Below are 72,089 nucleotides of genomic sequence, written 5' to 3'. Positions count from 1 at the left end.
CAAGTTGTTTAAAGCCAATAATTCAATTTCTTTGAATCTGTCCTTAAGCAATAATCAGAGATGTGGAAACATTTTTGTCTTATTTATTATATAAAAAAATTACAAGCAACCTAAGAGTCCAACAATAGGGGAACAAAACCAAAACACCAAACCCAGTGCCGTTGAGTCAATTCTGACTCATGATAGGGAAATGAGTCATTAATTATAGCTTATCCAGACGATGGAATAAAATATACCATTAAAACCATATTTTGACACCAGAATAGCCAGAAACCTTCTGAAGAAAAAGTAAGGAGGGGATGATTAACACTACCAAAGATTAAAACAAGATTTAGAGTAATTAAATTAACATGGAAGATGTTTTCCACTAGACAGACAAAACAATGAAAAGGGATAAAAGGTTCAGAAATTAACTCCAAAGCATGCAGAAATTTATGATTAGATCTTAAAAGTGGCATTTACAATCAGGGTGACACATGTATTTATTATTCATTGAGCAGTGTTGGGACACTTGGGTAGCCATTTGGGAAAAAAACTGGATTCCTACCACACACATTCCCCAGACATAATTCTATAACAAAAATTTTAATTAAAAAAACTATGAAAGTATCTTAAAAATGGGGGATTAAAACAAACAAAAAAACTCCAAGATAAGAAGGCCTCTCTAAGTAGAACACAGAGGCCATAAACTACATGACTACAGGAGAATGTATTTCTTAAAAATATTTTTAACCATATTGTATCAGGTAGGGAGCCCTGGTGGCACAGCGATTAAGAGCTCAGCAGCTAACCAAAAGGTCGGTAGTTTGAATCCACCAGCTGCTTCTTGGAAACCTATGGGGCAGTTCTACTCTTTTTTTTTTTTTTTTTTAAATCTGTCAGACAGACAAACACTGGTTTATATCAGATAGACAGATGCTGCTTCTCTGAAAATATCAGATAGACAAATATAGAAAATGTCGATAACACACCATGTGGGGAGGGTATGGGAAACACGTCCTCTCACACATTGCTGGATGGAAATCTGGCAATATCTAGCTAAAGGTAAATGTACAAATTCTTTAATTCAGCAATAATTGCACTTTTAAATACCTCTAAATATTATTACATGTTTAAATGAGATATATACAAGGTCATTACACAGTTCAATACTGCTTGTAATAGCAAAAGACTGGAAATAAAAACTTAAATGTCCATCGACATTGGACTGGTTAAATAAATCACACACACACACACACACACACATATAGCTCCTTGGTTGGCCCAAATGGTTTGCTCTTGACTACTAACCAAAAGGTTGGCAGCTTGAGCCCACCCAGTGGCACTGTGGAAGAAAGGCTTGGTGATCTGCTTTCATAAATATTACAGCCAAGAAAACCCTATGAGCTCATTTCTAATCTGTAACACATGGGGTTGCCATGAGTCGGGCTCAGCTCCATGTCAGTGGGTTTATATGCATAATATATAGTTATATATATATAATTTTCTATTGGATATGTATACCAAAACAAAACCTATTGCTGTAAAGTCAATGCGAACTCATAGTGACCCTATAGGACAGGGTAGAACTGGCCTATAGGGATTCCACGAGTGGCTGGTGGATTTGAACTGCCAGCCTTTTGGTTAGCAGCTGAGCTCTTAGCCACTACACCACCAGGACTCCACTGGATATGAATATGTATGTGTGTATATATATAAATATGTATATGTGTGTGTATATATATATATATACATACACACACTCATATATGTACCCAGATACGTATATACATATCCAATAGAAAACTATGAAAAGTATGCAACTGTATAGAAAAATGATAATGCTTTACCCATATTGGTATGGAAAGATTCCAGGATATCTGGTTAAGTAAGTAAAAACTCATGGTGGAAAACTGTGTGTATACTATGCTGTAATTTTATGGTGGAGAAAAAGGAAAATGTATACATATGAATGAATGAGCAGCTGCCTGGCCCTGTGCAGCCACCTGGGACAAGAAAGTGAGCCTGAGCTACTGTAGCCATGCCAGCTCATGACAGTCCCTCAGGCCCTTGTCCCTTTGACGTTTGCATGACAGTCACCATGGATGGCCTTGTCTGCTTGCCTTCAGCTGAAGTAAGCTCGCTCCTACCTTTTTTGGTCCCAAACCTTGGCACTCTATACGGGCTTAGGCTCCCTCGTTCTGGAGCAGCTGGTGTTTTGAGTAGAGTCCCTTGTCACAGCTTTGGCCCTTTGGAACTGAAACTGCAGCTGGGTCTACTCTTGTCCCCCCCTTAAAGTGGGCATTTAGTCAATAGCAGTACGCATGGAACTCATGTATGTGAAATCTTCAGGGTTTTTTTATTTCAATTTTATAAATCTCACCTGATGCTTCAGCTGAGGTCACTCTTTCATGTCATAACAGAAGAGGCTTTAGGCTGCCACCTACGTTGACCAACCATCCCAGTGTGCCTGGGACCAAGGGGGTTCTCAAGACGGAGGACTTTTCAGTGATAAAACTATGAAAGTCCCTGGCAAACTGGGATGAGTTGGTCACCCAACTGCCACCACTGATATCAATGACAGACTCTAAGTCTACTGTTTTAGTCAATTGCCTAGTTCAGCCGTGAGAAAGAACTCTCCTCTCTCTGGTACAAGTGTGATCTCCATGATTCTCACGGCCAGGTGAAGCGCACGCACCTGAAATTTCTCTCCTAGATCATGGCAGGAATAGAACTACAATTCAAGAACTCTCTTCCACTTCCGCTGCTCTAAAGGGAGTGACAGGAATGTCAGAGCAGGGACAAGGGGCCCCTGGGAAAAATGGATGTGGCTGACCCCTTCCCTGCCCACGCGGCCAGCAGAGAAACACGGCCCAAAGGAAACATTGGGAAGGGGCTCTAGGGGGTCCTTTCCTCAAGTGCTGCCCCTGGTACAGCCCACCCAGCACTCCCCTGGGTGTCTGCAAACCACAGCTGCTGCTCCATAAGCAGTCAACTCAAAGCTTCCAGTTCCAGGAAATTTACATATCCTGAACTTCATAGGGAGATGGGAAGAGTTTTTAGACAAAATCATTTAAAAAACACAAGGCTCTCACAGGACCCAGAAGCACAAGCTCACAGCTTCTAACTAGGTTAGCTAAACAAGGACGCTCCTTGGAGGGACTGTCAGCCTGCACTCTATTTTAGGCATTTCTGAGGAACACTGGTGATCATGACTTCTCCTGGAGGGAGTGGCTATTTAGGGACATTTATTTCTGCTCAAGTATTTGCTGAGTGTTTTTATAAAGTACTTTAGATCTCAAAAGATAAAAACCATTTCCGTGGGAGCCTTCAGAAGAGGGTGGGAAGGAAGGCAGTAATCACAATACTATTGCGTTGATGTTGCAATGACACCTTCAGTACAATCTGTTCGGAGTGAAGAGTTAAAGAGCCAGAGCAGAAGTGGCAGCACGAATTTGGCATAAAAAGAATATCGTCAGCATGCTGCCTCAGCTGGTTTTCCCAGAGCTTTCACTTTCCCAAATGGCCGGGAATTGCAAAGGGTAATCACCCCTTCTGTCTGGGAGGAGATGGGGGCATTTGGGAACTGTAGATGCATTCAGGTTTGGGGATTTAGTTTCCAGGCAGCTTGACAGAGGTGTTTTCTCAGCCACCCTAGGCCATCGTCACTGTGTCACAGCCAGGTGCAGTTGCTTTCACTCCTGCTTCCCTGAAAGAATTGGCCTCATCAGCTTCGGGGTCTACAGTGACCTCCCTGTTACTGGATAGGGGACTCATGGAGGGTATGTGGTGCAGCCAAGAGACTTAGCCCCGATCTCACACTAAAAATCATCAGGGAATCTTTTAAAACCATTCATGTTTGGGCTCTTACCCACCCAGTTAAACGGTTTCTGAGTATGGGTCCTGGGTATGGTGATTTTTCTTTTTTAAAAACCCACGGTGATTCTAACAGACAACCTACGTTCAGAATCACCGCTGTTGTTCAAAGCGTATCATTCTTCAGTGTGCCTGTGAATCCCCTGGGGATTTTGTTAAAATGCAGATTCTGTCTCAGCAGAACTGGATGGAGGCTTTGAGTTTGCATCGCTAACAAGCTCCGAGGTGATGCTGATGCTGCTGGTTACACTTGGGTACCTGGATGTAGAGGAAAACATACTGGAATAATTGCTGGGAACTCAAGGGTTTCTTCAGGTGTCAATTTCGGCAATCTCAGGTCAGCCCCATCACCTCTCCAGGCTGGAGCTTCTCTATCTGTACAAAATGTGAATTGGACCAAGTCATCTCTAAGGTCTCATCAAACTCAGCCTTTCTACGATCCCATGGATGTCCTATGGCTGTGTGCTGGAGTTGGCTGGTACCAGCTCGAGAGAGTGGGTTGTTCAATCTCCTAGAATTTTGCTAGCTTATTGTCCAACACAGCCATTTTTAAAAATTAATTTATAATGAAATACATTACTCTTAATTCACTTACAATTTCATTCCTTTAATCAATTTACAAGTAAATAAGTTATATTAAAGGTTTGCTATTGATGTTACTTATGTCTATTGTATCTATATAGTGGAAATACTACATATTGGTTTGCAGTTGCACGTCTTCCAAACTCCCTGGTCAGTGACAGCACCTTAAAAGCTTGAAATCAGCCATGATAGGAGAATTTATACTGCATCTCATGGGTTGAATTGTGGCCTCAAAAACCTGTGTTGTAAATCTTCAGCTCTATGCCTGTGGAAACCCTGGTGGTGCAGTGGTTAAGTGCTATGGCTCCTAACCAAAAGGCTGGCAGTTCGAATCTACCAGGTGCTTCTTGGGAACCCTATGGGGCAGTTCTACCCTGTCCTGTAGGGTCGCTATGAGTCAGAATTGACTTGAGGGCAATGGGTTTGGTTTTTTGTTTTTTTTTATGCCTGTGGTTATAATCCCATTTGGGAATCGTTATTTTTGTTATGTTAATGAGGTAGGATTAGTGTAGGGTGTGTGTTGAGTCAATCTCTTTTGAGATATAAAAGAGATTAAACAAACAAGTGAGCACAGCAGAGATGGAGGAAGAGAGATGCTAAGCCACATGAAGATTGTCCAGGAGCGGAAGGTCAGAAGAGACAAGGACCTTCCTCCAGAGCGCCAGCACCCCTGAATTTGGACTTCTAGCCTCCTAAACTGTGAGAAAAATTCCTGCTTGTGAAAGCCATCCCCCTGTGGTATTTCTGTTACAGTAGCGCTAGATGACTGAGACACACAGGAAGCAGCAAATGCTACAGATCAGGGCTTGATTTATTGCTTTGTTGACTCTTTTATGGTATTGTTTTGATTTTTTTCCCCCAAAACTTACTTTCAGTTTGGAAAAAAAGGGGGGATTTGGCAAAGCTATGCCCTGAGGACAAGTCATATCCTTAAATGAATTTAATTATAAAGGTTCCTGGGTAGCGCAAATGGTTTGTGCTCGACGGCTAACCAAAAGGTTGGCAGTTTGAACCCACCCAGCAGCACCAAGGAAAAAACGGGCCTGGTGATCTGCTTCTGTGAACATTACAGCCAAGAAAAACCTATGAAGCAGTTCTACTCCGTAACACATAGGCTCTGGTAAGTCATAAATCAACAACAAGAATAAAATCAACCACAAATGAATTTAATTATATACAAGGAAGAATGAAACCAAATTAACATGCATTCAACTAAAAAAAGCTAGGAAAATAATAACAAAAGAAACTTAAGGAAAACAGGAGAAAAGAATTAATAGAAAGGAAAATAAAAAGCAGTGAAGTAAAATTCGAAAAATGCTATAATCGATAAATAAATGCAAAAGATCTATCTTTGAAAGAGAAACAATCAAATAGATGAGGCCCTACCAAGTTTTATGAGGAGAAGAGAGGAAAAGACCCCAAATAGCCAACATTAGGAATTGCAAATGAAGGTATGCTCACAAAGAAGAAAATTTTAAAGTATAAGAAATTATAAATAAGAGCAAACTTAAAAATAGACAAACTTCAGTACAATAAAATAAATGCAAATGAACAAAAGATGCCTTTCAAATTGGCAAATATTTTTAAAAATAGGATTACCATAGTGCTTACGAAAGTCTCATGGACTGATACATTGGTACCACATTTCAGAGAGTGATTTGACTCATCAGTTTGACTTCTGGGTATTTATCCTAAGGAGCTAATCATGAGATATATAGGTAAGTAGGTAGATAGGTAAGGTATATACATAGGTAAATGAGGGGATAAGGGGTGAGAGAGAGCAGCAGATATATAACTTACATAGTAATAGATGAATAACAGTGATTATCTTTGGGTAGGGAAATTATAAGTGATTTTATTTATTTTATGTGTATTTTCTAATCAATTGTAAATCATCAACACCAACAGAAAAATGAGTAGAAGATACAAAGAGGCAATTTATAAAAACATAGCCAATAAACATAAAAACAAGTCAACTTGACCAGCAATAGAAGAAATGCAAATTAAAACAACAACCTAATAAATTTGTTTTATTTCCATATTGGCAAATTTCTTTAATGATGTGATGCAGTGTGGGTGAGGACACATTTCAAAATGAACTCTCATACATAACAAGGGGCAATGAAAGTTGATACAGTCTTTCTAGAGGGTACTTTTGCAATGTTTCCAAAGCATTAAAATCTGGCATACCCTTAGTCTAAAACCACAAGTATTCTGCTCTACGGAAACAATTCTGAAATTCAAAACAGATTAGCTATAAGATCTTTGTGGCAGTATTATTTAAAAGAGAGAAAAACTATATAAAAGTTTAACATCTTAAACAGGAAATTGGAGCCCTGGTAGTGCAGTGGTTAAGAGTTTGGCTGCTAACCAAAAGGTCAGCAGTTCAGATCCACCAGCCTCTCCTTGTAAACCCTATAGGGAAGTTCCACTCTGTCTTATAGGGTCACTCTGAGTCAGAATTGACTCAATAACAATGGGTTTGGTTTGGTTTTTTAAACAGGAAATTGGTTAAATAAATTATGGATCATGCATACAATAAAATATAACATAGCCATTAACAATGAAGTAGAAGAGTAGCATGTAATAATGTGGAAATATATTGCAGAGCAAAAAAAAACCAAATTGATAGATTTTTTTCACTGATTTTTTTTTAAGGAAGGAAAGGAGGGATACAAGGTGAATACAATGTACTCCATTGTTTAATTGCATAAATTACATTAATCTAATATATATTATAAATGTTATATAGTCTCTTTCTTGTTCACCTGCATTTTCCTAATTTTTAGTAACAAACACTGTGGCAGTCATATTATCTATTTCCCTCTTATTTTCTAGATAACAGAACTCAGTGTAGTTTGGGGTGGCATTAGATGAGACTCAGGAAAGGAATCATTTATTGGTCTAAGCCAATCATAGGAATCTTTCTGTTTTCCTAATATTTCTTGCATGTGACATATTTTTAGTCAAAAGATTCTGATAACAGGGGCAGATGGACTGGCTCCATCCCTCCCCACTCTTCCTGTCTGAGATGCAGAAGTTCTGCGTGGACCTGTCAGCAGCCTTCTTTCAAATTCAAGGAAAAGACCACGAGCATCACTCCTGGCCCTGAAAGTTTTGAGCCCCTGAGCCACCATCAGAAACTGCTCACCTTCAATCTTTTTGTCATATAAGAAAATAAGCTCCTTTTTGCTTAAGATGAGCTTTTCTGTTACTGGTAGCAAAAAGCATTTCTAACTCATTTAAATGTACAATAAAAACATTTGGGGAAAAAATGAACTTTTAACATTAAAAGGTATATATAAAAGGACTGGAAGAATAAGTCCACATTTTACCTCTATTACCTAGAATAAACCTATAACATTCTGTAATAGAAACCCAGGAAAAGTTATTTAAAAATGTCTAAGGGTCTGGAACACAACCTATCCCATAACACTGGTCTCAGGTGACCTGGGAGCTCTGATGCTGATTTGCTGTGTGATTTTGGAAAACATCCTGCCTAGAACTTAGCTTCCCAATCTGTGTGAAGACAATGAATTGGATGACTCTTGAAACCCCTTGGTAGCAGCTCTGGCTCTCTGTACTATTCACTCCTGAGTCTGTCTTTCTCCCCCTCAAAGACAACTGGCTGAAAAAAAAACTCTGCACAAGGAAACTGCTGAAGAGTGAGAAACAAAGACTTTGCCCTCATTGACCTAAAACAAAGTGCACAGGGAAGAGTGGCACCAACGATCACTTTATAATTTATTTTTTGTGGCATCAGAATTCCATCTGATGTGACTTTCTTCTGGTCCCAACATGTTCCTTAAGAGGGGGGTGAGGAGTAGGGTACAGGCAGAGAACTTGTGGTCAATTCTGCATTTTACATGTTAGAAAATGAGAAGAGGCAGGGGTTTTCCAAGTGATTTGGGACACTCATATGAAGTAGATAGGGATTGAACTGCATTTTCTGTCTTGCTTTTGTCGTGAAAAACCAGTTACTGTAAGTCGACTTCAACTCATGGCAAACCCATGAGTGTCAGATTAGAACTGTGCTCCACAGGATTTTCAATAGCTGATTTTTTTTGGAAGTAGATCACTAGGCCTTTTTTCTGAGGAACTTTTGGGTGGTCTCGAACTTCCAACCTTTTGGTTAGCAACCAAGAACATTAACCATTTGCACTACCCAGAGGCTCCTTTGTTGTGAAATCTTAATTAGTTTCAACCAAATTTAATTAACATCATGTGCCTACTCTGTGTCCAGCTCTGTGGTAATTGCTGGTCATGAGAAAGGAAGGGAAGGAAGACAAATAAACAGACTTTTTGTCCTAGAGGAGCTTGTAATCCACAGAGAAAGAGTAACTGTCCTTCATATGCTAAGTGCTTTCCTAGAGGGTGTACAACATGTCCTTAGAGTTTTGAGGCTGTAAGCAATTAAATCTGTAGGAGAGAATGGGGAAGGCTTCAGATGGGAGGTGGTATCAGAGCCTGTCTTTGAAGGATGAAGAAAAATTTGGCAGGAAGGTAAGAGCTGGTTGGGGGAAGAGAACATTTCAGGGAGAAGAAACAGCACAAGCAATGCCAGCCTGCAGGTGCAGTGGGTTTGGCAGTGTAATGTAGGTGAAAGGTGACTTGAGGCCAGAATTCTCCTCTTAAGATGGGCCTCAGTTTCCGCATCTGTAACATGGGGATAATGATAGTACATATTTGTGCATTTTGAATGAGTTCATTCACGTAAAGGGATTCACACAAAGTGGGCAAGTTAACTCAGTAGGTCTGCTCTACTAGAGCAAACAACGTTTAGTCCTCATACAGTGGGCACCAAGTGAAAACAGTTCCAAATCACAAAACAATATGTCTGTTTTAAAAGATCAGTAAGATTGATAATTTTCCAGTCAGTCTGGTTAAAAAAAAAAAATTGGAGAGAGGCTGGAGAGAATATAAATGTCAGGAATGAAATACAAAGACAAACAAAAAACAAACCCGTTGCTGTCCAGAGGATTCCAACTCATAGTGGTTTTATAGGACAGAGTAGAACTGCCCCACAGGGTTTCCAAGGAGCAGCTGGTGGATTGGAAATGCTGACCTTTTGGTTAGCAGCTGAGCTCTTAACCACTATATCACCAGGGCTCTGAGGAATGAAAAGGGGGTACAAAAACATTTCATAGGAGATGAAAAATGACAATGCAACACCATTTGTAACTTTGTAAATTTGAAAATATAAATGATGGACAATTTTTAAAAGAAAATATGAATTCCAAATTGACTCACAAAGAAGTAGAAAAAAATTTTTTTTAGGAGAAGTAGAACCCATGTGTGCATACTTATCTAGACTATCTATAAGTTTATGGTTTATGTACAAATGCAGACTACCTCTGGGGAACAGATCCCTGGTGGAAAGAGGCTGCAAGGGCAAGAGGAGGGAGGCACTCTATGGGGAGGGAGGCAGTCTTCAAATATAATGCCCTGTGGTATGAATAGTATACAACAAACATGAATTACTTTTGTTACAAGAAAACAAAAACTGTGGGCAAATAGCCCCCTTGGAAGTCCTGGCAATAGGTAGGAGGTGGGGGAAAGGCTGGAGTTGGAATGAGTGGAATGGTCTGTCCGTTCGGAGCCAGCACTGATGATCAGCTCCCCCCCGCCCCGCCCACCAGTGTTGTGCTCACATTCACCCCCTCTTCTCTCTCTCTACTTTCCGCCCTGTGGACAGACATCCTGAGACCTGAGGACTTTTTATGAAGGAAACCTGGAGAAGGCAGGGCCATAGAAAGAGAAGAGAGGACACGAGTTCTATGCATGGTCTCAGACCCACAGTGTCAGACTTCGGGAGGGTCCCTTCACTTTTCCAGACCCTTGGGTCTCTGCGCCGGATCTGCGCCAACCCTCCGGGACTCCAAGGATGCTCCTGCTAAGTTGTTGAGTGAATCTGGTTCTTGACGAGCTGGGGACTTAGGGGGCAGGGCGGCGTTTTCCTGCAGCTGCAGGTAGACACTTCCCACCCCCGCTACCCCCTCCTTCCTCCTTCCTCCTCAGCACACACACACCCACACAAGCCTCTCCAGACTCGGCTTGAGAGCTGCTCTCCAGCGCCAGCGGGCAGCCGAGCCTCATCAGCCAGTGGAGCCAAAGAGGAAGCTGGAGAGCTGGGGCTGCGCAGGCGACCTGCAGACCAGCGGCTTGGACTGGGGGACAATTCTCATCTCTCTTTCATGCTTCTTTCTCTTTTAAAAAACTCCCCTCTTGCCACAGCAACTTGGAAGAGCAGGGAGTGATTCGAAGGAACTGACGCAGAGGTTTATTTATGAACGTTGAAGAAGTTCTGGGCAAGTCACTCAACAGGACCGGCGAGGCCTGGGGTAGCCCCAGCTCCCGGTGCCCCTTCTGCCTGGCAGCTCCCTCTGACACATCACTCACCCAAAGCTGCAGGAGGGGTCGTGGGGCATCCCCCGCCCATGCCCCAGACTTTTATTTGGACGTAATGATACTACCCGTGGCCTGGATCCAGGTGGCCTCACTTGGTGAGCTTCCCCACCAGGTAAGCGCACCCCAGGGGTTTCCTCTGGTCATCTGGGTGGGATCTCCAGTGCCCAAGAAGTCAGTCCATGCTGTTCGGCCACAGGCAAGAGTGGAGGAATGCAGAAGAGAGCCTTCTTTATCACAGCAAATTGTGAGAGACGGGAGTGGTAGACAGGTTTTTTCATTTTCAATGTTGCATTGATTCGTGGGAGCGAGATGCGTAGAGGCCTGGAACTGTGTAGGGAATGGTTTGGGAGCGGGGGTGGGTGATAGGCATCTGCATTTGTGAAGGGTTTTAAGGGAAGCGAAGTCTAAATTTTTTGCAGGAAGCTGCAAGTGACGGGCGGTGAAAGGTCATGATCCTGAGAATGGGCAGCAAATTGAAAAGATCATGAATCTGAGCATTTCCGAAAAATTATGGGAGAAGCACTTACCGCCTGGCCCCCACACTCGGCCTTCTGCAGGATGCCCACAGACTCTGTCAACAATGGACGCCGGCACACACCCCCGGAGCGCCCGGAGATCGCGGTGTTCAGCACCTCGGACAGAGCCCTCCCGGGGCCGCTAGCGAAGCAAAGTGCGCTCCGGGCGTACTGGCTACTCCTCCCCAGGCCACCGCGGCTCTCTGAGGATGGCAGCTACGTATCGCGGCCCCCAGCTATGAGAAAGGGTTCTCGAATCGCAAAAGCAAACGTGGAGCCCGATTTCTGATCCGCCTCAAACTGCTTCCCGTGACTGCGGAAGGAAGAGGCGGGATATAAAGCTATCCCCCAAGCCTCCGCGAATACTACAGCTGAATGGCGTGGCATACTCGTCTTCGGAAAGTCTACCCAAACTCCTTCAGTATCTAAGATTTATTTAGCGCTTACCACTTGCCAAGGCCCTGTGCCTAGCGCTCTACGTGGGTTATTTTATTGTCATAGAACACCACAAACTTGTGTACTATTATTATCTCCGTTTTACAGGTGAGAAAACTGAGACAACAGAGGCTAAGTAACTTGCCCAAGTTTATACAACCAGCAAGTGGTATAGCTGCATTCTTAAACTCCACACCAGGCTGCAGCAGTGGGAAAATATGTCTGCGCAGAATTCCTTCAGTGAAATACCTCTGAACTTGGTATGTGAGAAACAGGGTTTGAATCATAGCTGCAGCCACTTACCACTGTGTATTCCTGGACAAAATTACTTAATCTCTGTGAACTTCAGGTTCTGTGTTTGTAAAACTAAGATAATAATGGTTCCCTGGCAGAAGTGTGGAGGATGGGAGTAATCAAGGCAGTCACGTAGGTAGAAAGACAGTAAACTGTGAATTGTGGCTGAGTGGTGGGGGCTAGGAAGGAAGGTCAAGTGATTGGAAGAGGAAGACTTGGCAATTGAACACTAGCAGCACACTCCAAGGGGGCTGGGCACAGTGTAGAGCCCAGTGGTAGGAGTTCTGGATCAAGTTAATTCAGCGTAATAATCCCTTATATTTTTGCAGGGCTTTGTTGAGACTATCCACGCATCACCTACCATCTGATCCTTAACAATTCTACAAGGTAGGCAGTAGAGTCCTCGGGTGGCACATATGGTTAAGGGTTGGGTTGCTGAGTGCTGGACTGCTAACCAAAAAGTTGATGGTGGCTTAGTGGTTCAAACCCACCCAGAGGCACCACCCAAAATGTCAGCCTTGAAAACTCTACAGAGTGCAGTTCTACTGTGCACACATGGCATCACCATGCGTCAAATCTGATGACAGGTTTTTTGGTTTTAAGGTAGGCAGTAGAGGGCTTATTCTACTAAACTGGCGCAACGATGCTCAGAGAAGGTAAGTAACTTGCTCCAAATTATTTAGTTACCTAATAGAGCTTGGATTAGAATCCAGGTCTCCTGCCTCTCGATCCTGTAGTCCCTCCAGGGACTGGCAAATCCTCAAGAGCTTATATTATGGAACAATTACAACACTTGAGTATATTTAGATAAGTGCTGTCAGTATTAGATTTAACCATATGAAATGCATGATTTTTGACCACTTTCAACCTGCAGAAACATCGATTTCAGATGGATCAACCTCATAAATGTTTATTGATTATACTCTATTTTGTTCCCCCAAGGAACTTAAAACAATTTATAAAGATCCACAAGATGTCAGGTTTACATGTGCATATTAGAAGTAGCTGAGAAAATAGAGGAGAAACAAGATTAATGATATAGTCAGAAATAAGATAAGTTAAAAATATGGATATTGTAAAGTCCTAGAAACATGCTCTGGGTCACTAAGCACAATAACATGTTTATCCAGTCTCTTTCTTGGAGGTTTGAGGAACTTTGAAGATGTTTACAGGAGTCTATAGCCCCTTCTCTTTTGCATAATTGTTTCACCAGATCAAATATGAGTGGTTTTAGAAACCAAAAGCAATGTCTCAACCCTGCGGAAGACCTACCACTGTGCTAAGCAAAGGCAGTTCAACTGGAAATCCTGTCTGATGGTGTGGCTCAAGGAAGAGGGGATAGAATGAAATGCATTGTATCTGCACTGAAGTAATTAAATGTTAGTTACATAATTTATCTACCACCTGTCTGTCAGTTTGTTGTACTGTGGAGGCTCTCATGTTGCTGTGATGCTGGAAGCTATGCCACTGGTATTTCAAATATCAGAAGGGTCATCTGTGGTGCACAGGTTTCAGTGGAGCTTCCAAACTAAGAATAGGAAGAAAGACCTGGCCATCAGCTTCTGAAAATTAGTCAAGGAAAACCTTATGGATCACGATAGAACATTGTTTCAATCTCTTGCTTTGGACACATCATCAGGAGACATCAGCTGCTGGAGGAAGACTATGTTTGGTGAAGTAGAGGGCCAGTGAGGGCGAAGGAGATCCTCAATGGGATGAACAGGCACAACAGCCACAACGATGGACTCAAACATGTTGGTGATCATGAGGATGATGCATACCAGGCAGAGTTTTATTCTTTTGTACATAAGGTCGCCATGAGTTGGGTTAACCTCAATGCCAGGTATCTGTCTATCCACGTAATTTGTAATGGCTCACGTGAGCAAAATACACTATAAAGTTTACAAAAAGGAATTCCATACCCACTGGCTCAATTGAGCCTTCTAACAACTCATAGAGGTATGCAGCTTAGAAGTGACAGGAGGACCAAAACATAGATGCCATGACTCTTATCCCATGTATTTTACTTTTATGCCTAGTGTCACAAACTCTTATGTCTACAGAAGCTGGGCAAATAACATGAATATGTGAATCTGGCCAGCTGTAAGATTACAGGGAATGGCAGGGTCTTTGCAAAGTCGAAAATGAACAATCCATCTAAAGGCATTTGAACTAAAAAATTAGAACGCTGTGTCAACCAAGCAATACATGACTCTGAGCCACATTTGACCCCCAGACCATCAGCCTTGGTCTACTTAAGCCAAAGATTGAGAAAGCATGGGAGTGGAAGAGCCTGGATTCAGAGAGAGAAAAAGCTCAGTCTTTGTCCTAATCTTATTTATAAACTGGGCAAGGTTGAACAAGATGGCTCCTTTCAGCTTGAAAAATCTAAGACTTCCATTACTTTAAACCCATACCCAAACCTCTTGCTGTTGAGTTTATTCTGACTCATAGCAACCATATAGGACAGAGTAGAACCACTCCATAGGGTTTCCAAGGAATAGCCGGTGGATTCAAACTGTCGACCTTTTGGTTAGCAGCAGTTTGGTTAACCACTGATCAACCAGGGCTCCTCCACGACTTTATGGATAATCAAAAAATCAAAGGGCTTCAGGACAAAGATGGCAAGCCCTTCCATTCACCCACCCCCTCCATCAGAGAAAACATCATTTATTTATGTTGGTGTTGGTGATGTTTTAGTCTTCAGCGCATTTTTTTCCAGCCAACTCCATATAATGGCCTGTTAGCCACCATTATAGTGGGGATAAGTTGAACAGAAAACATCTGATGAGGGGAAGAGAGGGAGCATGACAGGGTAGGAATCAGGCAATCTTTGCTCACTTCTCAGTTTGCTCTTCTTTTGAATCACGTGAAAAAGAACCACTTTGGGGCTGCTCATGTTCTTTAAGTAAAAGTGTGGCACCTAGAGAAACCAAAGTATGTGGGATTTCAAAACTTTGGGGTTGGGTCAGCTCTTTTCAGTCAGAATTGCTTGGTTTCCTTCCAACAACGTGCTGTTGTTCTCAGGTGCTAGCAAGTTGTTTTTTGACTCATAGTGACCCTATGTGAAAGCATAGGACTGCCCCGTAGGGTTTTCTTAGCTTTTTACAGGAGCAGATAGTTAGGTCTTTCTCCTACGAGCTGCTGGTTGAGTTCGAACTGCCAACCTTTCAATTAGCAGGTGAGCGCTTAACCATTGCACCTCCAGGGCTCTTTCCAACAAGCTTAAACCAAAAACCCATTGCCGTTGAGTTGGTTTTGACTCATAGTGACCCTGTAGGTCAGAGTAGAACTGCCCTATAGGGTTTCCAAGGAATGGCTGGTGGATTTGAACTGCCAACCTTTTGGTCAGCAGCCATAGCTCTTAACCACTGTGCTACCAGGGCTCCAACAAGGTTAGAGACCCTGAAAGACATTCAGTCTTTCAGCATTTAGATACTCTTCTCTGTGATGAACAATAGGAGATACCTTCCCCAAATTAAAGTAAACCAGATCTTGGTTAAACTCCATACCTGATGGGTCACTATTAAATTCTAGCTTTCAAAAAAATCTCTCTAGTTCGATTCTTCTTCATCCTTTTCATGGTGACGGCTCTGATCTCTGATCCTCTTCATCTCTCAGAGCCTCCTAGGTGGCCTCCTAGACCATCTCACCCTTCCAATCCCTCTCCCACATGGCAGTCAAAGTGATCATGGCACCATCTTCCTTTAAACTCTTTACTGGTTCCTCATCTCCACATAATGAGCATCAACCTGCAGGACAATGCTACGAGGAACCTTGGATCCGGTCTCTGTAAACCTCTCCATGTCTGCTTTTGCTCCAGCGTGCTGCCCACACCTCCCTCCCCATGCTCTAACCACTAAGTTCTCTTAAATGTCTGTGCATACTACCTCCTTCTTTTGAACATGCAGGCATTCCTAAGTGCAATGTGTCTCGCCTTTCAGTTCCACGAACTTTCACTCATGTTTCAAGAGCCAGTTCAATTGTCTTCTTTTTGTGAATCTTTTCCTAATCCGTATCCCCTGGTCCCTCATGGCACTGATGTCTCTCTCCTTCATGTTTGTCTTCCATCATGGGACTTAATATGTTGTCTATAATTATTATTTGGTCTATAACTATAATTAAGGAACCTTAGTGACACAAACAGTTAAGTGCTTAACTCCTAACCAAAAGGTTGGTGGTTCGAACCTACTCACTGACTCCACAGGAGAAAGACCTGGTGATTAAAGTAATTTGAAAAGATTACAGCCAAGAAAACCCTATGAGGCAGTTCTACGCTGTCACACGGGGTCACTGTGAATCGGAGTCGACTTGACAGCACCCAACAACAACAACGACAACATGGCTGTAATTATTTCATGTAAAGGCTGCGAACATGGACTTTGGAGTTAAACGGCCTATATTTGAATTCCAGTTCTATAACATACTAGCTGGGTCATTTTGGCTGTGACTCTACCTTTCTGAGACTTAGTTTCATCTTTTTATCCAGAGGATAATGATAATAACCACTTCATAGTATTGTTGTGTTAAATGAGACAATGCCTATAAAGTGATCAGCATATTGCTTGGTGCATGGGAAGTTTACCATAAATGTTTATTATTGTTGTGGTTATTAAATTATACATATCCCTTCTCTTTAAATTATAAATGCGTTGGCAGCTGTTCCTGAAGTTTCTACATCTCTTTATCCTCAACACCAAGCCTGGAGTAAACACTCAATATACGTCTGGTGATTAATGAACGAAAGAGTAAGTAATGCTTGTGTTGTAGCCAAGGTTTACTTGATTATGAATAATAGAAATTATCTCAAGTTATCATAAGTAACTACCACCTGTCTGTCTGGCCTGCATGTTGCTGTGATGCTAGAAGCTATTCCACCAGTATTTCAAATGCTTGCAGGGTCACTCATGATCGATAGGTTTCAGTGGAGCTTTCAGACTAAGACAGACTAGGAAAAAAAGGCCTGGTGATCTAGATCCAAATATTAGCCAATGAAAGCCTTATGGATGATAATAGAATATTATTCAATATAGTGCTGGAAGATGAGCCCCCTAGGTTGGAAGGCAACAATGGATTCAAGCATGCTGGTGTTTATGAGGATGGCGTGGGACCAGGCAGCATTTTGTTCTCTTGTACATGGAGTCGCCATAAGTCAGAGCTGACTTGATGGCAACTAAAAACAACATCATAAGTAAAAATAAGGTGATTTATTGGGAGGTTTTTAGGGTGTTCATGGACTACTAGAGGAGCCGGACCTTTGAAGAGAAAGAACTCACTCCACCTCTCATCAGCTTCCCCATGAGTTAACGCCACTTTTCTTCCTCTGCACACCAGCTTTTCTGCTTCACTGTGCATGTGGCTACCCCATAAACGTAGCCTTACCTCCAGAGTTCCCAACTCTTCAGTTCCTACGAACGGCTCAGTCTAACTGGTGTTTCTCAGTCTCAATTTCAAACTCCTTTCAAGGCCGAGTTAGCAGTGTTCAGGGGACAGGTGAAATAGTACAAACCCACCTGCAAGAGGCTGAACAGTGTGTGGAGGGATGGATATCGGAAACAAGGGATCACTGTGAACTGACCAGAAATCACCCAAGTGTCATTCACTAATCTCTGAATGACCATGGGCAGTCCTCTTCTTCATTGTTGGCTTCGGTTTCTTCATGTGTGAAATGGGGGAGATGCCTTCTTGAACAGGGTATTTTATGCTTCAGAGAAGGTAGTTGGTATCAGCCTGGGGCAAATCACTGGGAAGTAGGAAGGAGAGGAAAAGAAAAGTGAGGCAAAGGAAGAGGAAGAGCAAATACAAGGGGGTAATTATGGAGCCAGCCAGAGCGTTATGACAAGTGCACGGATCACTCAGTCTTGTGAAAGTTATATAAACGACTGCATCTTGGAACAAACAGATCATTGGGAGGAAGGGAGAAGAATGACCAACTCTCTTCCATCTCCCATCTCTTGTTGGTCAGCATGTGCTCTGTGAAGAGTTCACTGTTCCTAATTCCTTGGCTGAGTGACCTCATCTATCCAGGCAGCTGCTGGAGAAGTCAGAAGCAGTGTCAGTTTCTCCCGGTCAGTGGGCACCAGGGGTGAAGCTCTGCAATCTGTGGTAGTGGCAGCCCTTGCTAAGGCCACTCAGGTAGGGAAGCAGTGCAAGTGGCCCACACCCAGAGAGGGAGGAAGTAGGCATGAATATCCAAATCTGGGATGATGCATAAACTGAGTCAGGTATAATTTGCAAGGTCTTGTCAACCAGTTCTGTAAATATGGCCATCTTTTAAACTCAATGTTCTTGAAATACTAATTCAAGGAAAATCAAATTAAAGCACGACGAAATACCACTACACCCCCAACAGAAAGGCTAAAATTAAAAAGACTGACAATACCAATAACAGATGAGAGCGGGAAGCAATAGGGACTCTCACACTCTGCTGGTAGCAGTATAAATCAGTACTAAACCAACCTAAAGCTTACCTTGTGACCCAGCACTTCCATGCTAGGCTTATATGCGTGGTAGATAAATGCAGCATGCCAACAGTTAATGTTAGCCCAGCACATTTTATCTGGCCTGCAAGAGTGAGGTAAGGACCTGATTCTGTCCTGAAGTAAAGCTCTTGCACTTTCATCATTTAAGAAATTTCAGTTAGGAAGCCCACAGTGAAAAAATGGTTATAGACAACCTGAAAAATAATTCACCGAGCACACAGAATGTTTTACCTATAGCTGGGATAGACATTCCAGACAATGGAGAAGAACTTGGATACTTTACCTCTGTCCTCCTCCCTCCTTAGGTGCTTGGGGATAGTTGAACAGAACAAGGCCTGAGCATGGGGAGGTGGCAGCTGATTGCAAGTGAAGGGAGAGAAGCAGCCTCCCTAGATAAACCATCTTCCCTTCCTTCCTTTCTTCTTTTCCTCACTTCCTGACTCCCTCCCGCAACTCTGAGGTAGACTAGAAGTATGGGATTTGCACCACACACAACATGGAAAGGTAACTCAATTATTTGTCTACCCGTCCTTGCCCACCTTCCTTTGCTTTTCTGTTTCTTCTTCGCCTCCTGTCTTTTCCCCCATCTTTTTCTTCATCTTAATTGCCAGTTACCACGTGACTGAAATGGGGGAAAAGGCAGTGTTCCTGCTTCAGGGAGCTCAGAGTTTTGGGAAGGAGGCTGACACTGATGATTAAGCAGATCAATACTCCAACAGAGGAAGCTGCAAAGTATTAAGGGACCCAGGGGAGGAAGCACCAAGTTTTGTTTTGGGGTGTGTGTGTAAGAGAGAAAGAGATAGAGGGTGCATAGATGGCGTATAGTGTTCCAGTGCGTGAATATACTTCAATTTCTTTATCGATTTTCCTCCTGATGGGTTGTTTCCAGTTCTTGTCTTTTATGAATAGTGCTACTGGGAACATTTTTGTACACGCCTTTTGCTACACATATTTACCAGGAACCTATGAACAGATCATTCCAAACTTAGTGCTTAACACAATAACCATTTATTTCCTCGTATTTCTGCCATTTGAGCCAGGCTCTGGGTGTTTCTTCTGTCGGTCTCGCCTGAGTTCACTCACACAATTTCAGTATCTGTGGGTTGACTGGGGCTGGATAGTTCAAGATGGTTTCATTCACATTCCTCACATTCTGGCAGCTAGCTGGGGCTATCAGCTGGAGTCCCAGGTGTTCTTTTTGGTAGGTTATCCATGATTTTTGACATGGCAGCTGGGTTCCAAGATGGTGAACCTGGAAGCTGCAAGGTCTATGAGGCCTTGCCTTGAAAGTTTCACAGTTACTTCTGCTGCATTCTACTGGTCAAAACAAGTCACAAGGCAGACTCTTCTTTTTGATTGGAGGAGAGGCAACACTGTATTACAAGGGACAGACCTAGCCAGATGGGAAGGCTTTGTGACCATGTTTTGGAATCTACCACAGGTATAAAACCAGGCGTGAAATTGCTGGGTCACAAAGTAAGCTTTAGTTGGGCTTAGTACCAATTTATACTGCTACCAGCAGGGTATGAGAGTCCTTATTGCTTCCCATTCTCATCTGTTGCTGGTATTGTCTTTTTAATTTTAGCCTTTCTGTTGGGGACGTAGTGGTATCTCCTTGTGCTTTAACTCGATTTTCCTTGAATACTAATGAGGCTGAGCACATTTTACGTGCTCATTGGCCATTTGTGTATCCTCTTTCGCAGGAAGTGATTTCTAGGCGTTCTTTATACAGTCTGGGTAAGAGTCAGTTGTAATTTTACTCAACTCTCTTCCGTCTTGAGTGATTTTGCTCTTGATTACAAAGGAAGTAACATTTCAGATGAGTTTTGAAGGATGATGAATAATTAATGAAGAGCAGAGAGGCCTTATAGTTAGAAACATGAGGAGAGCCAAGAGGAAGGCAAATAGAAAGTGGAGCATTTGAGAATCAATGAGATTTCGAGGTAGGCGGAGTGGAAAGAGGACTGGAGTAGCAGGGGATGGTGCTCAGGAGGTGGATCAGGATCACAGCAGATGAAGAGACTCTTCAATGGAATGGAAAGCAGCATGCTTTCAATGGATATTCCTTTTCCTTTACAGGTAGCCCTGACTTAAGGTGTATTCAAGTTACGACGAAACACATTTATGACCTCCTTTTTTTTTGTACATCTTATCATTACTAATATGAACTACATACAATGTTGCAGTGCATCATTTGCTGATATCCTCATTCTCAGGTGTAATATTTCCAACCCCCAAAGACGATAATAAAGAGACTACTAATAAAAGACAATAATAACAAAAACAAATAAACAAAATGAGGTATTTGACTTATGTCAGAACCTGCTTACCAGGGAGGAGTCATCGGAACAGAACGCTGTCATAAGTCGGGGACTACCTGTATTTGTTGTTGTTAGCTGCCATCAAGCCAGCACCTGACTCATGATGATGTTATGCACAATAGGATTAGGCGATTTTGATCCACAGTGTTTTTGGAAGTAGATCGCTAGGCTTTTCTTCTTAGTCTGTCTTCTTCTGGAAGCTTCACTGAAACCTGTTTAGCGTCATAGCAACACACAAGCTCCTACTGAAAGACAGGTGGTGGCTGTGCTTCCGGTGCATTGGCCAGGAATTGAACTTGAACTCAAGTGTCCACATGGAAGGTGAGAATTCTATTACTGACCCTCCACTGCCCTCTTCCTTCATTTAACCCTTGGGAATTCTGCTTCAAAGACCTTGGAGACTGACTAGCTTGTCAACACGTAGGAATTTAATAATAAAAAAAATCATATGTAGGACCACAAAGGGGTCAATATGACAGAGACAGAGAGAGAGGGGGAGGGGAAAGAGGAGAGCGAATACAGGGTCCAGAAAGACCAGTACACACACACACACACACACACACAGAGACAGAGAGCTCAGTAAGGAACTGAGGAGAAAGCAGGGTATCAGTGGAGAGGCAGAAGCATAGACCTGTAGTTGATGTATTTAATAACATACAGGTCCCCAGGTGGTGGTATTATTGCAGAAAATCTAGTAGAAACATAAACAATTGCAACAAGATCAGACTCAGGTGTTGTTATCAGAATGGTGCACTGGAAGAAGCAGAAAATTATCTGAAGGAGAAAAAAAATACACACTTGACTGTGAACCATAATTACTTCTGAAGAGCAGAGTTGCTTCAAGAGGGGTGGGGGACAGAAGAGACTTCTTCCTCTTTATATATTTAGGTGTGATTTTTTAAAATTATAGTAAATATTCATGTATTGCTCATAAGTTTTTTAAAGGATATATACCATCTCTCAACACCAACCAAGAAAGGCTTTCTGACTTCCAATTTAATAGAGGAATTTAAGTTGCTAAGGAGCCCTGATGACGCAGTGAGTAAGTGCTCAGCTGCTAATGGAAAGGTTGATGGTTCGAACCCACCAGTGGCTCCTCGGGGGGGAAAGATGTGGCAGTCTGCTTCTGTAAAGATTTATAGCCTTGAAAACCCTATGGGGGTTGAAAATCCTACAGGGTCCTATGACTCAGAATCTACTGGATGGCAAAGGTGTTTTTTTTTAGTAGAAGTTGATAAATAACTGCTCAGGGTGATGGAGTAAGGGAATGACATGTCTGAATCTGCCAAGGAGGAGTACTCAGGAATTGTGGCAAATAGACACTTGGGCCATCTGCTTAAGAGGAACCTGAAGGCACAAAAAAGTCCATGTGGGTGGCGGTGGTGGCAGAGACGAGGCCAGTGGGGTACCCATGCCAGCTACGGCAACCCTGGGCCCCCAGCTCTCCTTATTTGTGGGAGGCCTCTCAACCAACACCCAGTTTCCTTGGAGCCCAAGCATCAGTTAACTGCCAAGGAGAGAAACAAAACAGGAAACTCAAATTTTCCAAACCTCAGCTGAGAAAGCTTTGGCTTGAGCTTTCTTCCTTAGTATTTGTGTACAAAATGCAATACCTTCCTTCCTCTGTATTATGTCCGTCACCCAGAGGGAAGGACAAGGCAATGCGTTATTAAGAGCTAGTCTGTAAGCCTGACTGCAGAGAATGAGAAGTCTGACATCTGCTGGAAAAGCGTAGACTGCAACTTGGAAAGGAATAGCTAGGTTGATTTTCTCCCACGGTAATTTCTCACTGATTTTCCTCTATCACAATATTATTGTTGTTGTTAGTTGCCATCGAGTTAGCACTGACTCATGGTGACCATACGTATAATGTTCTGATCCATAGGGCTTTCATTGGCTAATTTTCGGAAGTAGGTCACCGGGCCTTTTTTCTAGTTACCTTGGTCTGGAAACTCCACTGAAACCTGTCCACCCTGGGTGACCCTGCTGGCATTTGAAATACCAGTGGCATAGCTTCCAGAATCATAGCCATACACAAGCCATCAGGGTAGAGCAAACTGACAGGTGGGTGGTGAACTATGATATTAATAAGTGTTTACTTTAGAAAATACAGTAAAAAGAAGAAGTGAAAACTAGTCACAATTCCATTACCCAGAATAAGGATTAATATTTTGGTGTATTTCCTACCAGTCTTTTATACACACCAATAACATCAATGCATCAAACAATTCTTTACTGGGTAACCTACTACGTGTTAATCATTGCTAACCACTGGGGTATAGCAGTGAACAAGACAGACACCTTTCCTTAAGGAACTTAGCGTCTCGTGGTTCAGACTGACAGAAAACAAATAGCTGCTTAAACTACATCTGTGATAAACATCGTGCAGTCAACACAATAATAGCTAGCATTTTTTTTTTTATTTTATTGCTGATAGGGTCGCTATGAGTCCAAATCGACTCGACGGCACTGGGTTTGGTTTTGGTTTTGGTATAGGCTAGGCGTCCCTGAGTGGTGCAATGGTTAATGAGCTCAGCTGTCAACCACAAGGTTGGTGGTTTGAGTCCATCCAGAAGTGTCTTGGAAAAAGCCTTGGTGATCTACTTCCAAACAGTGAGCCACTGAAAACTCTGTGAAGCACGGTTTTACTCCAGCACACACGGGGTCGCCATGAGTCAGAACTGACTCGGCGGCAACCACCACCACCAACATGTGCCTGGCACCGTGGTAGCAGCTCTTATATGCACTATACGTTAAGTGTTTTATATACTCTATCTCATTTAATCTTTACCAAGACTCGATGAGGTAGGTTACTATTCTACTCCCCACTGTATAGACGAAGGAGCTAACTCAGAGAAGTTAGATGACTTGCCCAAGGCAAAATACCTGGGAATGAGGCTGGAGTGTGAGTGTATGCAAAGCCTGTAACAACCTTGCTGCACAGGTCAGCCACTGAATACGTGATGTTTCCTCTGTTCTTCCCTTACTAGGTCTGATCGCTGCTATAGCTAAAAGACTTAAGCTTTGGCCAGAATGATGGATGACGACACTGAACTGAGGACTGATGGAAACTCACTCCTAAAGGCCGTGTGGCTGGGGAGGCTCAGGCTGACCAGACTACTCCTGGAAGGGGGGGCCTATATCAATGAAAGCAATGACAAAGGTGAAACGGCACTCATGGTGGCCTGCATCACCAAGCATGTGGACCAGCAAAGTATCAGCAAGTCCAAGATGGTGAAGTACCTGCTGGACAACAGGGCTGACCCCAATATCCAGGATAAGTCTGGCAAAACCGCTCTCATCCACGCTTGCATTAGAAGGGCTGGGGGAGAAGTGGTCTCCTTATTACTGGAGAATGGAGCAGACCCCAGCCTCGAGGATCGCACTGGGGCTTCCGCTCTGGTTTACGCAATCAATGCAGATGACAAGGATGCACTGAAACATCTCCTTGATGCCTGCAAAGCCAAAGGGAAGGAGGTGATTATTATAACAACGGATAAATCGTCTTCAGGCACCAAAACTACCAAACAGTATCTTAATGTCCCCCCTTCCCCCAAGGTGGAAGACAGACAGTCACCTCCACCTTGCACGTCTCCCTCTGATATTGAACTGAAGGCTCCAGGCCTTAGCTCCCCATCCAGTGAGAAGGAAGATGGCTTCTTCAGCCTCCAAAAAGGGCATCCAAGTGGTTGCAATGCCTACAAGGCTCTTAACGAGCCCGGGTCACCCAACAGAAAAGTTGGTAACCTCAAGAGGGCCCGTTTGCCCCAATTAAAGAGGCTCCAGTCTGAACCCTGGGGCCTGATAGCACCCTCTGTGTTGGCGGCCTCGATGCATCAGGACGAGACTCATAGTGCCAGCACAGACAATGAGGTCATCAGGAGCATTTGTGACGTGTCTTTCCCCAAAAGGGGGCCCCTTTCCAGAACCAACAGTATTGACGGCAAAGACCCCACCCTTTTCCCCACAGTCACGGAGCAAGTTCTGAAGATTGCACCCCCTTCGGCACCCACGTCCTGGAAAGCAGCCTATGAGAAAGGTCAGGCTCCCCACCCCCGTTTGGCCAGAAGAGGTACTCTCCCTGTTGACCAAGAGAAGTGTGGTATAGGTCAACCAGGACCCTCTGTTCTCAAAGATCCAGTGTCCCTCACACTGCTGGGGAATGATTTCTATGATTTAGATTTACAACCAGGGGCTGACCCATCCAACTCCATTTCCCTTGAATCAGGCAAAGGACCCTTAGATAGAAAGAAGCTCAACAGCTCCCACTTGGCTCTTTTCCATGGTTCTCGGGAGTCCCTGGATGCTGTGCCCAGCACATCCCCCAGCTCAGCGCGCCGCAGGCCACCACATCTTCTAGAAAGACGAGGTTCTGGAACTCTGCTACTAGACCGCATTTCTCAAACCAGGCCTGGCTTCCTTCCACCCTTAAATGTGAATCTGAACCCACCTATCCCAGACATTAGATCTAGCAGCAAACCTTCTTCCCCACTTGCTAGCGGCTTAAAATCCATGGTTCCTGTGGCTCCAAGTTCACCAAAGAGAGTCGACTTGAGAAGTAAAAAGAAGCTCCTCAGAAGGCATTCTATGCAGGTGGAGCAGATGAAGCAGTTGTCTGACTTTGAAGAAATCTTGACCTAAAAGCTTTGTCCCAGAAAGCTTTTCTTTTTTAATCTATATAGTTTATGAAAAAAAAAAAAGTTTATGAAAGGGACCCTAATCTAGACCAGCTCGGCCATGCGAGTTCTCTGCATCCTCATTACCCCTTAATGTAGGTATGTGGCCGCTTCAGAGGATATGGAGACAGGGTGCTTCTTCACTTCTGGAACAATCCCTGGATTCTTATAGGCCCGCTTGGAAAGAGCTCAGGATAATTGGGTTTTGGAGATGCAATTAAAAACAAATTCTCCAAGGGAAGAAAAACCTATGGAGTTTGAAGATAACACAGCAAGCACGATGATCTAAGTAAGCTGTCCATGCCAGTAGTTGTCTATCAGACCAACAGAAAATAAGAACTTAAATTACAATATGGTATTTGAAGTATGTCATTTGTAATAAATATACAAAGTGCCTACAAAGAAGATGAGGCTTTAACATTTGTTAGAATGTACAAAAGCTCAAACCAACGCATAAACCACTTAATCTGGGTATTTGTGCTCCATTTGAAGGCGTAGAGGCAGAATTGAACCCCATCAGCTCCACGGAGATTCTGGTGTGTGGGTTCTGCCTCTTGCTATGTTGTGGGGCTCTGCCACATATGATATGACAAAGATCTGTCTGATCCCTGAACCCGTATTACTGCCCATATGGGCAGAATCCATGCTCTGTGGTACTACTGTGGTTGTGCTCTGAGTCCCCCAAGATCACATTTAATGTGCCCTCAAAATTCTGAGATATTAGCAGCTAGTGCCTCAGAGGTAAATCTTGACCCAGAAATGAAACTTTCCCCAGCCTCCTACCCTGACACAGGCTCCTGGGTATGAATCGTGTATATGTGCGTGTGTGTGCACGCGCGTGCACGTGGGGTAGGGGGAGTCAGGTCTGTTAACTAACTTGGAGTTGAAAGTGGCACAATTTCTAGAACAGATCCACGATGAGAGTTTCCCAATTATTCTTAAGAAAACTTGGTGAGATTTACCTAAAACCAGAGTGATAAATGATATGATGGGCACAGGCTAAAACATAAAGTAAATGGCCCTTCAAGCCAGACATGATGGAAGCCATTTCATTTTATAGCCTGAAAGTGTTAGGGGATGCAAGCTGTCATTTCTTGCTCACTTATCCAGGTAATTTAGGAAAAACCCAGTTTTTTCTTTGCCTGAATTTTCGAGGTGATGGAAGATTTGTGGAAACCACCAACACAGCTCTTTTAAACCGCTTTAAACAAACCCAAGAAGGGAAGCAGACTTAGCACATTTGATGTAATGTAGCCGCATTTTAGACGAAGATATTCCTGGTTCTTTTCCCATTTATCTTTTCCCTCTGATTCTGTTCAAATACATACTTGGAGGTGCGGATACAGGCTGGCTAGCTAGGCTCTGGCACTAACTTAAAGACAATTCGAATTGTGCTTCAGTGAAACGACTAATCAGTAAAATGACGTATCATGTGTCTTGGCAGGATTCTTGGCAAATACTCACATACCCAAGTGTCAATGGTCTCTTGTACTTTGTAGAAAGCTTTTCTACAGTTTATGAGGTTGGTTTAGTGAGGACAACTCATGTATTTTTCAGAACCATTTAATCAAGAACAATTCTTACCAAGCAGATGTGATTACGGCAAAGAAACAACTCTCCACTGTATTAAAGAGAGAATCATAAAGACAACCATTGTTCTCAGTAGCTCATTAAACACACACACACCCCACATACACATTTCAAGTACTTCTCTAAGTGTTGTTAGTACCAGTTAAACACAAGTCCCTGCTAGTAGTATCTAGCCGTGGGAATAGCAAGACACTATGTAGAAACATTCTCCCAAGCCTTTAGCTAAGATCTGGAAGCCTAATTTATCCTAAGTAGTCACGTGTTACGTTCATAGCAATTAGCTTAGGTAAAACGCTAAACACGATGAGCTGCTCATTTGGGATCGCCAGTCCATTGCACAAATAGGTAACATCAGGTGCTTTATGCTAGGCATTCCCTGCATCCGTCAGTTGTGAACTTGCCATTGGCCTTTCTCTAGACGTTCATCAGGATAGCACCTTATTTCATCACTACTTGACGATGCATTAGCTGATTTAGACTGTTCTAAACTAGTACAACAACCAAAATACTCTATTATGGTCAATGCATAAATAAGCAATTTTGTCTACGTTAACAAACCTCACAAGAATTTTTTTAAAAAGTGTATTTAGATCCAAACATGCTTTCCAGATCAGTGGTTAGCTTTTCTTTTTGGAGTCACTATAGAAGTTAGCTGCAGACTATCGTTTCAATAACCCATCGACTTAAGACTCTCTGGAATGTTTACAGAATGTGAACCTAAAGTCTGAAGCCTGGAATTTTGGATTAATTTCTAGACATCCCAAAGGCTTTTTATTTTTATTTTTTAAGCCAATTGTCAACCCTCTTAGAACTTCATCAAGTAAGTGGTAACCTGTGAAATGCAGGTGGTGCCTGATCATCCTCCTCTGTGTGTTGGTGTTTCAGATGTACCCTGTGACCTTGAACTGATTCACTGCAGTGTTATATCTGAGTCTCAAGTGGACAATGTACTCAAAGGTGTATCAAAACCCATGCAATGGAACTATTTAGATGTTTCTAACATATCAATAAAAGATAGACTGCAACCCTTCAATAGTATTTCTCGTCTTTCTTGGTAAAATCTCAATTATAAATACAGTAAAACCTGCGAAAGCCAGAACCGGTGTAAGGCGGAAACCTGCCAGAGAAGGAAAATGCAAATATTTTCCACTGAAATGAGCGATAGAAAAGTGGTAAAATTTCACACTGTCAAAGGTAGAAAACTCACGAGATCTGGATAAACAAGACAGTCCCATTGAGTTCTGGCTCTCACAGGTTTCGCTGTATTACCTTTTCCTTAAGATGAGATTGACGTGGCTGCCTAGAACCATTCACCTTATCAAACACCCAATATTTTTTTGGACATGTAATTCTAAGCATTCATTTGAGTTACAATCCAACTCTCTCAACCCTTCTTGGTATCTTGGGCAAATCCCATAGCTTTCTGTCTACTTCTGGGTAATGTAAAGTCTGGTCAAGTTCCATTTCAGTTAAAACATCACAAACTCCATAGAACCAACGGGAAGAATGGAGATAGACTCCAGAAGGGGCAGGCAGTAAGAAAGGCTAAATAGCCAAGTATGCTGTTAAAATCATGCCTTGGGAACCATCTGCTCAGGATGCAGGGGCAGGTGCTTCTGCCCCTGGGCACTTGCTGCACATGGCTGGATCTCAGTGCTACTACTGCCATTGTCTCTGACTCCCCCGTGCCTCTGGGCACCCCTTCAAGATTCAGATACAAGAGCACTGGTTGGCAGAGCCTGGGCCACACACCCACATGTCTTTATACCAGAGGGCAGAGAGAGAGATTGGGAGTATCTGCCCCTCTTTGGTTTTGTGATGAGATGCAGGCTGGCTTCCCAGTGAGTTTGGGATTCCCCCAACAGGAAGGATGGTTAAAAACTGGACAGTCATCAAAATTATTGTCCTGGAAAAGTTGGTAAGTCCCAGCACAGCAGTGTGTGTCACCTTCCCTTGGTTTGTTTGTTCAGGAAAAGGCTGGTTATAGTGATAGCCCTTTGGCAATGCTAAGTGATTTGCAAACTTTCTATTTCCCTTAGTCAGCCCACACACCCTGACTTCATGTCTTCTTTCATCACCATCAATTACATGTATGAGGCACGGAAAAACATTGATTGGGTTTCAAAATCCTAATAGCAGGCTGGGACGTGCTCCTGTTACAGGGAACAGTGGTAAAGTCCTGCTTCAGCGCACAGATGGCTCCACCTTACACCGCCCATCGCATTTTCATTCACTTGCTCATTTTAAAACCTTTTAAAGTTGGGAAATGAAATACACATAGAGAGAAGTCATAGAACATCAATGTGTAGATCAACAGGGTCAGAACGTGAACTCACGAGTCTTCCTTCTGAATAGCCACCTCTCCTTCCCCTTAGACGTAAGCACTATTCTGGCTTTTCTGATAATCATTTCTCATTCTTCTGCTTTTACTTCTTTTTCTTGCCTTACCTCACCGCCTAGAACTCCTGGAACAGTGTGGTGATAGCAGGCATCCACATTCTATTCCCAGTTTCAAAGGGAAAGATTTTAATATTCCGTCATTAATTATAAAGCTTGCTCTAAGATTTTTTTTATGACATCTAAGTTTTATGACATTAAGAATAATTGTTCTCTATTATTCCCGGTTTGCTAAGAGTTTTTGTCATGAATGGATCTTGAATTTTATCAAATGCTTTTTTCTGCATCTATTAAGAACATCATTTTTATTCAACTTTAAAAGGCCTTCCCAAAAGTCACCCTCACTAAAGTGAATGGGTAATTTTTTTGGTTTGCTTTTAAGTTATTCTGCCTTTAATATCTTCTATCATACATACATCACGGAATATAAAGGTTGGAAGGAACCTTAGAGGTCATGACGGTTCAATCTATCACCCAATTCATGAATCATCTTTCCAGGATGCCAAGTGATTGATTGTTCATCTGGTCTCTACTTCAATATTTTCGGGGATGAAAAATGTACTACCCTTGTCCATTCTATTTCTGGAAAGCTTCAGTTGCTAGAAAGTAATTTCTTATTTTGAGCTAAAACGTACCTGCAGTGCAGTGAATAAATTAATATGGCTCTTCCTTTTTTTTAGCCATGGTCTTTATAACTCCCACCAAATGGCTGGGTGGGACTATGCAAATGAGGTGCTTATGCCCCACCAAGGGGATTGGATAGCTTACTAATAATGTAAATAAGGTGCATGGGATGCTTGTGGGGGTGGGACCATGCAAATAAGATGTATGGCACCCCAACAAGGGGACTGTTAAGTTTTGGCATGCTGCTAGCCTTAGAAAAGAGCCAGTTCCAGGAGACAGGCAGGAGACGATGAGTTGGGCCAGGCTTTCCAGCCTATGGAGCGAGAAAGCTGAGTACCTTCAGGCAGGAGGCTGGCTGGTACCACTGGCGGAGTAGGGTGCCTCCAGGCACCTGGTAGAACTAGGTTTGCCGACCCACTGAGCTAGAGCTGAGTGCCTTTGGGTCGAGGCTTCCTGGTGGAGTGGAGTGCCTCCGGGCACTTATTGGCCAAGCTAGAAGAGCTTTGTGACACTTGCCCAAGTACAGCAGAGGCCAGACCAAGTGGCCGAGGGTGAGAGAGAGACCTGCCGGAGGGCAAGGCTGAGAAGAGGCTGTCTTGATTGAAGAACTGTGTCCCGAGCATTCCTGAACTTGAATTGTAACCCCTAATAAACCCCATAACTGTACGGTCTGTGAGTTGTGTGGCCACTACAATGAATTAGTGAACCCAGCAGAGATGTAGAGAGTGCTGTGGGAGAGACAGTTGGTATCAGAATTGGTAAAAAGGTTGGAGTGGGGAGGCATGTCTGACTTCTGCCTCACAGGAAAAAGCCCTGGGCTGTTGATCTTGAATCTCCTTCCCCTTGCGAAGTGAGAGGAAGTCAGAAGCCTCCGTCCCACAATTTTTATAGTACCTCAGTATGAGATTCATGCTTTGGCCCAAGTTTTGCCATACGAAACTAAGTAGGACAGGTGTCCTCTAAGGTGCAGGTAGATGCAGTGTGTTTGGTGGAAAGCAAATAGCATAGACAGATTAGAGCTCAATTCCTGGCTTAGCCGTTGACAAGTTGGGTGAGTTTGGGCACTGTGGTAAATTGTTTAAGGGCTACAAAATTCACCCATCCCAGTTTGCTCCCTCGTGCGAAGTCCCTCAGGTCCCCGAGTGGTGCAAATGGTTTGCACTCGGCTACTAACCTAAAGTTGGCTGTTCAAACCCATCCAGTGGTGCTGCAGGAGAAAGAGCTGGCGATCTGCTTCTGTGAAGATCACAGCCAAGAAAACCCTATGGAACGGTTCTATTCTGCAACATATAGGGCCACCACAAGTCAGAACTAACTCAGTGGCAACGGGTGTGGTTTGGGCTTTACGGAGTCCCTGGGTGGTGCAAACTGTTAATATGCTCAGCTGCTAACCAAAGGCTGGAGGTTTGAGTCTACTCAGAGGCACCTCAAAAGAAAGGCCTGGCAATTTACTTCTGAAAAGTCAGCCACTGAAAACCTTGTGGAGATTTTCTACACTGACCCACATGGTGTTGTCATGAGTCAGAACCGGCTCGACGGCAACTGGTTTGGTTTTGGTTTACGTAATGTGACTTTGCAGCTCTTCCCATCCAGAGGTGGTGTCTACTTCTCCAGCAACTTGAACCTGGGCTGGGCCTGGCTACTTGCTTTGGCTAATAGAATGTGGTGAAAGTCATATTGGGCAAATTCTGGAGCTTAGGCCTCAAGGGGACTTGCTGTTTGGAATTCTGGCCTTTTTAGAATGTTGCCCTAAGCCTGCCATATCATGAAGTCATCTAACCTACTGGAGGTGAGGGGATGCGTAGAGGAGGACCGAGAAGCCCCAGCCAATAGCCAGCATCAGCTGCCAGATATTTGAGGGCTGCTTTCTTGGACCTAGCAGCCCAGGGAACCCTCGAGCATAATGCAGCTCCATGAGTGAGCCCAGGAGAAACTAGAAGTAGAGCCCAGCCAACCTACAGAATCATGAATAATAAAAAATCATTGTTGTCTTAAGGCACTGAACTTCGTAGTGGTTTGTCATGCAACAAAGGCTAACAGAAACAGAAATCCTATTTAATTAAACTTCTTGAGCTTCTGTTTTTCATTGTCAGATGAAAAAAAAAAATTCTTTGTATGGTTGTTATCAACCAAACCTGTTGCCATCCAGATGATTCTGATTCCTATTGACCCTATAGGACAGTGTAGAACTGCCTCATAGGGTCAAGGAGCAGCTGGTAGATTCAAACTGCTGACCTTTTGGTTAGCAGCTGAGCTCTTAACCACTGCACCGCCAGTACTCCACTGTATGGTTGTTTTTTTTAGTGAGAATTAATATAAAATATGTAAAATGTATAAGTATCCAGCACTGTGACAGGCACATTGTAAGTGTTAGATAGTAGCTGTTATGTTGAAAAGCAAAGATGTCACTTTGAGGACTAAGGTGCACCTGACTTAAGCCATAATATTTTCAGTTGCTTCATACGCATGCGAAAGCTGGACGATGAGTGAGGAAGACTGAAGAAGAATTGATGCATTTGAATTATGGTGTTCTTGAAGAATAACGAATATACCATGGACTGACAGAAGAATGAACAAGCATGTCTTAGAACAAGTTCAGCCAGAGTGCTCCTTGGAAGCGAGGATGGCGAGACTTTGTCTCATATACTTTAGACATGTTATCAGGAGGGACCAGTCCCTTGAGAAGGGCATCAGGTTTGATAAGGTAGAGGGTCAGTGAAAAAGAGGAAGACCCTCAACGATATAGGTTGACACAATGGTTGCAACAATGGTTTCAAACATAGCAATGATTTTAAGGATGGCACAGGACTGGGCAGGGTCAAAGGGTCACTATAAGTCAGAAATGGCACCTAACAACAAGAGCTGTTATGATTGTTGTTATAAAGACTTCTGAAGCTAACCCTCTCTTTAGCCCTTAGTTTTTATTCTTCCAGGTTAAATCCTGTTTTCTTTGACTTTATCTCATTTTAAAAGCCTTCCTGGTAATTTATTATACTGGTCTTCCTCCTAATTCTTCCTGAGACTATTCATATTTCATTTATGTCCCTCCTAAAATAGTACAATAGATGTGACCTGATCATTGCCTGATACAGCAGGACGGTTACTTTTATTAACAGTAGCTTCCATACAATAGGTGCTAAAACAAAGCCCTTCGTTTGCTAACCCAACCCAAGTCAGGGTTCCTTTTTTAGTTCAGGCATTACCATTGTGTTGCATTTCACTTGGTGATAATTCTTTGCTGGCTCTGATTTGGGCTGCTGCCAACTCAAACTCCCCTCCCTTGAGCTTATGCCGATGATTTCTTGGAACTTAAATGTAAAAAACCCAGTGTAGGACTTAATATTTAGCCTGGTGAGATTTCTTTGTTAGTTTTAGCCTAGCACAGCAGTTGGCCAAGGCAATCCTGGCCTTGTATTTGTCATTAGTTTCTCACTTGGTGCATCTAGCTGAGTATTACCTTCATGTTTTCCGTCAGTTATTTAAAAAAAGAAAAAAAAGTTACACAGGACAGAGCCAGAGAAACGGCTTAGAGCCACACTGCCAGCTACCTCCTTCAAGTCTGGCACAGGGCCAGCAAAATATTAATAACTATGTTACACATGTATGTTATTTCACATCCCACAGATGCCTTCTGTGTGGGCAGTAAAATTCTTTGCTGAAATCAGGATATGCCACATCTAATAATGCTCTCCTGAAAAAAAGTCTTTGCTGAGTAGTGATACCACAGTCTGAGTCTTTTTATCTGATCATGGTGAGTATAAAATCCTATAGTTATTATGACTATACAAAAAAATCTTCTCAGGACCATGGTAAAGGAAAAGACAGTAAATCAACTTATCTACTTTCAGCACTTTGGAGAAGTCAAAGAAAAAAAAGATGATAGTTTTGTCCAAGATGAATTTTCAACTTGTCCTGACGGCCAAACACGTCTGAAACCGCTGCGTAAGAAACTTTTATTTGCATTTTCAGGTGGGCGTTTGTGTGTAAACAAGCGTATCTACTTTCCCCAGAGCCCATGTAATTATGGGGTTTTATTTGCTCTCCTGTGTGAACCCACCCAGTGGCTCTCCAGGAGAAGGACCTGGAGATCTGCTTCCAAACAGATTAACCCATTGCTGCCCAGTCAATTCCAACTCAAAGCGACCCTGTAGAACTGCCCCATACGGTTTCCAAGGCTGTAATCTTTCGGGGGGCAGACTGCCACATCTTTCTCCTACAGAGCTATTGGTGGGTTTGAACCCCTGACCTTTCAGTTAGCAGCCCAACACTTAACTACTGAGCCACCGGGCTCCTTTCCATCCTGTGGGGTAGCTCTGTCTCATGTGACGCCAGGGGTCGAAAATCGACCCGACAGCCCCCCAACACCTCACCCCCAGCCCACCGGAAGAACACTTTTCCATCTTGCCCAGAAGATGGGAATAAAGAAAGGAGTTAATTGGGTTCCCCGCGTTCCCATATTCGGTTTCATCAGCCTCCTAACTACTATGTATGGTACCCGTTGCCGTATGGTTTGGGAATACTCATTTTCTAGATAAAGGGATTGATAATCTTTAATCTGAGAAGTGAGACTTAAGTTACAGAGCTAGTCAAAAGTAGAGGCAGGACGAAGCTCAACCTTGCGGGTCTCAGAGGCTGCAGGAGAAAGTCCGGGAGGGGTTGGGGTGATGGGGCGACCTCTCGGAAGGGGCGTCCTGAGGTGCCCTGGCACCCCTCTCAGTCCAGATCTACTTACGTAGCAGGGTGGGGCGGGGGCGTGTCCCCTCACCCAGCTCAGCCCCCGCGCATGCGCAGCAGGCGGAAGGCGAGCGGGGAGAAGGAGGGGGTCCGCGGCGCGCTCTCTGCCTGCGTCCCTGGCCCACCCCAGGGCGCGCGGCTGCGCACTGAGCCGCCGGCCGCCAGTCCTCCCGGAAGCGCGGCGTCGGGCCGCGCCACGTCAATCCCAGCGCGCTCCGGCTCCGCGGCTGCCGCTGGCCAGGGGCTCGGCGACCGAGGCGCGGCCCACGGGACAGGACCGGGCGCGCCATGGGCCGCGGAGCCCCGAGCTCCGCCCCGCCGGTGCTCCTGCTGCTCCTGCTGCTGCTCTGGGCCGAGCGGCCGCGGGGAGCCGAGCTCACCTTCGAGCTGCCGGACAGCGCCAAGCAGTGCTTCCACGAGGAGGTGGATCAGGGCGTGAAGTTCTCCCTGGACTACCAGGTGAGGCCCGGGCGCCCGCCGGGGCGCCCGTCCAACCCCCATGCGGGTCTCACCCGGGCGCTGGCGTCCCCCGCTTAATTAAAGCGGCTGGAATTAGCCAGGGCGGCGGGAGGGGTGGGGATCCCCGTGAGGAAGAACCGTTTGATCAGTCGGAGCCCATCCGACACGGGCCGGGCCAGGCCTACAAGGGTGGTGGTTAGCGCGAGAGGTGGGGCCGGCGACGGGGATGCCCCGGGGCTGGTCCTGCATCCCGGGAAGTTGGCCAGCATGGTCTCCTTTCAGGCCACTTCCACTCTAAAAAACGCTTATTCTGATCAACTGGACACAGACTCTCAGTCTAATCCAAGTCTCGTGGCCCACTTTGCCCATACGGGTACTGAAAAATGGCAGCGAGAGGAAATGGGTTCATAGATTGTTTTTTTTTACCCCCTCTCAAACGTTTAAAGTTGGAGCCGGATAAACACAGCAGTGATGAGAATGGGCAGTTTGGCGGAAGTTTCAACATCGCCTCTGAACCTGGCAGTGTTTGCAGGGAGTGGTGGTGTGGCCGTAAGACCTGGCTTTTGCCATATGGCTCAGAGAAGCCCTCCGCTTCTCTTTGCACTCCCGTCTCTTTGAGAGATCTCATGACTCACAGTTGCAGGGAATATGTCTTGGGTGAGGGATCAGCCCCTGAGGTTTAGCCAGCAAATCTAGGGTTAGGAACTGAGTGGTCATCATACCCAGCTCCTGTCCCTTATTGGACGGAAGCAGCAGAAGGTGCGGTGCCCACTTGCTCCAGGATGGCACAAACCAGGTCCCACCCCTCCACCAGCACCCTCAGAGGGCCAGTCTGCAGTCTGACTGTCCAGTAATTGGCTGGCATTTGTCAGGCGTTTGCTGTATGTCAGACACTGCGTAAGCACTAAAATATGGTACCTCATTTAATCCTCACCACAACACTGTGAGGGTGGTACTACTATTATCACCATTTTATAGAGGAAGACACACATCCTCATGAAGTAAAGGAGCTTGTCCAGGGTAACAGAGCTGATGAGTGGTAGAGCCCAGAGATGTGATTTGTTGTATGTCTTGTGCTGGGTATTGAACAAAGGTAAAGAAGCAAAGACAGCTAGAGGCCAGTTTACTTAACCTCTTTCAGCTTCAGTTTCCTCCTCTGGAATAGCTTCTGCTTAGAAGGTTGTGAAGAGTAAATGAAAAAAGTTTTAAAAAGGTTGTCATTTAGTAAGTGGTGGCTGCCCATCTGATAACAGCACACTGGGTGTCTTGTGGTTGTCAGGTCATCACCGGAGGCCACTATGATGTTGACTGCTATGTGGAAGACCCCTTGGGGAACACCATCTACAGGGAAACTAAGAAGCAGTATGACAGCTTCACACACCGGGCGGAGGTCAAGGGCGTGTATCAGTTCTGCTTCAGCAATGAGTTCTCCACCTTCTCTCACAAGACCGTCTATTTTGATTTCCAAGTAGGCGATGAGCCCCCCATTCTCCCAGACATGGGGAACAGGGTCACAGCTCTCACCCAGGTGAGTGAACATGATCAGTGAAAGCTCTGTGCAGGCCTGGCTCAGCCTCTGGTTCCTAGCCTGTTCTCCTCTTCTGTCTCTGTCTCAGTAACGAGCAGAGTCATCATCCACCCAACTCCCAGCCTGGAGGTCTCAATTTTGACTTTGTGTCTCTTCATATCCAGCCCCAGAGGACACTATTCTTCTTCTGGTTTTCTCTCCTCATTCTTTAACTAGATCCCTGCAATGCTTTCCTCTGGTATTCCTACCTCAACTCCTTTGCTCCCATTTAGTCTTTCACACAGTACCACTTGCTAAGTACCTATATCATATATCTCTATGCTTGTAGGGTATATCTCTATCATAAAGAATGAAGTCTGACTTTGTATGGCTTTGATGTATTAGTTAAGGTAACCCAAGCAAGTGCTGTAACAAGTAAGTCCCCAAATACCAATGGCTTAACACTACAGAAGTTTTTTCTCTCTCAAATAATAGTCTAGAGAACATTGGTAGGTAGCGTTCCTCTGTGGTGTGATTGAGGAACCCAGGCTTGGTCTTGTGGCTCTGCCATCTTAGGGCTTCAGAGTCCTCTGCCTCTACCAGGGCTTCTAACTAGTTCTGCACAATTGTGTCATGGCCGACAAAGAGAAAACCTAATGGACCTGAATTTTTAAACTTGTGGGTGAAGTGGAACAATAAGTAGAACAGGAAAAATGATAGGTTGAAGCCCTACTGGAAACTTAACCTCATTCTTAGAAAACAAGGGCAGCTTTCCCAATGCATAGTAGACAAATCACTTGACCAGCACAGTTGGAAGCAGCGGTGTCCCACGCCACCGCCCCTTTGAATGTGTGTCGCTCTCCATAGTCCTGCCAGTAATCCAGTCTCCCATATCAGGGCACACTGCGCCTCTTCCAGATCTCCCATTCCAGGGCTTTGACCTGTAATTTTTCCCATTTAGTTTATCCTTCCGCTTCATCCAAATTTTAAAAATTTGGTCTGTTGTGATTTTGCTTTGTTGGCATGACTGAACTGGGCAGAACTGGTTTGAAGCACTGGCCTCTAGCTAGCAAACGAAGGATGCGATTGGAAAGGCCCACCTGCGTCTTTACAGCCCTGACCCAGAATTGTACACCTCGCAACTGCTCGTATTCTGTTGTTGAGAACTGGTCATGTGGCCAATTTGGATGAAAGGAGGGCTGGGAAATAGAGTCCTGGTGGGGCAGTCACCTCCTAGCTCCAATTCTACATTATGGAAGAGAAACCATGAAATACTTGAAAGACAGATCTCTGCTACATATGGCCCTCAAGGTTAATTATAATCTGATGCCAGCCCCCTTCCTCAGGCTTCCCTCCTGCTATTTAAGCTCATCCCTTCCTCCCCTATTCAGGCTATGAGCTTCCTGAGGGTTAAGCTGTTGCTGTTGCGTCGATTCCAACTCATAGCAACCCTATAGGGCAGAGTAGAGCTGCCCGATAAGGTTTCCAAGGCTGTAATCTTTGTAGAAGCAGACTGCCACACCTTTCTGACATGGAGGGTTGGTGGGTTCAAACCACTGACCTTTCAGTTAGCAGCCTTATGTTTTAACCACTGCCCTAATGGGTTCTTCCCTGAGGGATAGGTGTTGTTAGGTGCTGACCAGTTGGTTCAACTCGTAGTGACCCTACGTACGACAGAACGAAATGCTGCCCAGTCCTGAGCCATCCTGGCAGTCCTTGCTGTGTTTGAGCCCATTGTTACAGCTGCTGTGTCAGTCCATCAGGGTCTTCCTCTTTCGTTGACTGTCTGCTTTACCAACCATGATGTCCTTCTCCAGGGACTGGTCCTTCCTGGTAATATTTCCAAAGTACGTGAGACAAAGTCTCACCATCCTTGCTTTTAAGGAGCATTCTGGCTATATGTCTTCCAAGACAAATTTTTCATTCTCCTGGCAGTCCATGGTATAGTCAATATTCTTTGCCAACGCCATAATTCAAAGACATCAATTCTTCTTACAGTCTTCCTTATTGTCCAGCTTTCAAGTGCATATGAACCAACCAAAACCAAACCCAGCGCTGTCAAGTCGATTCCGATGCATAGTGACCATATAGGACAAAGTAGAGGTGCCCCATAGTTTCCAGTGAGCGCCTGGCAGATTCGAACTCTCAACCCTTTGATGAGCAGCCGTAGTATATGAGGCAACTGAAAATACCATGGTTTGGGTCAGGTACACCTTGGTTCTCAAAGTGACATCTTTGCTTTTCACACTTGAAAGAGGTTTTTTTGCACCAGATTTGCCCAGTGCAATACGTTATTTGATTTCTTGACTTCTGCTTCCATGGGCATTGATTGTGGATCCAAGGAAAATGAAATCCTTGACAACTTCAATCTTTTCTCCGTTCATCATGTTGTTGCTTATTGGCCTAGTTGTGAGGATTTTTTTTTCTTTATTTTGAGGTGTAATCCATACTGAAGGCTGTAGTCTTTGATCTTTGCGTGTATGGAGTCTTTGATCTTTGTCAGTAAGTGCTTCAAGTCTTCTTCGCTTTCGGGAGGGAAGATTGTGTCATCTGCATATCACAGGTTGTTAATGAGTCTTCCTCCAATCTGATGCCACATTCTTCTTAACAAAGCCCAGCTTCTTGGTTATTTGCTCAGCATACAGATTGAATGAGTGTGGGGAAAGGATACAACCCTGACACACACCTTCCATGATTTTAAACCATGCAGTATCCCCTTGTTCTTTTCGAATGACTGCCTCTTGGTCTATGTACAGGTTCCTCATGAGTACAGCTAAGTGTTCAGAAATTCCCATTCTTTGCAGTGTCATCCGTAATTTGTTACGATCCACACAGTTGAATGCCTTTGCATAGTCAATAAAACACAGATAAACATCTTTCTAGTAGTCTCTGCTTTCAGCCAGGATTCATCTGACATCAGCACTGATATCCTTTGTTCCCTGTCCTCTTCTGAATCAGGCTTAAATTTCTGGCAGATCCCTGTCAATGTATTGCTGCAACCAATTTTTTTTGTGTGCTTTAGACAAAGGTTTACAGAGCAAATTAGTTTCTCATTAAACAATACACGTTATTTTGTGACATTGATTGTCAACCCCGTGACATGTCAACACTCTCCCTTTCTTGACCTCAGGTTCCCTGTTTCCATTCATCTAGCTTTCCTGTCCCCTCCTACCTTCTCGTCCTTGCGCCTGGGCTGGTGTGCCCATTTACTCTCGTATACTTGGTTGAGCTATGTGTGTTATTGTTTGTTTTGTGGGCCTGTCTAATCTCTGGCTGAAGGGTGCACCTTAGAAATGACTTCAGTACTGAGCTACAAGGGTGTCTGGGGGCTAGACTCTTGGTTTCTCCAGTTCCTGTCAGACCAGTAAGTCTGTTTTTGTTTTTTTTTTTAAATGGGTTTGAATTTTGTTCTGCATTTTTCTCCAGCTTTGTCTGGGACCCTCTATTGTGATCCTTGTCAGAGCAGTTGGTGGTGCTAGCTGAGTGCCATCTAGCTGGGCTCAGCCTGGTGGAGGCTATGGTAATTGTGGTCCATTGGTCCATTGGACTAATCTTTCCCTTGTGCCTTTGGTTTTCTTCATTCTCACTTGCCCCAGATGGGGTGGGACCAGTGGAGTATCTTAGATTGCCATTCATAAGCTTTTAAGACCCCAGATGCTACTCACCAAAGTAGCATGTAGAACAGCTTTAGAAATGCTGAGCATGTTCTTCCCTTTTGGTTTTCTAACTCAAGGTCTTTGCATATTTCATTGTAATACTTTGCTTTTCTTCTTGAGCTGCCCTTTGAAATCTTCTGTTCAGCTCTTTCACTTCATCATTTCTTCCATTCGCTTTAGCTACTGTACGCTTAAGAGCAAGTTTCAGAGTCTCTTCTGACATCCATTTTGGGCTTTTCTTTCTTTCCTGTCTTTGTAATAACCTTTTGCTTTCTTTATGTATGATATCCTTGATGTCATTCCATAGCTCGTCTGGTCTTCAGTCATTTGTGTTCAGTGCATCAAACCTATTCTTGAGATGGTCTTTAAATTCAGGTGGGATATACTCAAGGTCATACTTTGGTTGGATTTGTTTTAGTTTTCTTCAGCTTCAGCTTGAACTTGCATATGAACAACTGATGGTCTGTTCCGCAGTCAGCCCCTGGCCTTGTTCTGACTGATGGTACTGAGCTCTCCATTGTCTCTTTCCACAAATATGGTCGGTTTGATTCCTGCGTATTCCATACGGCAAGATCCATGTGTATAGTCACTGTTTATGTAGAAGGTATTCGCAGTGACTAAGTCATTGGTCTTGCAAAATTCTATCATGTGATCTCTGATGTCGTTTCTATCACCAAGGCTACATTTTTCAACTACTGATCCTTCTTCCTTGTTTCAACTTTTAGATTCCAATCACCAGTAATTATCAGTGTATCTTGATTGCATGTTTGATCAATTTCAGACTGCAGAAATAGGCAAAAATTTTCCATTTCTTTATCTTTGGCATTAGTGGCTGGTGTGTAAATTTGAGTAATAGTTACAATAACTGGTCTTCTTTGTAAGACATTCAGATATTATCCTATCACTGACAGTGTTGTACTTCAGGATAGATCTTGAAATGTTCTTTTTGAAGATGAGTACGACTCCATTCCTCTTCAATGTGTCATTCCTGGCATATACCTTATGACTGTCCAATTTAAAATGGTTAATACCAGTCCATTTCAGCTCACTAATGCCTAGAATATTGATCTTTATGCATTTCATTTCATTTTTTATGACTTCCAGTTTTCCTACATTCATACTTCGTACAGTTCCATGTTCCAATTATTAATGGATGTGTGCACCTGTTCTCATTTTGTGCTGTTGTGCCACATCAGCAGATGAAGGTCCCAAAAGCTTGACTCCATCCATGTCACTAAGGCCAACTCTACTTTGAAAAGGCGGTTCTTCCCTGGTTGTATTTTGGGTGCCTTCCAACCTGAGGGGCTCATCTTCTGGCACAATCAGTGCTCAGCTGCTATTCATAAGGCTTTCACTGGCCAGTTTTTTAAGAAGTAGATCACCAGGTCCTTCTTCCTTCTCTGCCTTAGACTGGAAGCTCCACTGAAACCTGTCCATCATGGGTGACCCTGTTGGTATTTAAAATACTGGTGGCCTAGCTTCCAGCATCACAGGAACGCGTAAGCCGCCACACTGCAGTGAACTGATGGACAGGTGGTGGTGAGCACTAGGACTCTACTATTTACCTTAGTGTCCCCAGTGCCCCAGTGCAGGAGGCGTGGCGCAGAATAGGAGCTTGCCAAATATTGGCAAGATGACCGAGTGCCAGGGGAACCTGCAAGACAGGAATGACCACCTAGAACTGCTCACTTGTTCCAGAACTAAAACTGGAGGACCTCAGCCTCCAATGAGGCCACATTACCTTCTGGGGTGCTCTCTACAGTGGCCACTTGCTCCCTTTCCTCTGTGGCTTTGGGCACATTCATGAAGCCCTATAAGTTCATTTTTCTGGTCTTCTTGCTTCCCTGAGTGTCACTGTGTGAAGCAGTTGGAGATCAGAGCTGTGTTGATCAGTAAGCTAGCCATTCTTATTATTTTTCAATTTCTTTTTATTGTACTTAAGATGAAGATTTATAGATTTACAGAATAAACTAGCTTCTTATTAAATAATACGCCTGTTGTTTTTGTGACATTGGTTGCGAACTCCACGACATGTCAACACTCTCCTCTTCTTGACCTTGGGTTCCCCATTACCACCTTTCTGATTAAGGCTAGCCATTCATTCTACATTGTTGTCAGCTGCCATCGAGTTGGCCCGACTAATGGTGACCCCACGTGTTACAGAGTGGAACTGTGCCCCATAGGATTTTTTTGGCTGTGACCTTTATGGAAGGAATCCTGGTGGTGCAGTGGTTAAGCTCTTGGCTGCTAACTGAAAGGTTGTTTGTTTGAACCTACCCAGCAGCTCTACAGGAGAAAGACCTGGTGATCTGCTCCCATGAAGAGTACAGGCTAGGAAACCCTATGTGGCAGTTCTGCTCTGCCCTGTTGGTTTGCTGTGAGTTGAAATCAGTTCAGTAGCACCCACAGCCACAATCTTTACTGAAGCAGTTCACCAGACCTTTCTTTCTCAGAGCTACCAGGTGGGTTCACAGTGCCAACCTTTAGGTTTGCAACAACTTACAGACCACTTGCCTGGACTAGGGTCCTTATTGTCAACACATGGCTGTTTAAATAGTTAAAATTAAATAAAAATTTGCGTTCCTCATTTGCACTAGTGACATTTTAAGCGGTCAGTAGCCACAGGGGGCTAGTGGCTGCGCAGACATAGGACATTTACGTTATCGTGTTGGGTTTTTTTTATTCCATTGGGCAGTACCGGGTTTGAGTTTTGCAACATGACTGCAGTTAGAAGATCCGACCCAGGGTGTGTATTGTATGTAAGATCTGTCACAACCAATACTCTTGAGAGTTTTGTTGGCCACTGATGAAACATTGTCCATTTTGAAGATTTCCTAAGTCTCTGAGAACTGACCTGAAGGACTGCCCTCTTTAACCAGTGGAAAACAAACTGGTGGTGAAAAGACTTAAAGAATTAGTGCAATAGAAAAATTCTCCCTGGATCCTTAATGTTAGAGTTTGACTTTGTTGCAGGAAAGAGTGACTGACACCTCCCCTTTCCTGCGTTTCTGAACCTCTTCTTTCCTCTCTGTGGCCTGAAAAGAAGTATTTTCTTCCGCTTCAGCACCTCTGACCCCTCTGTCTTGAACCAGGGTCAGTCTGCGTCTGACTCTGAGAGCTCTCTCTGGCTATGTGAGCATTCACCAGCCTACATACTGTGCCGGGTGGTGGGATACATGGCCTGCCCCTGGCATTGGGCACTCCCAGTGTGGCCTGGACTATAACCCATTAAACCAGCTCCCCACACCGTGCCGTGATCAGTGCCCAAGACTCAAGGTCAGGTTCTCAGAATCCTTCCAGGAGGGTCAGGGAGGACTTCACAGGCACAGTTTTAGCTTCAAAGTGAAAAGGTGAAAGGATACTGTATTAGTTTCCTAGGGCTGCTGAAACAAAATACCACTGATTGGGTAGCTTATAAGAACAGAGAGGTATTGTCTCACAGTCCTAGAGGCTAAGAGTCTAAAATCAGGGTATTGGCCCTATCGATAGCTTCTGAGGGCTCCAAGGGAGAATCTGTTCCATCCTTCTCTCCTAGCTTCTGCTGGGTCCTGGCAGTCCTTGACGTTCCTTGGCTTACAGCTCTGCCTCCTACAATCTCTGCCTCCCTGTTGACGTGGCTTCTTCCCTCTGTTTCTTCTCTTTTATAAGGACACCACCTATAAAGGATTAGGACTCACTCTGCCCCAGTATGACCTCATATTAACTGATAACATCTTCAAAGACCATTTCCAAAGAAGGTCACATTTGCAGATGCTGGGGGTTAGGACTTCAGCACATCCTTTTGGGGGCACAGTTCAGTGTGTAACAGTTGCCTAGGAGTTTGTTTGGCGTAGGAGGAGGAAGGGCCTTCCAGGTGGCGGGAGCGGCAGGTGCAGATACACAGAGCGTAGCTTTAACCCTCCTCACCAGCCCTCGCTTTATTTTGCTTGGCCTGGAGCCCCTTTGAGGCAGCAGCTGTTTTCTCATTTGCCCCCAGACTTCTTATAGCACAGTGGTGGGCCAGAGGCCATGTTTTCTGGCACCAAAATAAATAGTGGGTTGAAAGAACAGGACCCAGAGTGACCAAGGACCGGGCCAGGGATTCAGGCCAGAGGGACTTGTTTTGGGCCTGTGTGCCAGTATGACCAAGCTCCTTGGAGAGGTCATGGTCAAGGAGAATGTTACTTCAGGGAAGCCAAGGTTGAGGTAATCTGGGCTTCCTGAGGATCCAGGCAGATCCTAGCGAAGACTGAAGGTTCCTGACAGGTCAGAGGCCAGGAGTTGCCTCAGAGGTGGTCTAGGGAAGACCAAAGGTTTTCCTCACTGCTCTAAGATCAGCTCATGCTTCCCTGCCTTTGAGTTCTCGAAAAATTTAAAGAACTAAATACTTGTATCAGTGGAGGCCCTAGTGGGGTGAGGGCTAAAGGAATTTGGTAATGGTTACAGACTGAAGGAACTGCTGGGTGTTGCGAACGATTATCACGCTTGGCTCCCAACCAGAAGATTGGAGGTTTGAGTCTACTCATTGGTGCCTCGGAAGAAAGACCTGGTGATCTACTTCCAAAAAATCAGCCATTGAAAACCGTATGCAGCACAGTTTCCCTCTGATACGTGTTGGTCATCAGGAGTCAGGATCAGCTCTGTGACAACTGGCTTATAGTCGAAGACCTCAGCCTCGCTGGTGGTGGAGACGGGGTGGGACGCTGGGGTGAGAATGGGGGAGGGGGTGGTCCTGGGGGAGACGGGTTAGTCCGTCTCCAGGGATTCTCATGATGGCCCAGCGTTCTGTAAGGCTCCAGGATGCTGGAAACCAGCCGGGGCCGGTGGTCGGGCAGGGCAGAAGGTCACAGACAGGAGAGCTGAGGACCCATGTCCTAGGGAAACAGGACTCTGACGCAAAAGGGATTCTGCTGGTTTCCTGCCGGGCAGGAAGCAGGCGGAAGGGGTTACCTAACTGAAATTTGGTGGCCACAGCCCGAGGAGGCTTCTTTTAGAATAGCACCAAGAGAAGATCCCAGTGGATAGGAAGTAGCATGTTTTTTGTGGTAAGAGGGTGCTTTTGGGAATCTGATTCTCAGTGATGTGTTGCTCTGGGGTCTCTTGTGGGGTCTGTGCAGGTCCTAAGGTATCTGCCGGGTTTAGACTGCAAGAAAGCTGTAGGCCACCACCTATTCCGCTGTCCCCCTCTGGGAACTGGCCTCCCTATCACTTACCTAAGATGGCACTTTTAAAGGCACTGGGGTCCTCTTCATGGAGTCCTACTGCTGGGCTCTGGCCTGTGATACCCGGTGCAGGTCTCTAGAGTGAGCGCCTCACTTGGCCTAGTTCATGACCTTCTGCCTGGGGTTTTCTGCACCTGTGACTTCTGTGTCCTCCCTTCGTTTCTCTTCCTCCTCCCTCCCTGCCTCCCTTCTCTCCAGTGGTTCTGGATCCTGGGAGAAGGCTAGAGATGCCGGCTTGTACTCGCTGCTGAATTCCCAGGCCAGGGCCCAGGGCCGAGGAGCTCCCAATTCAAGTGAGTCCTGTGTACGCTTTGAGTTTCTGAATGAGCTTGTGACAGAAATAAGCCTCAAGAATGGAATCGTAGACTCTCCTAGCGTTTAAAAAAAAGTTTCTGTATATTTATACAAATAAAAACATAAGTGTGTGTGTATACATGTGTGTATATATGTACACATATGTACATATATACACATGTTATATATATACATATATATATAGTCACTGAGTGGCGCAAACAGTTTACACTTGACTACTAACCTAAAGGTTGGCAGTTCAGACCCACCCAGTGGCACTGTGGAAGAAAGACCTTGGCAATCTGCTTATATAAAGATTACAGCCAAGAAAACCTTATGGAGCAATTCTTTTGTGTTCATCGGATTGCCATGAGTTGGAATTGACTCAATGGCAGTGGGTTGGTTTTATATATATATATACACACATAAACACACACACACATTTTATGTGACATTTCGGCACTTCTTACCCATGGATCAGAATAAGAGGGTCAGCCAGCATGTGCAGAAGAAACCAAACCCATAGACCTGGGATGTAGACCAGCTGCCAGACTGACAGAAGCGACTGCCTGGTGAACTCAGAGGCTAAAGGGAAGCTATTGTCCTTCGTACAGCCCAGCTGAGCTCCTAGAGTGGCCCAGAATAAAGAATGTACCCAGTGTGGCAAGTAAGGGCAACACTATTTTTTTGGCCATAGTCTCCCATTTGCCTTCTGGAAGCTTCATTTTGTTAGAGAAACAAGGGTTTTGGGGGATCAGAGAGGTTACACGGTGGTTCAGTCTCCACTTTGTAAGTAGTTCATTTTTGGAGTTTGGGAACTGAAGCAAGTGTCTGTTGTTGTTAGCTGCCTTCGAGTTGGTTCTGATTCATAGCAACCCTATGCGTCAGAGTAGAACTACCCCATAGGGTTTTCTTGACGGTAATCTTTGCAGAAGCAGATCACCACGTCTTTTTCCCACTGAGCCACTGGGTGGGTTTCACCCGCCAGCCCTTTGGTCAGCAGCCCAGCTCCTAACCTTTGTACTGCCAGGCCGCTTCGGGGCAAGTGTCTAACAGTGCTTTAGGAACTCCTCTAGCCTGAGAAGTCACTGTTGGAGCAGAACAGGTTTTGGATAAACTAGTGTTTTAGAGGTTGCCTTCGAGTAAGAACTCATGTTCTTCCACAGGCAGGATGGATTAGCTTTCACAACTGCCGAGTAACGAATTACCAAACAACACCCGTGTGTTACCTCACAGTTCTGTAGGTAGAAGTCTGGGCAGGCTTGGCTGGGTTCTGTGTTCAAGTCATCCCAAGGCTGAAATCAGGGTGTTGGCTGGGCTGGGCTCTTAGCTGGAGGCTCTGGGGGAGCATGTATGCTTACGCTCATTCAGATTGTTGGCAGCATTCAGTTGCTTGCAGTTGTAAGACTGAAGTCCTGGCTTCCTCACTGGCTATTGGGGATTGCTCTGAGCTCTTAGAGACCTTATTCTTGTCCTTGTGCTTGGCTCCTCCATCTGCAAGGCCTGCTGTGGTGCATTGGAGCTCTCCAGCTCTCGGGCTTCTCCTGCCACCAGCCAAAGAAAGATCTCCACTTCTAAGAGCTTCTATGATGGGATCAGGTCCAGCTGGAAAATCTCCCTGTCATAGGGCCAACTGTACTGTATAACATAACGTAATCACAGGAGTGATAGTTCATCATATTGTTCCAGGGATTAGGGTGTGAAATCTTGGGCGCCATTTTTAGACTTCTGCCTACCACACATTTTAGCAGGAAGAGGAATTTGTGAAGTAGTGTGTGTTACATGTGAGCATTATGTGTATATGTGTGCAAGCTTATGTGTATGTATGCCCTGGTGGCACAATGGTTAAGTGCTTGGCTGCTAAGTGGAAGGTTGGCTGTTCAAACCCACCAGCAGCTCCTCGGGAGAAAGACCTGGTGATCTGCTCTGTGTAAAGATCACAGCCCAGGAAACTCCATGGGGCAGTTCTGTGAGTCGGAATTGACTCAACAGCACCTAACAACAATGTGTATGTTTTTGCATGTGTTTGCATATCATCGGCACCTAACAACAACACGTGTGTTTTTCCCACGTGTTTGCACCTGTGTATGCATTTATGTACATGAGACATGTTTATCTTTAAGTGTATATATACATATCCCACTAAATCCACTGTCGTCGAGTCGATTGCGACTCACATACAGCAATTACACAATAGAGTGAGCAAGATTCAGAGTCCAACACAATTGTTATCTAGTTCACACACTGCTGTTTATTAGCTGTGTGACCTTGGGTAAGTCACTTAGCCTTTTTGAACCTCAGTTTCCTCATCACTATATGGAGTAAGCAATCAGTTACCCCTTGCCAATGGGGGTAATGATCTCTGCCTATCAGGGTTTTATGGGGATTCAATAAGAGAACCTAGGGCAGTAGTTGAAAGCATAGACTCAGCACTCAGACAACTTGAGTTCAAATCCTGACTCTGCCACCTACTAACTGTGTGACTTTGGACAAGTTACTTAGCCTCTCGAAGCCTCAGTTTCTTCATCTGTTAAAAGGGGATAATAATTTTACTAGGCTTATAATAGGAGCTCTGGTGGCACAGTGGTTAAGTGCTCAGCTCCTAACTGAAAGGTCGATGGTTCAAACCCACCAGCTGCTCCACGGGAGAATGACGTGGCAGTTTGCTTCCATCAAGATACCCCGAACCCTGTTGCCACTGAGTCAATTCCGACTCATAGCGACCCTATAGGACAGAGTAGAACTGCTGGATAGAGTTTCCAAGGAGCGCCTGGTGGATTCGAACTGCCGAACTTTTGGTTAACAGCCATAGCGCTTAACCACTGTACCACCAGGGTTTCCTCCATCAAGATCAGCCTTGGAAACCCTAAGGGGCAGTTCTTCTCCATCCAATAGGGTCACTATGAGTTGAAATCCACTTGATGGCAACAGTAGGCTTATAATATGAGGATTAAATAAAACCACATATAATCCTTAGCACAGGCCTGTAGTCAGCATTCAGGAAATGCCACCTGCAATGATGATGACGTTTGCTGTATGCTTCATTCCACTCTTCATTGTGCAGGGTTAGAAACGTGACTGCTTTTGTCTTCCTGCCCAGATGGAATCTGCCTGCGTGACCATCCACGAGGCTCTGAAGACCGTGATCGATTCCCAGACGCATTACCGGCTCCGGGAGGCCCAGGACCGGGCTCGGGCTGAAGACCTGAATAGCCAAGTCTCCTACTGGTCTGTCAGCGAGACGATCGCCCTGTTCGTGGTCAGTTTTGGCCAGGTGTTGCTGCTGAAAAGCTTCTTCACAGAAAAACGACCCACGAGCAGGGGGGTCCACTCCTAGCCCAGGCATCCTGCTCGAGGGCCCCTTGTACCCCAAGGTGGAGCAGCTCTCCTTGGTCACGTGGTCCTGCTGGGCAAGTGTGTCTGATTGAGGGTGGAGGGGAGCATGGGGGATGTGCTGTGTGGCGGCACCTCAGCTTCCACTCAGATGCTTAATCCTTACGCCCCAGCAGCTGAAGTTTGTAGAGCCCCTTAATCGGAAGGTATCAGATTGCATTGTGTTCTGTAACGCTGACTGAGGAAGAGTTTATAGTCAAGCTAGGGATTGGCTACTGTAGGAGGCAGGCAGGGAGCAATCCAGTGGCCTGGCCGATAGAAGGAGCCCCAGCGTGGCCAGGCCTCTGGGTCAGCTCAGGGCTCTGCTCTACTCCACGATGCAGTGGGCTGGCTTGTGTGTCCCACCCTGTGTGAACAGGAAGGGGATGCTCAGTGCTGGCGTTTCCTCCCATGAAGCACTCTATACCTGAAAAAACCAAGTCCTGAAGCAGCTTTGCAAATCCTCCCAACCAGGTGAGCAATGGTGTCAGCCACGCAAGCAGGAAAAACATGGTGATTGGGTGCCCTCGGTTCGCTTTGGCTCTCATAGGAGGTGGGCCTCTGGTTAATAAAAACTAAGTGTGGACACCTTGAAGACTTGCGCCTTTATTTCTTTGCCCTAAAGAAGTTTACAACTTAATGGGGAGCATAGATGTGTGTATAATTAGAGTGTAATAGATGCCTTGGATGTGTATGGGATGCTGAAATGTGTAGAAACAAAAAAAACCAAACCCACTGCTATCAAGTCAATTCCGACTCCTAGTGACCCTGTGGGACAGAGTAGAACTGCCCCATAGGGTTTCCAAGGCTGTAATCTTTATGGAAGCAGACTGCCACACTTTTCTCCCACAGAGCACCTGGTGGGTTCAAACCGTTGACCTTTCAGGTAGCAGCTGAGCACCTAACTGTTGCGCCACCAGGGCTTCTTGGAATGCGTAGAGTGGGGAGTAAAATACTTTTCTCCCAGTTGAATGAACACAGTGAAATAGGGTTATTTTGTGGTCTGAGATACCAGAGATCACTGTCAATAACCATGTCATCATTAAATCCAAGTAGAGGGCCAAAAACAGAAAAAGACTGAGTAGCAATCAGTGGCCGTCCTAAGCTCCATTTCTACAGCAGTCAGACCATATCATTCCTGGTCAGAACTTCGCTGTGGCTCCTTCCACATATGAATCAGAGTTCAAGGTGAGGTCCTCACTGTGGACTGTGAAGTCCGGCATCGCTGGGTGCACCAGCTTCTTGCCCCTGTGAATCGCCTACCCTCCTTATCCTTATTCACATTGCCCATGTTCCACTTGTTTCCGACAATGTGCCTGCCCAGGGCCTTTGCAACTACTGTTTCCTTTGTATCCTTCCCCTGATGTATGTGTGACCTGCTTTTCCTTCTGACCAAATGTCACAGTATTGGTGAGCCAGCCCCACCACTCTATACAAGATGGCACCATCTTACCTCCCATCGCTGTATCTTCCACCCCTTTCCTCTGCTTTTCTTCTCTCCATGCATTATCACCATCGACATGTTTACTTGTTTATTGTCTTTCTTCCCCAACTAAGAGGTGAACTCCACAGAGGTGGGGACTTTGTTTACTGCTGAATGCTGAGTGCCTAGAACAGTGCCTGGTATATAGTTGCTGCTTAATAAATATTAGTTGCTGAATAAATATCCTTGCTGTGATAGGAAATTAATACACACTGATCAAGTGTCTATGTAGTAAGTCTTGAGGAAAGATATGTCGTCTTTGCCAAAGGAAACCTACCAAGGAATCTGAAATTCTGGGCTGTCTGGCAGATATTAATACTGTAGGCAAGGGAGTAAATAGTGCCTTTAAAGAGAAACTCTATAAGCCTTACTTAGCTTGATTGAAAAGTAAATACTCACTTGTTAGTGTTTTCCATGGCATTTCTCTCTCCTCTTTTATTTTAAAATCAAGTACTGAGTAGATTTAAAAGATTACTTGTGAACAATGTATAGGATATAATAAACAATGCAGCAAACCCTTGTGTACCCACTGCCCAGATTAGGCAATAGAAAATGGCCATTACTTTTTAGAAGCTCTCTGACTGCCTTTCACCAGTCCCATCCCCTTACCTCTGCCCTCTGAAGTAACCACCAACCTGAATTTAGTGTTTATCAAGCACTGGGAAGGAATACTAAAACTCCTATCATCTTCGCTTTTTTATGGAACAGTGTTCTTCAGCTCATACCACCTTAAAAACCAAAAACAAACAAAACAGTTGGTGGTGGCCCCTATTTTGTTTATATAATGCTATAATCATTCATCCATAAATATACGGACTCGGCCCCAACTCACTGAGTTAGAAGATAGCATTTGCAATAAAATTTCCTTTTATGTTTAATATAGATCAGACATTTATGTTTTGACCAATGATGTACCAATAGTAATTGTAATGATTAAAAAAAAAATAAATTACCTAGTCCAAAAGAAATGTATTTTACGTGTAGCTTTACGGTGGAAAGACAGGAAACAAATTTTTAGAAATTCAGTTTATAATGCTTATAGAGAAGTGTGGTAGGGTGCTAAGTATAAATATCTTAAATGTAAAAGGATACAGTTACAGTGATGTAACATTAAAATGTTTAAAATATGCCAGAAATTACCTCCTTTGTAGCTAAATTCATGATGAAAAATTTTAGAGGTCTTCCTAAAAGTGTATGAGGATCTCATCATTTCTCAAATTACCTTAGAAGATACTCAAGAGAAGGAGATCAGAGGTGCTAATTTGCTTTGCTTTGTACTTGGATTCCCCGAGGAGACTCTCCCTCCCTATTTTAGTTATCCAGTGCTCTGCCATAACAGAAATACCACAAGTGGATGGCTTTAATAAACTGAAACTTGTTTTCTCACAGTTTGGGAGGCTAGAAGTCCGAATTCAGGTTCTAGGGGAAGGCTTTCTCTCTCTCTTGACTCTGGAGGGAAGTCCTTGTCTTTTCTGAACGTCTGCTCCTGGGCAGTCTTCATGTGGCTTGGCATTTCTCTTCCCCCATCTCTGCTTGCTACTTACTTTTAATCTCTTTTGCGTCTCAAAAGAGGTTGACTAAAGATACACCCTTTGTTAATCCTGTCTCATTAACATAACAAAGACAACCCATTACAAATGGGATTGTAACCACAGGCGTAGAGGTTACGATTTACAACACATATTTTTGGGGGACACAATTCACCAATCCATGACATTCCACCCTTGCCCCCCCATTCATGTCCTTCCCACATGCAAAACACATTCACCCCATCACATCATCCCAAAAGTCAACTCCAAGTCCAAAATCTCATCTTCTGAATCATTTAAATCAAATATGGATGAGACTTTTGCCCCTTCCTGGGGCAAAATCCTTCTTCACCTATGATCCTGTGAAATCTAGACTACAGGTTATCTTTTTCCAAAGTACAATGGTGGAACAGGCACAAAGTAGACATTTCCATTAAAAATGGGAGAAATTGGCGGCGGAGCCAAGATGGCGGAATAGACACTTCTGTCGAGCCCTCTTTACAACAAAGACCCGAAAAAACAAGTGAAACGAGTATGTTTGTGACAAGCTGGGAGCCCTGAGCATCAAAGGCAAGCTTAGACAACAAACAGAGGGACAGGGGGAGAAAGAGACTGTTCAGAAGTGGAGAGGAGTTACCGGACCTGAATCGCCGGGAGCCCTTAGGCACCATTCCCGGAGCTCTCGGCAAAAACTAAGTACTTGCGTATATTTTACTGCAGCCCCCCACCCCCAAGCCAGCCTCAACAGCTGAATCCCTGGGCCTGAGATAGACCCTGGTGAGCACCTAGAGCCATCCTCCCGGCCTTGGGAAAGGAAAAAATTTGCAACTGGGGGGAAAAGATAATTTGCTAGCTCCATTAACTGGGGGAGCTCAGGACAGAAGCAGCTCCTGTCCGGGCATAAACCGTCCGTGGACCTTGAGCACCTTTCCTTTCTGCATGGGCCTATGTGGGCCTCTTTTGGGAGACTAGGCCCTTGTTGGCAAACTCCAATGATTTCAGCTGTGCAGTGGAGAGGTGGGTGTTTGATGTTTGACATTGCTTTGCGTATTAAACAAGGTCCCCACCTACCTACATCAGGGACCTAAGGTCTGGTAGCTCCACTTAGGTCACCCAGCCACCTGTAACAGGGGTCCAAAGATAACTGGTACCTCCCAGTCCTTACAACAAAAACTTTGGGTCCGCATGGTCCCTCTGCAGAACCCACCCACCAGCACGCTCTAGGGAACAGAGATACATTTCCTTCAGAGACACCTGGGGGTCGGTTCTCAGCCCCCTGCCTTGTTCAGAGCCTGACCCCCTGCTGCAATCAGATGCGGGTATATACGCCGATCACCTCTGCCCCTCTAAGACCGTAGGACACAGCCTGTAGCACACACTTGATGATTGCCTACCTGGAAACCTGAGCTGAATTCATGCAAGAAAACTGAATGGACTCCTAGACTGATATACCTGATAACAGCTCTAGCCAGCTGGGGACAGGGCACCAGAGCTCCAAAGGCAAAAATAATCACGCTAGCTCACTCAAGCAACCCATAGGGGTATACCAAAACAAAACAAAGCAAGCAGCTACAACACAGTAAGCAAGCATAAACTAATACAATAACTTATAGATGGCTCAGAGACAACAGTCAATATCAAGTCACATAAAGAAACACCATGATCACCTCAACAGTCTATCAAAACAAAGAATCCAGGGATCTTCTAGATGAAAGTGCATTTCTGGAATTACGAGATGCAGAATACAAAAGTTTAATATACAGAACCCTTCAAGACATCAGGAAGGAAATGAGACAATATGCAGAACAAGCCAAGGAACACATGGATAAAGCAACTGAAGAAATTAGATTATCCAGGAACATAATGGAAAGTTTAATAAGCTGGAAAAACCCATAGACAGACAGCAATCAGAATTCAGAAGATTAACAATAAAATTACAGAATTAGATAACTCAATAGAAAGTTAGAGGAGAAGAATTGAGCAAGTAGAAGCTCGAATTTCTGAACTCAAAGATAAATCACTTGGCACTACTATATATGAAGAAAAATCAGATAAAAGAATTAAAAAAAAAGAACAAACCTTAAGAACATGTGGGACTCTATCAAGAGAAATAACCTACGAGTGACTGGAGTACCAGAACAGGTAGGGATAACAGAAAATACAGAGAAAATTGTTGAGGATTTGTTGGCAGAAAACTTCCCTGATATCGTGAAAGATGAGTAGATATCTATCCAAGATGCTCATCGAACTCCACATAAGGTAGATCTTAAAAGAAAGTCACCAAGACATATTATAATCAAGCTTGCCAAAACCAAAGATAAAGAGAGAATTACAAGAGCAGCAAGGGATAAAAGAAAAGTCACCTACAGAGGAGAGCCAATAAGAATAAGCTTGGATTACTCAGCAGAAACCATGCAGGCAAGAAGGCAATGGGATGATATATTAAAAAATTGAAGGAAAAAAACTGCCTGCCAAGAATCATATATCCAGCAAAACTGTCTCTTAAATATGAAGGTGAAATTAAGACATTTCCAGATAAACACAAGTTGAGGGAATTCGTAAAAACCAAACCAAAACTACAAGAAATCCTAAAGGGGGTTCTTTGGTTAGAAAATCAATAATATCAGGTATCAACCCAAGACTAGAACACTGGGCAGAGCAACCAGAAGTCAACCCAGACAGGAAAAAAAAAAACAAAAGCAAGATTAAAAAAAGAAAAAAAAAAAAAGCCCAACACAGGGTAACAGCGATGTTATTATATAAAGGAAAACAACATTAAAATAATAAAGAGGGACTAAGAAATGTAATCATACACCTTCCATATGGAGAGGAAGATACGGCGATACAAAGAAATAAAAGTTAGTTTTAAATTTAGAAAAATAGGGGTAAATAATAAGGTAACCACAAAGGAGACAAACTATCCTACTCACCAAAATAAAATACAAGGGAAAAATACAGACTCAGCAGAAACAAAATCAACAACAAATATGAGGAAAGGACAATATATAAAGAAAATCTACTCAGCACATAAAATCAAGCGGGAAAAAGAAACTGTCAACACACAAAAAAAGACATCAAAATGATAGCACTAAATTCATACCTATCCATAATTACCCTGAATGTAAATGGACTAAATGCACCCATAAAGAGTCAGAGAGTGGCAGAATGGATTAAAAAACAAGATCCATCTATATGCTGCCTACAAGAGACACACCTTAGACTTAGAGACACAAACTAAAACTCAAAGGATGGGAAAAAATATATCAAGCAAACAACGATCAAAAAAGAGCAGGAGTGGCAGTATTAATTTCTGACAAAATAGACTTTAAAGTTAAATTCATCAGAAAGGGTAGGGAAGGACACAATATAATGATTAAAGGGACAAATACACCAAGAAGATATAACCCATGGCCATCGAGAAGATATAACCTTATTAAATATTTATGCACCCAATGACAGGGCTGCAAGATACATAAAACAAACTCTATCAGCATTGAAAAGTGAGATAGACAGCTCCACAATAATAGTAGGAGACTTCAACACACCACTTTCGGTGAAGGACAGGACATCCAGAAAGAAGCTCAATAAAGACATGGAAGATCTAAATGCCACAATCAACCAACTTGACCTCATAAACATACACAGAACACTCCACCCAACAGCAACCGAGTATACTTTCTTTTCTAGTGCACATGGAACATTCTCTAGAATAGACCACATATTAGGTCATAAAGCAAGCCTTAGCAGAATCCAAAACATTGAAATATTACAAACCATCTTCTCTGACCATAAGACCATAAAAGTGGAAATCAATAACAGGAAAAGCAGGGAAAAGAAATCAAACACTTGGAAACTGAACAATACCCTGCTCGAAAAAGACTGCATTATAGAAGACATTAAGGATGGAATAAAGAAATTCAGAGAATCCAATGAGAATGGAAACACTTCCTATCAGAACCTTTGGGACACAGCAAAAGCGGTGCTCAGAGGCCAATTTATATCAATAAATGCACACATCCAAAAAGAAGAAAGGGCCAAAATCAAAGAATTATCCCTACAACTTGAACAAATAGAAAGAGAGCAACAAAAGAAACCCACAGGCACCAGAAGAAAACAAATAATAAAAATTAGAGCTGAACTAAATGAAATAGAAAACAGAAAAACAATTGAAAGAATTAATAAGACCAAAAGCTGGTTTTTTGAAACACTCAACAAAATTGATAAAGCACTGGCCAAACTGACAAAAGAAAAACAGGAGAGGAAGCAAAAATAACCCGAATAAGAAATGAGAGGGGCGATATTACAACAGACCCAACTGAAATTAAAACAATCATATCAGATTACTAAGAAAAACTATACTCAAATTCGAAAACCTAGAAATGAATGAATCCCTAGAAACACACTACCTACCTAAACTAACACAAATAGAGGTAGAACAACTAAATAGACCCATAACAAAAGAAGAGATTGAAAAGGTAATCAAAAATCTCCCAACAAAAAAAAGCTCTGGTCCGGGCGGCTTCACTGCAGAGTTCTACCAAACTTTCAGAGAAGAGTTAACACCACTACCACTAAAGGTATTTCAGAACATAGAAAAGGATGGAATACTACCAAACTCATTCTATGAAGCCACCATATCCCCGATACCAAAACCAGGTAAAGACACCACAAGAAAAGAAAATTATAGATCTATATCCCTCATGAATGTAAATGCAAAAATCCTCAACAAAATTCTAGCCAATAGAATTCAACAACATATCAAAAAATAATTCACCATGACCAAGTGGGATTCATACCAGCTATGCAGGGATGGGAGTGGGTTTGGGTTTTTTGGTATGCAGGGATGGTTCAACATTAGAAAAACAATTAAGGTAATCCACCACATAAATAAAACAAAAGACAAGAATCACAGATTTTATCAACTGATGCAGAAAAGGCATTTGACAAAGTTCAACACTCATTCATGATAAAAGCTCTCAGCAAAATAGGAATAGAAGGAAAATTTCTCAACATAATAAAGGGCATTTATACAAAACCAATAGCCAACATCACCCTAAATGGAGAGAGCCTGAAAACATTCCCATTGAGATCGGGAACCAGGCAAGGATGCCCTTTCTCACCACTCATATTCAACATTGTGCTTGAAGTCCTAGCCAGAGCAATTAGGCTAGATAAAGAAATAAAGCGCACCTAGATTGGGAAGGAAGAAGTCAAAATACCTCTGTTTGCAGATGACATGATCTTATACACAGAAAACCCTAAGGAATCCTCCAGAAACTACTGAAACTAATAGAAGAGTTCAGCAGAGTATCAGGATACAAGACAAACATAAAAATCAGTTGGATTCCTCTACACCAACAAAAAGAACATCAGAGAGGAAATCACCAAATCAATGCCATTTACAGTAGCCCCAGGAAGATAAAATACTTAGGAATAAATCTTACCAGAGATGTAAAAGACTTATACAAGGAAAACTACAGTACACTTCTGCAAGACACCAAAAGAGGCTTACATAAACGGAAGAACATACCTTGCTCGTGGATACGAAGACTTAACATTATAAAAATGTCTGTTCTACCAAAAGCGATCTATACATTTAATGCAATTCCAATCCAAGTCCTGAGGACATTCTTTAATGAGATGGAGAAACAAATCACCAATTTCACATGGAAGGGAAAGAGGCCCTGGATAAATAAGGCATTACTGAAAAAGAAGAACAAAGTGGGAGGCCTTACTTTACCTGATTTTAGAAACTATTATATCGCCACAGTAGTCAAAACAGCCTGGTACTGGTACAACAACAGATACATGGACCAATGGAACAGAATTGAGAATCCAGACATAAATCCATCCACATATGAACAGCTGATATTTGACAAAGGCCCCAAAACAGTTAAATGGGGAGAAGACAGTCTTTTTAACAAATGGTGGTGGCATAACTGGATATCCATCTGCAAAAAAATGAAACAAGACCCATACCTCACACCATGCACAAAAACTAACTCAAAATGGGTCAAAGACCCAAATATAAAATCTAAAACGATAAAGATCATGGAAGAAAAAATAGGGACAACGTTAGGAGCCCTACATGCATGGCATAAACAGTACACAAAACATTACAAAGAATGTAGAAGAAAAACTAGATAACTGGGAGCTCCTAAAAATCAAACACCTATGCTCATCCAAAGACTTCATCAAAAGAGTAAAAAGGCTACCTACAGACTGGGAAAAAGTTTTTAGCTATGACGTTTCTGATCAGCGCCTGATCTCTAAAATCTACATGATACTGCAAAAACTCAACTGCAAAAAGACAAATAAACCAATTAAAAAATGGGCAAAAGATATGAATACACACTTCACTAAAGAAGACATTCAGGTAGCTAACAGATATATGAGGAAATGTTCACGATCATTAGCCATTAGAGAAATGCAGATCCAAACTACAATGAGATTTCACCTCACTCCAACAAGGTTGGCATTAATCCAAAAAAACACAAAATAATAAATGTTGGAGAGGCTGTGGAGAGATTGGAACAATTCTACATTGCTGGTGGCAATGTCAAATGGTACAACCACTTTGGAAATCGATGTGGAGCTTCCTTAAAAAGCTAGAAATAGAACTACCATACGACCCAGCAATCCCACACCTTGGAATATATCCTAGAGAAATAAGAGCCTTTACACGAACAGATATATGCACACCCATGTTTATTGCAGCACTGTTTACAATAGCAAAAAATGGAAGCAACCAAGGTGCCCATCAACGGATGAATGGATAAATAAATTATGGTATATCCACACAATGGAATACTACTCATCGATAAAAGAACAGTGAGGAACTTGTGAAACATTTCATAACATGGAGGAACCTGGAAGGCATTATGCTGAGTGAAATCAGTCAGTTGCAAAAGGACAAATATTGTATAAGACCACTATTATAAGAACTTAAGAAATAGTTTAAACTGAGAAGAAAACATTCTTTTGTGGTTAAGAGAGGGGGGAGGGAGCGAAGGTGGGAGAGGGGCATTCACTTATTAGATAGTAGATAAGAACTACTTTAGGTGAAGGTAAAGACAGCACACAATACAGGGCAGTTCAGCACAATTGGACTAAACCAAAAGAAAGAGGTTTCCTGAATAATCTGAATGATTTGAAGGCCAGAGTAGCAGGGGCAGGGGCCTGCAGACCATGGTTTCAGGAGACATCTAAGTCAATTGGCATAATAAAATCTATTAAGAAAACATTCTGCATCCCACTTTGAAGAGTGGCGTCTGGGGTCTTAAACGCTGGCAGGTGGCCATCTGGCATGCATCGGTTGGTCTCGACCCACCTGGATCAAGGGGGAATGAGGAACACCAAGGACACGAGGCGATTGTGAGCCCAGGGGACAGAAAGTGCCACATGAACCAGCGACTGCATCATCCTGAGGCCAGGGGAACTGGATGGTGCCCAGCTACGACTGATGACTGCCCTGACAGGGAACGCAACAAGGAGCCCTTCGGGGAGCGGGAGAGCAGTGGGATGCAGACCCCGAATTGTCATAAGAGTGGACTTGGTGGTTTGGCTGAGACTGGAGGGACCCCGGTGGTCATGGCCCCCAGACCTTCTGTTGCCCCAGGACAGGAGCCATTCCCGAAGCCAACTCTTCAGACATGGATTGGACTGGACAATGGGTTGGAGAGGGATGCTGGTGAGGAGTGAGCTTCTTGGATCAGGTGGACACTTGAGGCTATATTGGCATCTCCTGCCTGGGGCAGAGATGAGAGGGTGGAGGGGGTTAGAGGCGAAATGGACACAAAGGGAGAGAGTGGAGGGAGAGAGTGGGCTGTCTTGTTGGTGGGAGAGTAATTGGGAGTGTGTAGCGAGGTGTATGTGGATTTTTGTGTGGGAGACTGACTTGGTTTGTGGACTTTCACTTACAGCACAGTGAAGGTTATTAAAAAAAAAAAAGGGAGAAATTGGAGGGAAAGGATAACAGGCACCAAACAAGTCCACAACCCAGCAGAACAAACTACATTAGCTCTTTTGGTTTCTTGCAGTAATGTTTTCTAGTTTTCTTTGTATAGGTCTTTTACATCCCTGGTTAGATTTATTCCTAAATATTTCATCTTTTTAGTGGCTATTATAAATGGTATTGCTTTCCTAATTTTTTTTTTTTGAAGTTCTCTTTCATGGTGTATAGGAATCCAACTGAATTTTATATGTTTATCTTGTACCCTGCTACTCTGCTGAATCTATTAGTTCTAATAGTTTTCTTGTGGAACCTTTGGGGTTCTCTGTATAGAGGATCATGTCATTTGTGAATATGGATAGTTTTACTTCTTCCTTTCCAATTTGGATGCTTTTTATTTCTTTTTCTTGCCTTATTGCTCTAGCTAGGACTTCTAGCACACTGTTAAACAGGAGTGGTGATAAAAAGTAATCTTTGTCTTGTTCCTGTTCTCAGGGGGGAATGCTTTCAGCCACTCTCCATTGGGAATAATGTTGGCTGTTGGTTTTGTGTGGATACTCTTTATTATGTTGAGGAATTTCCCTTCTATTCCTATTTTGAGTTTTTATCAGGAATGGGTGTTGGACTTCATCAAATGTGGTATGTTGCATTGATTCATTTTCTAGTGTTGAACCGTCCTTGCATACCTAGTAAGAATCCCACTTGGTCATGGTGTATTATTTTTTTGATATGATGCTGAATTCTATTGGCTAGAATTTTGTTGAGAATTTTTACATCTATATTCATGAGAGACATTGGTCTGTAATTTTCTTGTTTTGTGATGTCTTTGCCTGGCTTTGGTATCAGGGCTATGCCACCTTCATGAATTCAGAACTATTCCTTCTTTTTCTATGCTCTGAAATAGTTTGAGTAGTACCGGTGTAAGCTCTTCTCTCTTTGGTAGAATTCTCCAGTGAAGCTGTCTGGGTCAGGGCTTTTTTTGTTGTTGTTGGGAGATTTTTTTTATTACCTCTTCAGTCTCTTGTTATGGGTCTGTTTAGATTTTCTATCTCAGCTCGTTAGCTTAGGTAGGGGGTGTGTTTCTAGAAATTTGTCCATTTCCTCTAAGTTCTCATATTTGTTGGAGTAGTTTTTCATAGTATTCTGTTATCATCCTTTTTATTTCAGTTGGAAGTGTTGTAATGTCCCCCATTTCATTTTTTAATAGGGTTATTTGGGTCACCTTCTATTTTTCTTTTGTCAGTTTCGCCAATGGTTTGTTGATTTTGTCAATCTTTTCAAAGAACCAATTTTTGGTCTTATTGATTCCATTGTTTTTCTTTTCTCCATTTTATTTACTTCTGCTCTAATCTTTATTATGTCTGTTCTTCTGCTGCCTGTGGGCTTCTTTTGCTGCTCTCTTTCTATTTGTTGGAGTTGTAGGGCTGACATTTCGATTTTGGCCCATTCTTTTTTGATGTGAGTGCTTATGGTGTGTCCTAAAGGTTTTGGTATGGTGTGCTGTCATTCTCCTTGATTCTAGGAATTTTTTTATTCCCTCTTTGGTTTTTTCTATAACCCAGTTGTTTTTAAGCAAGGTGTTAATTCAGTTTCCATGTATTTGAATTTTTTTTTTTCATTGCTCTTCTTGTTATTGATTTCTACTTTTATGGCACTGTGATCAGAATGTTTTGTATTATTTCATCATTTTGAATTTTATTGAGGGTTGTTTTGTGGCCTAAAGAGTGGTCTATTCTGGAGAGTGTTCCATGGGCTTTGGAAAAGAATGTTTACTTTGCTGCTGTTGGATGAAGTGTTCTGTATATGTCTATGAGGTTGACTTGGTTGATTTTCCTCTCACTTCCTCCTGAGCCCTCACTAGAATTACCTTTGACATCCACAGTTCTACCAATAGTCTCTTCAAGCAATCTAGGTTTTTATTGTTAGGCACCTTAAAGCTCTTCCAGCCTCCACCCATTACCCAATTCCAAAACCACTTCCACATTGTGGGTATTTGTTACAGCAGCACCCCCACATCCTGGTACCAAATTCTGTCTTAGTTATCTAGTGCTGCTATAACAAATACCACAAGTGGGTGGCTTTAACAAACAAATTTATTTTCTCTCAGTTCAGGAGGCTAGAAGTCTGAATTCACTGCAGGCTTTAGGGGAAGGCTCTCTCTCTCTGTCGGCTCTGGAGGAAGTTCCTTGTCTTTTCTGAGCTTCTGTCCCTCGGCAGTCTTCATGTGGCTTGGCATCTCTCTTCCCTCATCTCTGTTTGCTAACTTGCTTTTAATTTCTTTTATATCACGAAATAGATTGACTCAAGATACACCCTACATTAATCTTGTCTCATTAACATAACAAAGCAAAGACAACCCATTCCCAAATGGGATTATAACTACAAGTATAGAGGTTAGGATTTATAATACATATTTTGGGGGAACACAGTTGAATCCATAATACTCCCCTTGACATCTGGGAACACCTTGGTGGAAAAAAAGTGTTCAGCATTGGCACCTGTGTATTAAGAGTACTGGATTGGCTCAGTTCCTTTTGGATTTAAATGTTGAGTCTGTCATGTAGTTATTTCATCCTTGAGCAGGGTACTGAACTTTTCTCAACCTTAGTTTCCTCATCTGTCAAACGGCCTTAAGAGAGTACAGTATCTTGCCTAGACAAGGACTTGGGGGCTTATGTATTGTTGGTGAGCAGAATTAGGATACCCCCTGCCATGGGTTGCTATGAGTTGGAGTCGACTCGATGGGAATAGGTTTTGGTTGTCTCCAGTAAAACCCATTTGCATTTGAGGCTTGGATGTTGACAGATGGAGTTTGGAGGCACATCTTCTAGTTGGCATTGAATGTTGGACTCCTCCAGGGAAAAGTGAGATAGGGACTCTGACTCCTACTGAGGTTCTGGGCTATTAAAATAAATTAAAACAAGAAGTCTGGCTAGACTGAGGCCTGATTTTAAGAAAGTGTGGGACTTCTGGAAGGAAATTTTCCGTAAAGTAATAATGAATTTGGACAGGCAAGCTAGGCTTGGCTTTGAAGACCAAGGGCTGGTAATTGATGCCGATTCCAGACACAGCAAAGAGCTGGCTCTGAGCTCATTGTGATCTGGCTGCTGTTGCAGTGAAAGAGCTATGTAGGGTATGCAAGAGCCTTAGTACTCTGGGGCCCAGGGAACTTTGACGCCAACAAAAGGGGTGTTTACTTTGTTAAAAGATGATTTTCCAAAAGAAAAGCTAAAGTCGTGACTTTCATACAAATAGAAAGTGAACATGTGTTAAATATTTTACCTCATTAATCAAAGAAGGAACCTGGCAGATGTTATGACTGTTTAAAAGAGAATTAAAAAAAATATATTTGTATAGATTTGTAAAATAGCTCTAAGACCATGAAAATGGCTAGAATCAGATACCCTGGAAGGGTGTGCCACAAGGAGAAAATTCATAGTTGCAAAATAACTCAAAGAAAATGAAAGGTTAGAATCAAGTGGTTTGGAGGAATGCCCAATAGACAATGCATAAAAAACGAGTTGCCTTCAAGTTGACTCTGACTAATGGCAACCCCATGTATGTTAGAGTAGAACTGTGCTCCACAGGGTTTTCAATGGCTGAGTTTTTGGAAGCAGATTGCCAAGCCTTCCTTCAGAGGTGTCTCTGAGTGGATTCAAACCTCCAACCTTTCAGTTAGCGGTCGGGTGTGTTGACCATTTGCACCACCCAGGGACTCAAGACAATACATGGTTTTCTACTAGAAAACTTTTTTTCTTACAACTTCAAAAGGGCCTGCTGAACTGTCATACCAGCTGGGTAGTGGCAGTGATTTCCAGTTTAAATAACAATAAGACCAGCTGTCCCATCCTCTATGGTTCCATAACAGGTTACCTACCTCCTAGCTCCCTGGCCCCTCAAACCTGGGGTAGGCACAGTTTTTAGCTGTTGCTAGTCAATCTTGGGGCTTCACCATCCCTTGTTGTTTTCCTTAACCCTGCCCAACCTTTCTAAAATAGTCCCTCCCTTACACTCCTCAGATTAAAAGAGGAAGGAGAGAGAGGGAAGGAGGAAGGGAAGAAGAAAGGAAGTTATTTCAGATTCTAGGAAGTGAGAATGATTAGAACAAAGCTACAAATACATATAACCACCCTGTTGAGGGGAGCTCTGGAAAATTCTGGACTTGTTCTAATTGTACAATGGGAACTCCAGGTACTCATATTTCTTCCATCCCCATTGTTTGATCTAATATGTGACTGTGCCTAGCGCAGATGTTAATTTCCTGCTCTCTACACACACTCACCAAATAAAACACTAATAAATAAACCAGAAGTAATGGTACCTAAGAGGGTTTGAACATCTATATCCATTGGTGAGACCTTATAGTCAGACATTCATGCTATTCATTGCTGCGACTCCCTGGAGTTTCAGTGCTCATGTATTGTGACTGTTCTATGGGATGGGTTCATTTCCCCTTATCACAAATAAGCCTTTCAAATTAAAATAGAAAATTGTTGTTTTCTTGGGATTAGTCAGGGCAGTAGCACCCAGCCAAGAGCTGTATCTTTTTCCGAGAAGCTGCTGTATATTTTGGAGCTTGCATAAGAATTCTAAGAGTTAAGAAATTCAAAGCACAGCTATAAACTCCCAAATAATGTATAAACTGCTGTAGACTACCGCCTTGTTCTTAGAAAAATGAAGCTGATATTGCTCAAGCTTTCTAGTGAACACCAATCGAAGTATGTTACTTTCTTTTGCAATGTGATTTAAAATTAGTTTTAAAAAGTCACTTCTCTTGGCAATAGCATCCACTGCAAAAGGGAAGTGGCGCAAGCGGACCAAGTGGCTTGTGTGATACAGGAGGAAGAAAAAGTCAACGGCTTTGCCTGTGGTATCACCAAGCAACCTTCTGATGATTATAATCGGACTTCTCATAGAGTTTGCTTTTAAGAAGAGAATGTATTTTAATTGCATTTTTAACTGTAAAAATATTAAAATATGCATTCTTTTGAGTTGCTGTTGTCAATTTGATCCCATATAGATGATTCTATAAAAGAGCACAATATTCAGGGCAGAGTATTCTTTACTAATTAAGCTAAACTGTTGTTTGCTTTGAAGAAGGCTTCAGGGGATATTTTTGGTTTCAGGTTTAAAGATTATCTCAGGACAGTAGTTTCAAGGGTTCATCCAGCCTCAATGGATGGAGAAAGTCTGGATTACATGAGAATTTGAAATTCTGTTCTGCATTCTTCCCCCTTCTCTTTTTTTTTTTAATAACTTTTATTAAGCTTCAAGTGAACGTTTACAAATCCAATCAGTCTGTCACATATAAGTTTACATACATCTCACTCCCTACTCCCACTTGCTCTCCCCCTCTTGAGTCAGCCCTTTCAGTCTCTCCTTTCTTGACAATTTTGCCAGCTTCCCTCTCTCTCTATCCTCCCATCCCCTCTCCAGACAAGAGTTGCCAACACAATCTCAAGTGTCCACCTGATATAATTAGCTCACTCTTCATCAGCGTCACTCTCCCACCCGCTGACCAGTCCTTTCATGTCTGATGAGTTGTCTTCGGGGATGGTTCCTGTCCTGGGCCCACAGAAGGTCTGGGGAGCATGGCCGCCGGGATTCCTCCAGTCTCAGTCAGACCATTAAGTTTGGTCTTTTTATGAGAATTTGGGGTCTGTATCCCACTGATCTCCTGCTCCCTCAGGGGTCCTCTGCTGTGCTCCCTGTCAGGGCAGTCATCGATTGTGGCCGGGCACCAACTAGTTCTTCTGGTCTCAGGATGATGTAGGTCTCTGGTTCATGTGGCCCTTTCTGTCTCTTGGGCTCTTAGTTGTCGTGTGGCCTTGGTGTTCATCATTCTCCTTTGCTCCAGGTGGGTTGAGACCAATTGATGCATCTTAGATGGCTGCTTGTTAGCATTTAAGACCCCAGACGCCACATTTCAAAGTGGGATGCAGAATGATTTCATAATAGAATTATTTTGCCAATTGACTTAGAAGTCCCCGCAAACCATGTTCCCCAGACCCCCGCCCTTGCTCCGCTGACCTTTGAAGCATTCATTTTATCCCGGAAACTTCTTTGCTTTTGGTCCAGTCCAATTGAGCTGACCTTCCATGTATTGAGTGTTGTCTTTCCCTTCACCTAAAGCAGTTCTTATCTACTGATTAATCAATAAAAAACCCTCTCCCATCCTCCCTCCCCCCCCTCCTCGTAACCACAAAAGTATGTGTTCTTCTCAGGTTTACTGTTTCTCAAGATCTTATAATAGTGGTCTTATACAATATTTGTCCTTTTGCCTCTGACTAATTTCGCTCAGCATAATGCCTTCCAGGTTCCTCCATGTTATGAAATGTTTCAGAGATTCGTCACTGTTCTTTATCGATGCGTAGTATTCCATTGTGTGAATATACCACAATTTATTTACCCATTCATCCGTTGATGGACACCTTGGTTGCTTCCAGCTTTTTGCTATTGTAAACAGAGCTGCAATAAACATGGGTGTGCATATATCTGTTTGTATGAAGGCTCTTGTATCTCTAGGGTATATTCCTAGGAGTGGGATTTCTGGGTTGTATGGTAGTTCTATTTCTAACTGTTTAAGATAGCGCCAGATGGATTTCCAAAGTGGTTGTACCATTTTACATTTCCACCAGCAGTGTATGAGAGTTCCAATCTCTCCGCAGCCTCTCCAACATTTATTATTTTGTGTTTTTTGGATTAATGCCAGCCTTGCTGGTGTGAGATGGAATCTCATCGTAGTTTTAATTTGCATTTCTCTAATGGCTAATGATCGAGAGCATTTTCTCATGTATCTGTTGGCTGCCTGAATATCTTCTTTAGTGAAATGTGTGTTCATATCCTTTGCCCACTTCTTGATTGGGTTGTTTGTCTTTTTGTGGTTGAGTTTTGACAGAATCATGTAGATTTTAGAGATCAGGCGCTGGTCGGAGATGTCATAGCTGAAAATTCTTTCCCAATCTGTAGGTGGTCTTTTTACTCTTTTGGAGAAGTCTTTAGATGAGCATAGGTGTTTGATTTTTAGGAGCTCCCAGTTACCGGGTTTCTCTTCATCATTTTTGGTAATGTTTTGTATTCTGTTTATGCCTTGTATTAGGGCTCCTAGGGTTGTCCCTATTTTTTCTTCCATGATCTTTATCGTTTTAGTCTTTATGTTTAGGTCTTTGATCCACTTGGAGTTAGTTTTTGTGCATGGTGTGAGGTATGGGTCCTGTTTCATTTTTTTGCAAATGGATATCCAGTTATGCCAGCACCATTTGTTAAAAAGGCTATCTTTTCCCCAATTAATTGACACTGGTCCTTTGTCAAATATCAGCTGCTCATACTTGGATGGATCTATGTCTGGGTTCTCAATTCTGTTCCATTGGTCTATGTGCCTGTTGTTGTACCAGTACCAGGCTGTTTTGACTACTGTGGCTGTATAATAGGTTCTGAAGTCAGGTAAAGTGAGGCCTCCCACTTTCTTCTTCTTTTTCAGTAGTGCTTTGCTTATCCGAGGCTTCTTTCCCTTCCATATGAAATTGGTGATTTGTTTCTCTATCCCCTTAAAATATGACATTGGAATTTGAATCGGAAGTGCGTTAAATGTGTAGATGGCTTTTGGTAGAATAGACCTTTTTACTATGTTAAGTCTTCCTATCCATGAGCAAGGTATGTTTTTCCACTTAAGTATGTCCTTTTGAATTTCTTGTAGTAGAGCTTTGTAGTTTTCTTTGTATAGGTCTTTTACATCCTTGGTAAGATTTATTCCTAAGTATCTTATCTTCTTGGGGGCTACTGTGAATGGTATTGATTTGGTTATTTCCTCTTCGGTGTTCTTTTTGTTGATGTAGAGGAATCCAAGTGATTTTTGTATGTTTATTTTATAACCTGAGACTCTGCCAAACTCTTCTATTAGTTTCAGTAGTTTTCTGGAGGATTCCTTAGGGTTTTCTGTGTATATAATCATGTCATCTGCAAATAGTGATAACTTTACTTCTTCCTTGCCAATCCGGATACCTTTTATTTCTTTGTCTAGCCTAATTGCCCTGGCTAGGACTTCTAGCACGATGTTGAATAAGAGCGGTGATAAAGGGCATTCTTGTCTGGTTCCCGTTCTCAAGGGAAATGCTTTCAGGTTCTCTCCATTTAGAGTGATATTGGCTGTTGGCTTTGCATAGATGCCCTTTATTATGTTGAGGAATTTTCCTTCAATTCCTATTTTGGTAAGAGTTTTTATCATGAATGGGTGTTGGACTTTGTCAAATGCCTTTTCTGCATCAATTGATAAGATCATGTGGTTTTTGTCTTTTGTTTTATTTATGTGATGGATTACATTAGTGGTTTTTCTGATATTAAACCAGCCTTGCATACCTGGTATAAATCCCACTTGATCAGGGTGAATTATTTTTTTGATGTGTTGTTGGATTCTATTGGCTAGAATTTTGTTGAGGATTTTTGCATCAATGTTCATGAGGGATATAGGTCTATAATTTTCTTTTTTTGTAATGTCTTTACCTGGTTTTGGTATCAGGGAGATGGTGGCTTCATAGAATGAGTTGGGTAGTATTCCGTCTTTTTCTATGCTTTGGAATACCTTCGGAAGTAGTGGTGTTAACTCTTCTCTGAAAGTTTGGTAGAACTCTGCAGTGAAGCCGTCCGGGCCAGGGCTTTTTTTTGTTGGGAGTTTTTTGATTACCGTTTCAATCTCTTTTTTTGTTATGGGTCTATTTAGTTGTTCTACTTCTAAATGTGTTAGTTTAGGTAGGTAGTGTTTTTCCAGGAATTCATCCATTTCTTCTAGGTTTTCAAATTTGTTAGAGTACAATTTTTCATAATAATCTGAAATAATTCTTTTAATTTCATTTGGTTCTGTTGTGATGTGGTCCTTCTCATTTCTTATTCAGGTTATTTGTTTCCTTTCCTGTATTTCTTTAGTCAGTCTAGCCAATGGTTTATCAATTTTGTTAATTTTTTCAAAGAACCAGCTTTTGGCTTTGTTAATTCTTTCAATTGTTTTTCTGTTCTCTAATTCATTTAGTTCAGCTCTAATTTTTATTATTTGTTTTCTTCTGGTGACTGATGGATTCTTTTGTTGCTCAGTTTCTATTTGTTCAAGTTGTAGGGACAGTTCTCTGATTTTGGCTCTTTCTTCTTTTTGTATGTGTGCATTTATCGATATAAATTGGCCTCTGAGCACTGCTTTTGCTGTGTCCCAGAGGTTTTGATAGGAAGTATTTTCATTCTCGTTGCTTTCTAAGAATTTCCTTATTCCCTCCTTGATGCCTTCTATAACCCAGTCTTTTTTCAGGAGGGTATTGTTCATTTTCCAAGTATTTGATTTCTTTTCCCTAGTTTTTCTGTTTTTGATCTCTAGTTTTATTGCCTTGTGGTCTGAGAAGATGCTTTGTAATATTTCGATGTTTTGGATTCTGGAAAGGTTTGTTTTATGACCTAATATGTGGTCTATTCTGGAGAATGTTCCATGTGCGCTAGAAAAAAAAGTATATTTTGCAGCAGTTGGGTGGAGAGTTCTGTATAAGTCAATGAGGTCAAGTTGGTTGATTGTTGTAATTAGATCTTCCGTGTCTCTATTGAGCTTCTTACTGGATGTCCTGTCCTTCTCCGAAAGTGGTGTGTTGAAGTCTCCTGCTATAATTGTGAAGGTATCTATCTCACTTTTCAATTCTGTTAAAATTTGATTTATGTATCTTGCAGCCCTGTCATTGGGTGCATAAATATTTAATATGGTTATGTCTTCCTGATCAATTGTCCCTTTTATCATTATATAGTGTCCTTCTTTATCCTTTGTGGTGGATTTAAGTCTAAAGGCTATTTTGTCAGAAATTAATATTGCTACTCCTCTTCTTTTTTGCTTATTGTTTGCTTGATATACTTTTTTCCATCCTTTGAGTTTTAGTTTGTTTGTGTCTCTAAGTCTAAGGTGTGTCTCTTGTAGGCAGCATATAGATGGATCGTGTTTCTTTATCCAGTCTGTGACTCTCTGCCTCTTTATTGGTGCATTTAGTCCATTTACATTCAGGGTAATTATAGATAAATAAGTTTTTAGTGCTGTCATTTTGATGCCTTTTTATGTGTGTTGTTGACAATTTCATTTTTCCACATACTTTTTTGTGCTGAGGCGTTTTTCTTAGTAAATTGTGAGATCCTCATTTTCATAGTGTTTGACTTTACGTTAGTTGAGTCGTTACGTTTTTCTTGGCTTTTATCTTGAGTTATAGAGTTGTTATACCTTTTTGTGGTTACCTTATTATTTACCCCTATTTTTCTAAGTAAAAACCTAACTTGTATTGTTCTATATCGCCTTGTATCACTCTCCATATGGCAGTTCAATGCCTCCTGTATTTAGTCCCTCTTTTTGATTATTGTGATCTTTTACCTATTGACTTCCATGATTCCCTGTTATGTGTATTTTTTTTAATTAATCTTAATTTGTTTGTTTTTGTGATTTCCCTATTTGAGTTGATATCAGGACGTTCTGTTTTGTGACCTTGTGTTGTGCTGATATCTGATATTATTGGTTCTCTGTCCAAACAATATCCTTTAGTATTTCTTGTAGCTTTGGTTTGGTTTTTGCAAATTCTCTAAACTTGTGTTTGTCTGTAAATATCTTAATTTCGCCTTCATATTTCAGAGAGAGTTTTGCTGGATATATGATCCTTGGCTGGCAGTTTTTCTCCTTCAGTGCTCTGTATATGTCGTCCCATTCCCTTCTTGCCTGCATGGTTTCTGCTGAGTAGTCTGAACTTATTCTTATTGATTCTCCCTTGAAGGAAACCTTTCTTTTCTCCCTGGCTGCTTTTAAAATTTTCTGTTTATCTTTGGTTTTGGTGAGTTTGATGATAATATGTCTTGGTGTTTTTCTTTTTGGATCAATCTTAAATGGGGTTCAATGAGCGTCTTGGATAGATATCCTTTCGTCTTTCATGATGTCAGGGAAGTTTTCTGTCAGGAGTTCTTCAACTATTTTCTCTGTGTTTTCTGTCCCCCGTCGCTGTTCTGGGACTCCAATCATCCGCAGGTTATCCTTCTTGATAGAGTCCCACATAATTCTTAGGGTTTCTTCATTTTTTTTAATTCTTTTATCTGATTTTTTTTCAGCTATGTTGGTGTTGATTCCCTGGTCCTCCAGATGTTCCAGTCTGCATTCTAATTGCTCGAGTCTGCTCCTCTGACTTCCTATTGCGTTGTCTAATTCTGTGATTTTATTGTTAATCTTTTGGATTTCTACATGTTGTCTCTCTATGGATTCTTGCAACTTATTAATTTTTCCACTATGTTCTTGAATAATCTTTTTGAGTTCTTCAACAGTTTTATCAGTGTGTTCCTTGGCTTTTTCTGCAGTTATCCTAATTTCATTTGTGATATCTTTAAGCATTCTGTAAATTAGTTTTTTATATTCTGTATCTGATAATTCCAGGATTGTATCTTCATTTGGGAAAGATTTTGATTCTTTTGTTTGGGGGGTTGGAGAAGCTGTCATGGTCTGCTTCTTTAAGTGGTTTGATATGGATTGTTGTCTCCGAGCCATCACTGGGAAACTAGTTTTTCCAGAAAATCCGCTAAAAAAAAAATGCAGTCAGACCCCTATCAGAGTTCTCCCTCTGGCTCAGGCTATTCGGATGTTAATGAAGCTGCCTGGGGAGGGTGGGGGAGGGAACAGAGAGATAGGAGAGTAGCACCTCAGAATATAGCCAGAGTTGCTTGTCTTGCTTGGAATGA

General features: G+C 43.0%; 2 protein-coding genes across 3 annotated transcripts; both read left to right on the top strand.

Moving 5' to 3' along the window:
• The first annotated feature begins 23,367 nt into the window (after window positions 1-23,367).
• Window positions 23,368-25,706, top strand: ANKRD34C (ankyrin repeat domain 34C). The gene has a single exon (XM_003413853.3). The coding sequence runs from the start codon at window positions 23,926-23,928 to the stop codon at window positions 25,531-25,533; it is 1,608 nt and encodes a 535-aa protein (XP_003413901.1). The 5' UTR covers window positions 23,368-23,925; the 3' UTR covers window positions 25,534-25,706.
• Window positions 25,707-35,180: 9,474 nt separating this feature from the next.
• TMED3 (transmembrane p24 trafficking protein 3) lies at window positions 35,181-49,997 on the top strand. Of its 2 annotated transcripts, none has more exons than XM_064267211.1 (3): window positions 35,181-35,372; window positions 36,652-36,900; window positions 45,935-46,042. In XM_064267211.1, exons 1-3 carry the CDS (start codon window positions 35,202-35,204, stop codon window positions 45,959-45,961), a joined length of 447 nt encoding a protein of 148 aa, XP_064123281.1. In that variant the 5' UTR covers window positions 35,181-35,201; the 3' UTR covers window positions 45,962-46,042. The 2 variants fall into 2 exon arrangements, with proteins under 2 accessions (XP_064123281.1, XP_003413902.3); XM_003413854.4 differs by lacking the exon at window positions 45,935-46,042 and adding an exon at window positions 49,131-49,997 and having other exon boundaries at window positions 35,187-35,372.
• The last annotated feature ends 22,092 nt before the right edge of the window (window positions 49,998-72,089 follow it).

The sequence above is a fragment of the Loxodonta africana genome, chromosome 13 (assembly GCF_030014295.1).
Source record: "Loxodonta africana isolate mLoxAfr1 chromosome 13, mLoxAfr1.hap2, whole genome shotgun sequence".
Lineage (NCBI taxonomy): Eukaryota > Metazoa > Chordata > Mammalia > Proboscidea > Elephantidae > Loxodonta > Loxodonta africana.
The sequence above is the reverse complement of the archived record's forward strand: the minus strand, read 5'-3'. Positions and strand labels throughout refer to the sequence as shown.

Excerpts from the sequence above, each read along its gene's own strand:
- ANKRD34C (XM_003413853.3), top strand. The coding sequence starts at position 23,926 with ATGATGGATGACGACACTGAACTGAGGACTGATGGAAACTCACTCCTA.
- TMED3 (XM_003413854.4), top strand. The coding sequence starts at position 35,202 with ATGGGCCGCGGAGCCCCGAGCTCCGCCCCGCCGGTGCTCCTGCTGCTC. Across the intron at positions 35,373-36,651 it reads AGTTCTCCCTGGACTACCAG|GTCATCACCGGAGGCCACTA; the intron begins GTGAGGCCCGGG and ends TGTGGTTGTCAG. Across the intron at positions 36,901-49,130 it reads GGGTCACAGCTCTCACCCAG|ATGGAATCTGCCTGCGTGAC; the intron begins GTGAGTGAACAT and ends CTTCCTGCCCAG.